General features: G+C 46.5%; 2 protein-coding genes across 6 annotated transcripts in view; both read right to left on the reverse strand.

Moving 5' to 3' along the window:
* The window catches only part of PIGV (phosphatidylinositol glycan anchor biosynthesis class V), a 9,959-nt gene extending 5,362 nt beyond the window's left edge, over positions 1-4,597 (reverse strand). Inside the window, exons 1-3 of one of the 5 annotated variants that reach the window (XM_029948704.1) lie at positions 4,490-4,597; positions 3,409-3,503; positions 1,531-1,665 (exon numbers count right to left, since the gene is read on the reverse strand). In XM_029948704.1, coding sequence (XP_029804564.1) covers positions 1,531-1,608 — 78 coding nt within the window. In that variant the 5' untranslated portion in view covers positions 1,609-1,665; positions 3,409-3,503; positions 4,490-4,597. The other 4 variants (XM_029948705.1, XM_029948703.1, XM_029948702.1 and 1 more) reach the window with 4 other exon arrangements.
* Positions 4,598-12,612: 8,015 nt separating this feature from the next.
* Positions 12,613-54,807, reverse strand: ARID1A (AT-rich interaction domain 1A). Its single transcript, XM_029950021.1, has 19 exons — positions 54,607-54,807; positions 52,779-53,231; positions 51,500-51,616; positions 28,514-28,754; positions 28,142-28,231; positions 27,431-27,598; positions 26,435-26,747; positions 24,810-24,955; positions 24,602-24,711; positions 23,231-23,440; positions 20,495-20,702; positions 19,205-19,337; positions 18,857-19,029; positions 18,340-18,490; positions 18,115-18,258; positions 17,934-18,030; positions 16,638-17,529; positions 16,159-16,289; positions 12,613-14,343 (listed from the first exon to the last, which is right to left on the reverse strand). Exons 1-19 carry the CDS (start codon positions 54,805-54,807, stop codon positions 12,613-12,615), a joined length of 5,709 nt encoding a protein of 1,902 aa, XP_029805881.1.
* Between the last annotated feature and the right edge of the window lie 16,650 nt (positions 54,808-71,457).

Below are 71,457 nucleotides of genomic sequence, written 5' to 3' on the forward strand. Positions count from 1 at the left end.
TAGTTGTATCGGCTTTATTCATATTGAAACCACTAAGAAGTCAACAGTTCTGGAAAGAGCAAAGGTGAATCAGGAGCTAAAACCTTCAGGGAATGAAGAGGAATAAGTTGTCATTAACAGAGATGCCAACAACAATGAAGGGTAACTGGGGATATCATTTGAGGCATGAGATTTAAAGCTGGGGTAAGAGAAGGACAATGAAATAGAATTATTGTCAAATGTCTCTTTGCATCATTAGATTGTCAACTACTTAAAGGAAAAGAGACCAAGACTTTTCATACTCACCACCTAGCACAGTTCTCGGAACAGAGTAGGCCCTTAACATTTGTGGTGGTTGAGTGAGAGAAGAGGAGACACACTCATTGCCAGATCACCATCTGAATTAGTCCTGGTTCCCTATCCCAGACACCAGTTCACGGTCCTGCCAGTCACTCCTCTGATGCTGTTCAAAGCCACCACTGAGTCAGTTTCCCTGTACAACCCCATTTTTAAGGTTCTCTCTCACTTTGGTCGGTTTATCAGGCCACTTTCAATAGTGAAAACAAATGGGACAGGAGAAACAGTCACAGATAACAGCCCTCGTCTCCAAGTTGAAGCTACTTTTAACTAAATCTGGGGCCCAGCGGAGGCTGCTATGTCTCAGTCCGGTAAGGGAGAAAGGAGGCTTCCAGAAAGGAACCAGCTATGAGCCTGAGAAAGTGGCATTTGTTTTTGGGTGGGGGAAGCACACATAATCCTGCTAATATAACACTCCTATGTTGCTGACACACATTCAACAACACATGAGAACATACTAAGCACTGAGCACTGTGCTAGGCACCAGACGGAATTCATATTTGTGTGAAATTGGATTGAAATATGTATCAAGAGCAGCCTCAGAGAGGAAAGGGAGTTGTAAAAGTACAAATACATTCTGAGGGTTGTGGTGGGTGAGGCAGCAAGGGGAGATACTCAGGGGAAGAGTCGGGATATTGCTAACTAACCGAATATATACAGGTTGTCTCCGGATCGGGCACTCAGCTGCCGGACACAGTGCTGTCTCCTGGCAAGGGGACTTATGGCGATGCCTTGCACTGTCATGCCCTGAAGGCATCTCTCTTTATAGAACCTCATGGTCTATTAAAGAGACTACTAGCTCTGGAGTTAGGAACCCTGGGGTCTGATTCTGGCTCTTCTCTAACTTGCTATGTGTCTTTAGGGAAGCCATTTAACCTTTCTGGGCCTCTGCTGCTTCATATGTAAAACAAGGGATTAAAAGACCATTTCTGGGGGCCCTGGCTGCCTCAGTTGGTAGAGCATGCAACTCTTGTTCTTGAGGCTGGGAGTTTGAGACTGAAGTTTACTTTAAAAAATAAGTATTTTTTAAAAGACCATTTCTAAGAGTCTTGACCACTTCTCAGTTATCAGGTGTAGATTTAGGTGTCTGTGGTCCCAACCACATGGAAGGGTACATCTGAGAGGCAGAAGGAAAATGGGGACGATTCTTACTGCCTAGCCCAGCATGTTCAGGACAAAAGATCAGAGACTGACCTGCAGCACCAGAGTCAGGACACGGCAGCGGACCGCAAACCTCAGCACCTCTTTCCTGGCCGAATCCAGGGGCCACATCCTCTCACCACCGGGAATTCAGGGGTGTTGCTGCCAGGACTGAGCTCCCACAGGCTTCTGAACTCCAAAACCCAAGAAGAAAACGTCACATGTGGGCTCAAAGTAAATTCTTGAAAGCATTCTTCACAGGAGACTCCCCGTTTGACACTCTATGGCAAACCTCGCCACTTAACTGCCCAGATGAGAGACAAGCATCTTGAAGGCAGATGGGACCACTTGGTGTCACTCTGAAGGATTGTATTGTCAGGAAAGTTCTAAACAGATGGGCATGAAGTTGGCAGCTAAGCTCTCAGAAAATCTTTAAAAAGCCTTTTGAGTGCCTTCATGCAGGAACTAAAGACCTGGGTTCAAGTCCTGTCTGTCACTCACAAGGTCTCATTTAGTGCTTCTGAGCCTCAGTTCTTTATATATAAAATGGGATCAGACTATTTTCTCTCACAAAATTGTCATGATAGTGAAATGGACGAAAGTGTGAAAAAGTACGAGCAACCCCATGTTGTGGCTGCTATTATTTGGTGTGTGCCCTTTTCCTCCTGCCCAGAATAATAAACTAGATCCCAAACCAGAGTCCCAAAAGTGGGGCACAGAACTGAACTGGAAGACCATAATGACTACACACTCTAGCCTAGCTCTCTGATGTGTGTTCAGCTGGTCTGTTAAATTAAGTGGAGAAGGAAAAGAAAACCACCACTCAGCAGGACGTCAGCCAGCTCACATTGCTAAAACAAACTTAGGGGGAAGACAGAGTCGACTACTAGGGATGGAGAAAACTCTTATTTCCCCATCTCTTTGTTGGAATGGCAGCAATGCATAAACAATCGCAAAGCCATTCTGAGGCAAGGAATGAACTTTAAGGCTTTTTTTTTCCCCCTAACAGTTCCTTGGGCTAAAAGAAGTAGCAAAGGCTCCTACGGAACATTCAAACACCAGTCTGGAAAATCAGAAGTGGGGGGCAAGAGCACCAGAGGCAGCTCACGGATTTGGGGTGAACTACTTCTAAAAGAAAAAATATTGACACTGAGAAATTAATGGAGAGGGCTGGAAGACTCTTCTTTCTTATCTGGCCAAAACCTATCACATCTTTAGGTATCATCTGTTTCTGGAATTCTTCTCTGGTGCTCACTAGACTCTTCGAGATGATCTCACTGTACTCTGCCTAGTCCGTCTTTACTGCTGTTGCCTATTTAAGTTGCTTGTGAGGGCAGGGGCTTTGTCTGTTTTGCTCCCAACTCCACCCCCAGGGCCTGGCATTGGAAACAAGCATTTCAAGCCTGTGTTCTCATTGAGTGGAAGTGGCAAGAACAAGATACGGCATCACCAGTTCATTGGCTCAGGATATAAAATCACTGCCTTAAGTATTCCTCCCACCATATCTCACAGTAAGATCAAGATCTAAGTCACAGAAGCCACAGGAAAATACAATTAATTCCTCCAGAAAGGGAGCAAGGCTGGCCAATACCAACAGTACATTTTCCTCAGCAGAAGGGGGCGCCTGCTGCTCACTCCATCGCCAGGAGGCCAGAAGGAAGGGAGGGGCCGTTAACGCCACACCGGTTTGCTCATCAAGATTCAGTTCAAAGGCAAGCTTTTGAAAAACCCAAAGAGCCGCGGTAGTTTATGAATCTACCCAACATTTCCAGCATCTGACTCGCTAGATCGAGAGGAACTGTAGAAACAGGTACAGCCAACCTCACACGGCAGCTGATTCTGTATCCTCGGGTGAATTCATTTTTTTCCCTTCTTTCACTTCCCACGCACATGCAGAAGAAAAAGTTGGGGACAGAAAAGCAGTTAACCCACCTCTGCCTCTTCATCAGGCTTCCATTCTTCCTCTCCTTTCTCCAGAGTCAAGCTCTAGCCCCAGCGACCACAGGAGACATGTAACCTACTCTTAGCTTACAGGTAAACCAAGTAAAAAACAAAATAAAGCCAGTGAGTTGTCCCTCTTGGCTAGCTGCAGCCCTCACTTCCCAACAGCCCCTTTGCGAAATCACAGATTCTTGAATTGGCAGGACATTTATAGGGCAACTAGTTTTACTCTATTTTCCCGGGAGTTAAATATGCCCCAAGTGCTGAGTTCTACATCAGAGATTTCATTAGACCCTGTGAGGCCAGGATAATTACCATCGCCATTTTATGGATGTGGAAACTGAGGCTCACTGAGGTCAAATGACACACCCTAGGCTATATTTAAAGAGAATGTCATTTCCCCCCCCTCTGGAACTTCATGGTCTTCCGACCAGCCCTCACCGGTATAAAGAGGATGAGCTCTTTCAGAACCAGGGCAACAACCCAGGTCTCCCAAGTCCTAGCCCAATACTTGTCCAAAGACAGCGCGTGCTCTTACTGGGTATGCTTAGGGCAGGGAGGACCCTATCTGAGACTCTGGGGGCGCCTAAAGCGGAACCCCGGACCCTTGGATGCTACCTTGGAGCATCCTCTGTGGACTCAGTAAGTTTCCGTGACTCAGGGTCCTCGGGGCCAGAGGCCTCGCTGGCTTTCGCGAGCCAGGGGCCGCATTCCGCTAGCCCAGCCGGGTCCGAAACCCATTCTAACCCTCTTCTTTCGGACATCGTCCCAAATGGACAGTGGGCACCTCTTCTCCCAAAAGGGGCCATGGCTCAGGGGCTACTCCCGAGGGGACCGGCGGGGCCCCGGCCTCAGGCCGGAAGGCAGGGCAAGGCGGGAGGCTGTAAAGGAAGAGGCGGCACCGGGAAGCTGCTATGGCGGAGGGGCGGGGCTCCCCGCTTCTCAGCGGCCTCCGCCTCATTTCCCTCGGCCTTCGTTTGACGACTTCCCTCCCCCGAGAACTCCAAGGCTCCCGAGCCGGCGCCTGGCCCACAACACCGGCCCGTCTCGACCTCCCAGGCGGGGCCCGAACCTCAGCTCCTCCATCCGGGGCCCCGAGCGTCCCGCGCTTGCGCACCGGCTCCGCAGAGGCGGCCCCGCCCCTCTCCTGCCCGGACTCGGAGCCGCCCCGCCCCCTTCCGCAGCAGCCATGTTGATTCCGGGCGGGCGGGGCGGGGATGGCGAGGACCCAGGAGTCCGCGCTCCTCTGCCTTGGCATCTTCCTGCCTTGGTGGCACCTGAAGAGTTCCCCCTAGCGCTTTACGCGCCTCAGCTCCCGTCCCCCTCCTCCTGTTAATCCCCCGGTATCAGAGTCAGCGCTCTCACGCGGTTGCATCCCGCAAACATCCACTGACTTCCCGATGTGTGTTTGTGCTGAGGCTCTCGGAGTTTCGTGCCGCCTCGCGAAGCCAGAGAGAGCCACAACTTTCCCTGCTGTCGGACCACAACAGCTCAGCACAGGGCCTGGCACACAGTAGATGTTCTCTGAATAGAAAGAAAAGCCTTGGGGTTTCTGTGGCCAGCAGTGGCTGTCTGCGTCCTGCGTGTGAGGAAAGTGGGGGATCCCCCTGCCTTTCCCCTTCAGCTACCGGGGACCTCGTGTCCTGCTTGGATCCCCAGCCCCACCTCAGGTGGCTAATGAGGATTATGAAGGAAATTTAAGAGAATGCGCCCCAGCCTCCTCCTGCCCCAGGACTCTTCTTCCTCATTCAGGCAGTTGCTCTCGTAGGAAGTGGGGCCAAAAAGAAGAAGAAAAAGAAGCTAACTCAACAAAACCGTCTGTTAGGGAGGAGCAGCCGGTGGGCACCCCTGTAACGGAAACTGTTAGAACAATTTTGCACCCCTCCTTAAAGGAAATAGATAATAAATCCTTCTCCGTTGGTGGATTTCTTGTTTCTCAGGATTCCAAAGCCATTCTGTGGTTTCAGTTAGTCGGCCCTCTAAACAGAGCTAGGGTCTGGGTTCGCCTCTGGCCACAGCCCCAGCTGAGGGAGGGCTTTATCTTCTGCCACAGCCATTAACGTGGGTGGGAACAAAGGGATGGTTGCTATCTCTCCGGGCAAAGAAAACTGGCCTGCATCAGTTCCGTGGGGGCCAGGGACTGTAGTTTTTGGTTCTCACTCATTTCAGGCTCTGAGACCCAGGGTGTCCTAAGTACTGCCGGGTGTCAGGTGGATGGGGTAGAAATCACATTGCAGTCCTGTGTTGGAGAAGGGGGAAAATGGAGAGGACCCTTCCCCAGGGTTTTCAGTGCCACTTGTTCTCAGCCTCAGAGGCCTGTGAGTGCATCAGCAAAGTTGTGGTGCACACTCGTGACTGGCGCCTGAGGTTGTGGCTCGAATCTCTAGAAGTCCAGGAGGCTCCCAGCAGCACTCCATTTACAAAGACAAAACTGAGCAATGTACTGTACTTGCTGTGTGAATTCGCAAGGGAGGAAAGACATGCATCCCTAAGGTTCCCTCTATCCATACCAAATTCTCTCAAAAATCTATTTGTACAAAGGACGGGGGGGGGGGGGCTCTTGCGACAAGTCACAATGTTTTCTGACAGCTCAACGGTCACCCGTTTGAGGTAGAACTTTGTCCAGAGCCTCAGCTCTACTTTCCAGCAATTTCTCCTTCCTTCCTTTCTCTGCTGCCCACCCCCCTCCTCTTCCGCTCTGTTTCCTGTTTCATTTTCTGGCTCCTGCTCTGACAGGAAAACAAGAAAGCTGAACCTTGTGCTCTCAAAGCCCTGGCTTGTCAGAATGGAAGAAGACTAGGTGGGATGGGAGGGGGCTCTGGGCCTCCAAGGCCGTGGATAAGTAGTTGAAGAGGCAGCTCTCTCCAGTCTGCTTTTAGAGTCTGCAGCTAAAATGGAGTCTGCATCTACACAGGAAGCAAACTGAGCAGCCCGCACTGTGGGAGAGCCAGGGAGACAGGGATGTATCCAAGGGCTCCACAAAGAGTCTATACCACCCATCCACCTCCATTAAGCAGAAAATGTCTTACACCAACCAACAAATGATTTCATAATACAAATCCCTGATCTAAACAATACAAGCAACACCTCACTATTTCTAGAATCCTAGAAGGTAAGAGAGTTACAGCATTTCTGTTTCGTGAACTTGCTTGGCTCTGCTCTTGCTGCTTCCCGTGCTTGAAATGCCTCACTGTGAGACCACCCTTTGGTCAGCCCACTACCTTCAGGTTTCAGCTGAAAGGTGCTCCGTCAGAGAGGTTTTCTCCCACCACCCTGGCCACACCCAGCACCCTATACTATCCCATCACCCTGTTCTGTTATTTTCATAGCACCTATCATCACCTGATTGTCCTATGAACTTTACTCCTTTCACTGTCTGTTTCCTCTTATGAAATATAAGCTCTATAATAGCACAGACCCGTTCACCAAAGTATTACCAGGACTCAGCACAGTGCTTTACACATTGTGTGTACTCAATAAAGAGCTGGGTTATGTATCAGCTTAACCCGATGCCAATATTTTATGGATATGGGAACTGAGGCTCAGAAACGAGGAGTTACTTGCCTGAAGTTACAGAGCTGGTGGCAAAGATGAGACTTGAATTCAAAAATTTTTTTTATGTTTTTATTTTTGGGAGACAGAGACAGTGCAAGCAGGGGAGGGTCAGAGAGAGAGGAGACACAGAATCCAAAGACAGGCTCCAGGCTCTGAGCTGTCAGCACAGAGCCCCACAAGGGGCTCGAACCCATGAACCATGAGTTCATGCCCTGAGCTGAAGTCGGTCACTTAACCGACTGAGCCACCCAGGCACCCCGGGACTTGAGTTCAGATCTCCAGCCTCCGAGGCTGGTTTTCCGACAAGCCGCACTATTGTAGTCTTCCTCCAGTTTGCCTCTTTCCCTCTGTTCCCTTGGTTCCCCACAACTAAAAATCTCTCCAGACCATGCCAAGAATCCTGCATAGGGCACGCCATGGCCTAACAGCTCCTATCTACTCTTTCCTCTACAAATTCCTTTCTTACCTCTTTGATTTAGTCAACAAAATGGGACTGCCTGCTCTGTGACAGGGGATGAGGATGTAACACAGAGCAAGACAGACACAGTCCTTGTCCTCATGGAGATGGTGGTAATATCTACCTCATGGATTCTATAGTGCTTGGCACAAAGGCCTCAATAAAGATGGACTGTTGTAATTCCCTGAACAAAAAGGGGCAAAGAGTGATGTTCCTACTGGAGGTGTGAAGAAGGGAGTTTGGTACTTCTCATGGAGCACCCACCATGCTGGAGCAACCTGTCGACTCATTTCTTTCTGTGACTGCCTTGCTACTGCACCATATCCAAGCCCCAAACCGAGCAGTGTATCTATTCTCAGTGATTCAGACACTAAACTTTCCTATTTTTTTTTTTTAGCTTATTTTGAGAGAGAGAGAAAGAGATGAGCGGGGGAAGGGCAGAGAGGGAGGGAGAGGGAGAATCCCAAGCAGGCTCCCCATTGTAAACATAGAGCCCTATGGAGGGCTGGAACTCATGAACCATGAGATCATGACCTGAGCTGAAAAATCAAGAGTAAGATGCTTAACTGACTGAGCCACCCGGGGAACCTGGACACTAAACTTTCCACGGCCCCAGTCCTTTAGCAATGATTGAGTAGCTGATGCTGATCTTGGCTTTGAGACCACGCCATTATGGGACAAAAGTGACCACACTGGCTTCTCATTCAGTCACTGCCAACTGTTAGCAGGCAGGTCTAATGCCTGTGATGACAGGCAGGCATCTGGGCCTTACCAGAACTTTAGGCCACTTCTTTCCCCTGTGGGCATTCGCTGGCAGTTTCCAAGGGTGCCTGGGGACATTTACATCCTGAGATCTGGGGTGGCACCAGTCAGGTTTTGGACATTTACCAAAAGCATCCTTTTGGCCTCTGTTGTATCATTTGAGGACATCCATCCACCGCAGGACAAAGTCCCCACCCTGTCTCTCAATTGCAGAAGCCACATACTGATCCTTTAAAGGTCATGACACTAAATATTTTTCACCCTTCCTTTGGTGTTTGCCTTTCAGTAGTTAGAAAACCTTGACCCCACTGAGAGGCCTAGTGGGAAGGGCCTTAGCCACTTGGGGGTGGCAGTGGCTGCAAGGCAAAAGAGCCAATGAGGTTGAGAGTATTGTTTAGGCCAGACTTGGCTGCTCTCCAGCTCTGAAAGAAGGTTAAGGTCATTTGGGGGGTGGGGAGGGAGGAGCCTGGGAAAAGAACTACTGGCCACACCCCTGGGTTCTCTACTGGCAAGGTTCTATTTACTTCTCAAAAGCAAATTACTCACAGCTCAGTGGCTAGCAGTTCTCTCAGCCTGTGGTAACTCCAGTCAGAAACTGGAGACCAGGCTAGGCTCCCCCAGCATTGCAGGAGAGCAGATGAAAGGAACCCAGGAAACCAAACTCCTAGGTAATGCTCCACACACAGCCCAGAAATGCACTTTCTAGACTAGAAAATTGGAGTTGAAGAGGCTCGGTGCAAAAACAGCCATTAGCAACACTGCTCACCAAAATATAGATATGAATAGTTTCCCATGTAGTTTTTTTCCAGGAGAGTCCTAGGAAGGCATCCTGGTTGACAGAGGTTAACTATTGTCCCTGCCTCCCCCTGCATCAATAGAGAAACACTGATTATTTATTCCTGTCCCTGACTCAAATATTAACAACCACACTTAGCTGAGCACTTGATTGAAATTCTTGGGACAATTTTTACCTCATGCTGGATACAACAAAAATCTTTCCTGCTGAGCTCCACAGCTAGTCAGTTACCCCTTGTTGTCCTCTGACCCAGGAAGGAGGCCAGGGCCTTGCTTGGTGTGTGAGCTCAAACCAGCCACTTTCAACTGCGAAATGGGAACCAGAACACTGACTCTCGGGCACAGTCATCAGTCCTGCCTTGTAGGGTTATTTGACCCACTGCATCTGGTACTCAAGTAGGTACGCAGTAGAAAACTATTGTTTCAAGTTTCACTTCTAAGTGTCCATAGCAATTTTCTCTGTGGCTGCTTCTGGTCTCTCCATGTTTCTCTAGAGGAGATGCACAGAGAAGCTCTATATTGCAACATTTAGCCTTATAAAAGTAACTGCGCCTGGCCGACATCTACAGTTTCATTCAATGACTACTTATTAAGTGGCCAGGCTGTGTTGTAGGGCAGGAATGTAGCAGAGACCGAGATCACCCCCCACTGCCCTCAGAGAGCTTACATTCTAGTGGAAGACAGCAGGGGAGTACAATATACAGTTGACCCTTGAACAGTGGGCTTGAACTGCACAGATGCACTTAATTTTTCCATATGTTGCAGTACTGTAAATGTAATTTCTCTTATGATCTTCCTAACATTTCTCCCCTCTACCTAACTTGGTTGTAGGAGTACTGTATATAATACATGTAAAATATAAATTATAAATAAAATACAAAATATGTGCTAATCGACTATGTATCAGTAAGCCTTTTCATGTCAAAAGTAGGCCAATAGTGTTAAGTTTTTGGGGCACCAAAAGCTATCCGTGTATTTTGGGGGCACCTGGCCAGCTCAGTTGGTGGAGCATGTGACTCTTGATCTTGGGGTGCTCAGTTCAAGCCCCACATTGTGGGTAAAGATTACTTAGAAGGTAATAAATAAAAGCAACATGTGTAAAATGAAAATTATATGTGTATTTTTGCCTGGGCAGGGGGTTGGCGCCCGTAAGCTCTGCACCGTTCAAGGGTCAACCATACAATAGGCCAGATGATAAGTGCTACCAAGTAAGGTAAGGCAGAGAGGGAAGTAAGGCAGGGGAGAAGAGATTGCTATGTTAAATAAGGTAGCCAGGGAAGGATTCACTGATCCAGTACTTCAGCAAAGACCTGAAGGAGAGAAGGACTTCAGCCAAGTAGTTATCTGGTCAAAGAGTATTCTGGACAGAGGGTTCCTATGTGGTGGAGTGAGCAATGGGGAAGAGAAAAGGGGCCCAGGGAGCTAACAGCCAGCCATATAACCGAGGGCCTCACTCAGAGTGAGAAGCACTGAAGGATTTTGATCTTAGGTTTTCAAGGGAGCGTGCTGGTTGCTATGCTGAGAACAGGTTCAACCAGGCAGAGCAGAAGCAAGGAGGTCAGTTTGGAGGGTAGTTCACGAATTCAAGAAAGATACGATAGTGTCTTGAACTACAGTGGTAGTTGGCTAGACTGAGGATCCTGTTTTGGAGAGGGCGAACATACTAAATGTGGAAATGAAAGTAGTTTTTTTTTGTTTTTTTTTTTGCCAAGCAATGGAGTTGCTGTTTACTGGGAAAACTATGGTAGAAGCAGGTTTCTAGGGGAAAGACAGAGCATTTCAGCATGGGGGGTGTTCAAATTAAACTTCCAAGCAGAGAGGTCAAGCTGAAGGTTCAAATATGGAAACTGAGGAGAGTGCTGGTCTGGAGAAATAAATTTAAGTTGGAGGCCGCCTCGAGATAAACGATTGTCTTACAAAGATTTCCTAGAAAAGCAGATATCCTCCCTTCGCCGACTATTTCCAAAAGTTTTTTTTTCTTCCTAGAGTATCATCGATTTCTTTGGCTACTTATACTCATTTTATGTCAAGAGGCTAACGTGTTTTTTATGTCTAGAACTTCCTCTTGTAGGTGTAATCATCTCAGACGCTTTCCTACGCTGTAGACGGTAAAGTAGAATGTGATGCAAAAACGACAGCGTCCAGGATGCCCCCACTCGGCGGGGGGGGGGGAGCACACCACAGATCTCGAAAAATAGGACGGACAACCCCCACCTCCCCCCAAAAGGTCAAGCTTTTAAATAGTTTGAAAACAGCAAAAAGCCTCACAAATGTCTTACCAAGATTTAATGTACATTTATTCTTAACACGTGGAACATATAGTATAAAGATTTCATACTGAATAAATGATATTCATTAAGCCAAAAAAGGAAAAAAGGAGGAATTTACATCAAGTTTTAGCTACATTGTTTGAAATACAAATATGCAGATTTTATCACTGAAAAAATCTCAATTGTGTTTCTTCATCAGGAACTTCAACTGAACCTAGAACTTTTTCACACCTCGATTAGAAAGAAAACAAAACAAAACAAAAACCCAGAAAAAAATAAACTATAAGTTGATTGGCTGCTGAGACAGCAAGGACTTTTTACAGAGACCTGTACAGCATCGCTCCAAGAGGGGCGATGTCTGGCAAGAGATTAAATAGCTGTGTCTCGCTTTGTGCAGGTCACCAACTTGTTAACTCGTCATACTATAAAGGGGTAGCTGGGAGGGGGACCAAACTGTGGGGATCCAAGGGTATGTGCAATGTACAACGTCATATATATACACACGTGGCAGCGCAGCCGCTGCAGCTAAAGGTTAAAACCAGTTCTAAGAGGTGATCTCGGGGTTATTCATACAATCAAGGAGGAGAGAAAGAGGTCAGGGTGTTGTAGGTTCACACATGATACTTTGGGGGAAAAGCCTTTTTTTTTTCTCCTCAACGTTTAACTAAAAACATGTTTAAAAACTACAGCTTGCTGCTGACCCAGCGTTTTCTCTTGTTTCCATGTGAGACATTATTATTACAGTATGTTTACAGTATCAGGTGTACAGTACAGTACATGAAAGGGTCTACACTCTACTGCACAGGCCTCGCCAGTGAACAGGGTCTGTCCACAATTGCGAACTTCTCGGCTCCTGCAAGATTGTGAATGTACAACAATAAACCACACACAGTTCAGCAGTCACCTTTTATGTCCTTCAGAGGTTTTTTTTTGTTATTTTTTTCCTTTTTTTTCTTTTTTACCATTAAAAACAGTTATGAAATGTGGCATCCCGTTGATGCAAGGGCCGGGAAAGCCATTTTTATTTTATTTTATTTTTTTCCCCAAACTCACTGTAAACGACAGTAACTTTGGTTAAAATAAAAAAGTCTTCTATGTAGGCAGAGCTTTGTCTTTTCAAATAGGGTGGGTCCTGAGGGGAGTAAGGTGAGGACAAGGAACAGAGAGGTGAGGGGGGGGGGGCAGGGGAGAGGAGGAGGAAAGAGAACTAGGAGAGACTTTTTACCCAAGGGAGAAGCTGGACAGCACAGGGTAAACTGGATTCTGAGGTGGTTTTGCATAAATAAAGGGCAACAGTCAGTTTCTAAGTTCTCCACACACGCACACACACACAGGGAGGGAGGTGTCCCACGGCTGTCATGACTGGCCAATCAAGAACAGTACATCACAAATGACTTGTGAAACCAATGAGTTCATCAACGGTGACACTGAGATGTCCAACAGCCGTGACTCGTACAGCGTGAACTCCGAGTGGTTCTCGTCCACCTTGGCCAGGGCCAGCAGCGCGCGGGCAGCCCGCCGCATCATGTCCACACTGGTTGGCTCGAAGGGCGGGTTCTGCATGTGGAGCAGGCTGGCCTGGCTCTGCTGGAACTGCGTGGCAGCAAGGCTGTCCTCCAGGAAGCCCAGGAGGTTGCCGATGCTGCCCTTCTGCACTGCGATGGCGCGGGCCGCCAGGCTGTCACCCTGCGCCAGATTGGCCAGCAGTACCACGGCCATCTCCCGGCACACTGGGTTCTTTCGGTCACTGAGGAAGCGCACCATGGTGCTATACAACTTCTCCAGGCGGCTGAAGGGGGGAGTGGCCAGGATCAGGTCCACATTGTTGTCCTGGATGCTGAGTTTGCTGAGGGTTTCCAAGACCAGTCTCTGTGGGGAGAGGACGGCGTTGGGGCCCAGGGTGGAGAAGGGGTCCTGGGCTTCGGCGGAAGGGCAGACTGCCCAGTGTAGGAGTCCGTCCAGGACAGGCAGGCAAATGCTCTCGGGGTATGGGGAGAGGTCCAACTGCCCCGAGATGTTGGCGAGCGTGACCAAGGTGTTTTCCCGGAGCATCTCCAAGCAGTCCCACCACCACTCCACTTTGTTGCAGCTCACCCCTTGGTCCTGCTCCTCCTCCTTCTCGTAAGTCAGTGGTGCCTGCTTCCGTTCGGGGTGCTTGTGGTGCAGAAGAATTAGCTTGCCCAGGATCAGCAGCAGCCCTGGGTGTTTGGACATCTCAAAGTCGTTGCCTGGCACAAACGACAGGCTTCGGATGGTGTTGGAGACACAGACACAGCGCTTGGCGAGGGAATCCTGCCAGTCCAGAAGGGTACACAGTGGGGTCTCATCTTTACTGTGGGGCTCGTCCTCTAGGATCTTGATGTTCCGGTGGCTCTGTGCCGGGCTGATGCCGAATGGAAACTTGCTGCTCTCCTTGGTGGCCTCTGCACTCTTAGCTCCCTCCTCGCTCAGTGTGCTAGACCGGGTGGACAACATGTCATCCATCGTGGCTGTGATCCGTTTCTCTGGCGGGCCATCGGGTGGGGGGCCCTCCTGTTCTGTTGTCCCTGGTGTGCCCTCTGCCGCTGTGACATGTTTCCGGGTGACTGGTGGGCAGGGCACATGAGGCCAGGTAGGCAGCAGCTCTGTCTTGCTCTCAAAGTGGGTCTGGATGTGCTCAGTGGTGTCCCCCCCACCAATCCGCCAGTGCAGCAGGCCACTGTCAAACTCCTGCACGCGCCCAAGTTTATCTGAGCAGTCCACCACGAACGGGTCATTCTTCTGCACGATCTTTACCGGGAGCTTGTCAAACTTACTAACCAGTTTCTCCTCACTACTCTCCGAGGCTACCTTGTCTTTGCTCGAAAAGGCCATCTCCTCGTCATTTTCCACTACTTCCTCCTCTTCTTCCTCCTCTAGCTTAGGACCTAGAAGGTCTTCCTCCTCCTCCCCCTCCATGGGGGCTGGACTAGACGCCTTGCTGAATCTCCCAGGGTCCAGTAGTGTTCTCTGTCCTGGGTCACCCACCTCGTACTCCTTTAAAATGCCAAAGATCTCGATGAGGCAACGCCGGAAATATTCCACAAGGAGCTCTAGCAACCCTGGGAGCTAAAGGAAAAAAAACAGAGAAGATAAATTAAGGGAGAAAAGTGGGCTAAACGAGAGAATCCTTGACTTGAGAGTCCCCCCCCGCCCCCACAAGGTCTTTTAGCTGATCCCTCCCCTTCCCTTGTAGGTCAGACATCTGTATCCCTGGGAGAGACAGAGTTGCTCCTTTCCCAAAGGCTCTTTGTAGAGCAAGCCATTCTGTCTCTCCCATGCCCAGCACACGGCTCTCCCTTCTGCTCAGCCTACCTCCACGTAAGCCTGCCTTCAGCAGGATGGACACGCTGACCAACAGACCCACACCTCACCAGCTGGCAGCCTCCTCTTTCCCAACCAAGTCCTGCTTTTCTTTATCAGGCCCAGTGTTCTACCCACTCTGGTCAATGCCCCTACGTCCCTCTTAGGACACTCTACACCCCACTACCAAGTGTAGCCCAAGGCTAGGCATGGTGGGATGACCCCTTCTAACACGAGCTGAGAGAAGGGATGCAGTGTGGACAGGCGTTCACCTGCTCTCTTCTCCAAGCTCCCCAACATGCCAGGAGGCTAGACCTCTATGAATCAATCATGCAACATAATGAATGGGATGAAGCTTTAGCCCTCCAAACACTGGTGCTAGTAGGTGCTAGACCCCAATTCCAGCTTGGATCCTAAATAGGCTAGTTATCTCTAGAAGAAAACACTAATCACCAGTCAGATTAATCTCTGACAAGAGTACAGCAAAATGGAAAAAAATAAGCACTTTAGAATTAGAAGGATCTAGGTTTGAATTCTGGCTTTTCTAGGAACTAGCCAAATGATTTAAACCCCCTAAGCTGTACTTCTTCTATCTTTCCACTGAACATGATGGAAATTCCTAAACTTTACAGGGTTGTTCTGTGGTCTAAATGGAATATATCAAATGCCTGCCATATGGAAATTGCTCAATCGGTATCTGTTCCATTTCTTTCTCCTCGGAGGCAATTTTATAAAATGAGCATAATGTCAGCCTTTGGAATCAGAAAGACCCTGCTGACAGCTGTGTGAACTTGGGCAAAGATAAGACTCTGAGCCCATTTACCCATCTCTAAAAGGCCAAATGTGCCTCAGAAGACTTGTGAGGACGACATGAAAGAAAATAGGAAGAGCCTGGAACAAAGTGATGGCACAACAAATGGTTAACTATTAATGACAATGCTCCCTAGTCAGCGCCTTGATAGACGGATTGGTGGGTACTAAGGATGATCAAAAAGAGTGGGACGGTGCCACAGACCCTTCCCAGCCAGTGGGACAACTCAAGGTGCACATCCTGTGGAGAGAGGATCTGGAGAATCATCTCAGCAAGAACATAATTAAAATACCACCATCACCACCCCCCACCCCACGAGCCTACTGCTTTACACGTTGCTTTCTACACCTTAGGAAAATGGGATCGATGAAGACCTCCTGTATTCACAGTAGATGAGGTAAGAAGGGGAAAAAGTCGTGCTCACTAATAAAGACCACAGGTTTTTTCTTGTAGTCTGAAAAGTTGGAGTCCTTACTCACACTAACAGAATCTGCATTTCTCACCAATTCCAAAAAGTTTCTCCCCAATTCCCTTTGAAGTCAATCCCGATACCTTACACAAATTATTATTGTTCTACTGTTCTGGGCCCATGGCCAATGGCAAAGCCCTGGCATGGAATCAAAGCACTGGCATGGAAGCTACTAGAGAGCGAGTGAGAGAGGGAAGACCACGCTGGCGGGTGATGGCTTAATTCCCCGTGTCACTCAGCACTGTCTACTTCAAGGAGACCTCCAAATCTCTTCCCATCTTTCCGAGGCACCTGTACTCACCTGACTGAGGTTGAAGGTCATGATGCTGTTGTCGTCATAGAGCAGGATGTTAATGGTGTCTAATGCCCATGTGCTCTCTGCCAGCAGCCCAGACTTGAGGGACATCATTACCCGCCATGCCTCCGGGGTTCCTGAAATAAACCTCCATGTCGTCCATCTACCAAGCCCAGGTTGGCCGGATGCTCCCCCGGGGCTGGCCCAACAGTCAGGCTACTCTGGAGATAACACATGGCGGGAGGCAGTTCCTATCTAGGAGAGGACACACATCTGCTTCTAGGCTCCCTCAGGACATCACTGCGTGGCGCTTGCTTCTAGTAAAGCCTGATACCAGCTGTTTTCCTTATCCAAAGTTCTTTTTGGCTCTATCTCAGACAACACTGGACTTGATTTGATCTCACCCAGAATGTTGGGATGGAGACAAAAAAATGGATAGGATCTTAAGAAGAGATAAAGCAACCTGATCAGGGAGGTCTCCTTACCAATGTCTTTCATTGTGAGCCGCCTCCTCTGCTTCAACACAGGCTGCGTTGCTTCGACAGAGCCAGGTGGGAAGGTGATGTCCCGCCGAATCATGGGTGGCTGCACAGGGGCAGGTGCTATGTGCGAGGCAGGCACTGGGGGACCTGCCTTTTGCATCTTCATCCCAGAGTGCAGGAATGGAGACTTGCTAGGGGAGGTGCGGTTCTCCATTGGCCGGGGCAGGGGAGCGGGGCTGGATACCTGAGGAATGTGATTCTGCATGCTTGGTGGGGGCTGGTAGTTGGATGGAGGGGGCCTCGTCATGGGGGGCACGGGGGCAGAGGGACCATATGGGGGCTGACGTGCGCCATGGGAAGGCCACGGGCCTTCATGGTTGGCCCTCTGATCCGTGTGCAGCATTTCATCTGTTCGGTTCACACCATGATAGGTGGGGCCCTGGGGGGCAGAGCCAGTGCTCTGCCTGTTGGCGTAATTGTAGGTCATGTCATTACGCCCTTGCCACATGGTGCCTTGCTGAGTCACCTCAGCCGATGCCTGTATGGGGCCGGCCATCATTTGCGGTGGCATGTTCTGCTGGGCATTGGAGCCGGGGGGTGCAGAGACACGGTCTCGGCCAAACTGGAATGGAAACTGGTTCTGGGGGCCGCCCGCTGGTCGGCGCTCAGTAGCAGCAGCGGCAGTGGCAGGGTAAGTGTTGCCATACTGGTTGTACACATCTTGCTGAGGGGAAGGCTGGGCAGCTTGCTGCTGGCTGGCAGGCTGGGGCTGGGCTGGAGGCAGCTGCTGCTGTTGGGGCTGCCCCTGCCCAGTGCTGTACGGCACACTGTACATCTCCCCTTCGTGCCGCTTGGCAGGAGGGCCGTACGTGCCATCCATCGGCCGCTTGTAATTCTAAGGTGGGGACAAGCAGAGGGGAAGTTAACTTCTGCACTCAGGGACACAAGAGCCACACACAGCTGCTGAGATGGCTACCCCAGACACTTGCCAGGCCTGCTTCAGGAGAGGACATGGTCTCCAAGGGAGCAAAGGAATCACCCTTTACAAATCATCTTTGGAAGTGGTTTCTGAAATCAATAATCATTCTCTATTTCCCTCTGGTTCTCCCTTGCTCTATTTAGAAAAATGTAGGTAGGTCTAAAAAAAATCAAGAACTCAAGAGACTGGACTAAATCCAAACAGGGACAATAACGAGGGCTTGGCTCTTCAGCAGAGCTGGTCATGTAGGTGGGAGAACTCCAAAGCACCCAAAGCAAGCCTAAATTTGTATGTGTGTCAGTTCACCCGGCTGCCCTCACCTGCTGCTGCTGCTGATACATTGTGGTCTGCTGGCTGGGGAAGGGGCTGCTGGAAGGGGTGCCTTGAGTGGAGAACTGATTGCCATAGGAATCATGTCTGTAGGAAGGAGAGAATCAGAGGATCAGGGTGGGAAATGGCAAAGCCTGAGCTGCAATGACACCAAGACCAGGCTTTGCTCACCGTTGCTGCTGCTGCTGCTGCTGCTGCTGCTGCGGGGGGTAGCGGCTAGGAGAATACATCCCCGAGTCTGGGTTGGAAGGCATGAGATTCGGCTGTGGGGCTCCAGTGCCCATGTTTCCCTCGGGTCCTATTCCAGGCTCCGTCCTAGACACAATTGGAGAAGTGGATCGAGTCCGCCAGAGCTGTGGGGTGCTGGGGTGGGACAGGAGCGGGGGCCATGCTTACCTCACTCTGTCATAAGGACCTCCGTAGGGATAGTGCTGTCGAGGTCCCATCGCCACATTTCCCAGCCCAGGGCCAGCAGCTCGGGTGTAGGGGTCTCCCATTCCGCCATTGGGGCCCTGCCCTGAGGACATGAAGGGATCGCTCCCTGGAGCTGAGTGCAGAAAGGAAGGCAGTTGAGCAAACGGGTAAGCCAGCAGGCCTACCAACCTACACCTTGCCTGCCCCAAAGATGAGGCCCTCATCGGAGCTAGGGTTTGTTCCTACTGTTTCCCTGCTAAGTTCAAAAAAGATCTAAAGAGGCTCCAACCAGCACAGAGCACATACTTGTTAAGGTATAACAAGGTAAGGCCAGGGAGAGGGAGACCAGAAAGGAGGTAGGGATGAAGAGTGGCAGTTAGATCTGGAAGTGCGTTATCTCAGGAAATGGCTCACCAAGAACCCTGCACCACTCTCAAGATATCCCCCCCATTTCGCTGGCTCTGTCCTCAAGGGCACGAAGCCAACAGTAATTGGTCACCTTTCCTCATGCTGCCATAAGGATCCTTATTTGGCTCGTAGGACATGCGCCCCATCATGTCAGAGGTATTCATACTGGGCTGGTACCCAGGGTTTGGAGTCATGGAATTCCGCTTCTGGAATGTGGGGTCACTTCCATCAGGAAAGGCATCCTGGATCCCAACCGAATTGCTCCTGCTCCAGAGTGAGGAAAGCCAATTAAACCCCAAATAAAGCAGTTCCTCCAGTAAGCAGGGCACATGCAAATCTCTGGCCGGGCAGCAGGGCAGGGACCACTCCGGGCTGCACAGGAGCTCATGCACCTCTGCTCAGGTCCTTCCAAACCACCTGGCCCTGCTCCTGGCCTTACCTCATGCCTGGCAAGGGGGGGATCTGGCTGTGTGGTGTAGATGCTGGAGTTGGTGGCTTCAGGTCTCCTCCTTCTGCCATGGAGCTGCTGGTTGACTGAGGTGTCTGTGGCCCCTGCATAGACCCAGATCCCGCTGTGGACAGAGATGTGGGGTGAGCCGGCAAGTGTATAACTCTCAAAGAAATACACAAATGCCCTGGAATCTTTTTGGAAAGGATTGTGATAAGGCTAAGGCTGGGGTTCTCTAAAGCCTAAGCCACCCTTCTTAGCAGGGGATCGTTAAGGCAAGGAAAGAAGGAAGGGAATTTGAGGGGGTCTATTGCTCCTTGCTACAGTTTCACCTTTGGAGAACAGAAGTAGTGTGGCAATGCCATCACCATGCTGGTGATTCCCTGGAATCTCAGTCAGCTTCCCCAAGGACACTGTCTAACTTACTAGACCCTGTAATGTTGGAGCCCAAGTTCCCAGGCCGAACCCCTAGAATCCTAGGTCAGAAGGCTCCATCTTGCCCCAAATCTGCAGTGTGCTTTAGGAACCTAGGAGCTCCTACCCACTAGAATCTAGCACAGCGTCACCACTTAGGTTCCAATGTTCCTCCTCTAAGCTGAGGCGAGCAGAACCACCAGTAATTAATGTTTCCATTAGTTACCATTCCCAGCAGCAGACATCCCAGTGCTTAGGCCTCCCCGGCTGATGAGTCATCTCAGGCACTCATTACACCCTCAGAGGTCAATACCAGGGCACATGTGTTTACACCCACCTTCTAGGAGCCCTGGCCCTCTTCCCTCTCCTTCCCAGGCTTGCCCAGGACCCAGCCTCCTCTCAGAAAGGAGGGTGGGCAGAGGCCCTCCCATCAGACGTTCCATTCATCACCCCTCCCTACCCCGTTCTTCCCATTCATTAGCATCTCAGCTCCCTGGGGAATTCAGGGTTCTCCTCTGAGCTGCATTCTAAGGCACTGACATCAGTGGGCCAAAGCTCCCAGATGGCCCTGCCTCACTGCTATTTGTCAGATTTCCCCACTCTGGTGTCCCTCCCACTCACTAGTTTACAAACATTTGGCAAGATGCCAGGTGCACAATGAAAATTAAAACTTCAGGGCTGCTACAGACTACCTCTCAAGGGAGTCGCCACTGCCCGCTCTATAGTCTGCCAACGTGTTAAGCCCTGTGGCAGGACAGGGCAGAGCACACATCCCTGGTGCCAGGCACTGCTGGATAATGGGCCTGGACCCTTGAATGCTCCTTGTGAAGGGCGGGCTTTGGTGGGGCCGCTAACCCGAAAACTTACCAGGAGAGGGAGGCTGGATCTTGGGCTGGGACTTCTTGGAATCAGCAGCTGCAAAGATGTCTGGGGGAGGATCTTCCCCCCGTTCAATCTTGCACTCAAAGGCATACAGACACTGGATGTACTGCTTTTTCAAGGAGCTGGCAGCACTGCTTGAGGTGCCCACATTGAGGTTGGTCGCAAGTTCCCGCCATTTTTTGTTCTTGTTGACCTGTACAACCAACCAGAAGAGTTGGGCCAAGTCTTCCACCTGATCTTTCTGCCCATAAGCCTCAACCCCCACCAGGCTTCCAGGTTCTCATCTCTTAGGGTATCGTGGTTCTCAGTGAACCACCAAAGTTAACCCCACTTGGTGTGTTAAGTCCACAACAAAGGTTAAATCCATGGCTAGCGTCCCTCTACCTGCAGCAGGCTCTATCCACAGATCACTGCAGCTAGCAGATAGTACTTATTCACATGAGAGCAAATTTCATATCACCGTTCATGGAGAGAACAGAATTTAGAAGGCATGATGCATTACACAAGTATATTACTGAAACATGGTGTGCAAATCACCAGCAGATCCAAACCCCTTGAAAGGCAATAATAAAAATCAATTTTCCAAAACGGAGATGTGGTAACAGCAGTTGCCACTGTGCCTGACTTACTTTTGTCAAACTGGAGGTTTCCATGTGCCCCCCCCAACCACCCCCAGTGTGGGGCTCTTGGCAAATTTTACATTCTTGTGCCACTGCTGCCCTCCTTCTGGGTGACATGGAACTAACTACAAGCCCTTCCCTCACTAGTCACTATCCTGATCGTTCAGGAGATGCTTCGGGCCCTGTAACTTCTTTGTGCCTTCCCAGCAGCCAGCCTATAGTCCTCCCTCCTTTCCTAAGCTTCAGGACACACTGATCAAGACCATGCCCCAATCCCTGCAATTAGACAGTCTTTCTGCTCTAGCCAGGCAGGTCCCCTTCTTCATGTATCCTTACGCTTCTTCATCCACCTCAAAGGCTGGCAACACCAGCTTTCCAGTCCCAACATATAAAGGAAGTTCAATATGTTGTCATATCTACCGATCTGGTACCTGTGATACCAGACAGAAGAGTGATAAGGAAGCAAAGAGAGGGACAACCTAGATGGCGGGGAGGTGACCTGGAACACTCCCCAAGAGCAGGAAACATCTGAGATGAATCCTGAAGGTTGGAGATGGTGTTGGTCGTGTGTATTCCAGAGTCTCTCCGATCTCCACGCCACGTAGGCCAGTCAACTGGAACCGCCCCTTCCACTACCCGACACCCTCCTAATCCTTCACAGCAGCTCAGGACTTATTTTCTGCCTTCTTGGAAGCATTACAGACTAATTATGACAGTACTGTTCCTCCTCCGAGCTCCCTCTTTAGCGTTCAATTACACCATAGCACCCAAAAGGCTGGTACCCTCTTGCAAACTGGAAGGCAGGCGCAGGCTTCAGGACTCCCTCTGTACCTCAACCTAAATTTAGTGAATCCAGAAGCCCATCCAATCAGAAGTGTACCACATCGAAATCAACGACCCCACTGCCCACCCCCATCACCACAGGCAGGAAAAGCCTGGCTAGGAGGACTCATCGCCAGAGAGAATGGCGGGAACGAGCCCAGGGTCACCTCAGGAGCCTGCTATGGTGTCGCTTCCCATGCCAGTTATGTGGCAGTGTGCACGTGTCTTGTTTTGTTTTGTTTTCCTTTGTGGGGGAGGGGAATAAAGCCTGAAGGGAGAAGGAATTCATAACTGACTGTTGGTTGGCTTCATTCCAATCACTTTCTTTTCTGCTGGTGACAGCTGTTTTCCTCTTCTGATTTAGAAGGCTTGGAATACATCTCTCCCTGCCACGCCTCTCCGGAGCTAAGCCACAAACTCAGATCCACCAGTAGGCTCCTGATCTAATGACTACGTAACACACATTGGAGGAAAGTTTGTAAGGCTCAGCGTTGCCTCAACTCTGTGCCTCCTGGGCTGAGTGTAAAGCAAAACTATAAGGTATCAGAGCAGAGGCAGGGCTCAGGACGGAGTTCAGTCCATGGGTTTTCAGCAGATTAATCCATTCACTTAAATATACCATATGGAGTAACTAAACAATTTCCCTACCTACTTTGTCCTTCATAAACTGTATCTATTAAATAGCTCCTGAAATCCCATCTTCACTGGGAAGTTTCCAGGAATGAAAGGGTCAACCACTACTATGGCTACCTCTGTACCATCTCACAAACCAATTTCTGTGGCAGATATCTTGCTGTAAGCTTTGTATTATACTTTCAGCTTTCGACAATCTAGCAGGATACACACTATCCCACTTCATAAATAAGAAAAGTTAGGACTCAGAGTGGCCATACACCTTGATTAAGGTGACATATGTTGTTAAGTGGCTAAGGAAGATTTCAAAAGCAGACCCATCTTTCCAAGCCATGGCTTTGCTTGCGATGCCAGACAGCCTCCCATGGATTCGGAATGTCCACATTCTCCCTATCTTTGCACCCCAGTGACACCCTAGACTCACATGGTAAACTCAATGCTAATACTTCATACTACCCAGGGAGGTCTCAGCCTCCTGCCTTTGTCTTATTTTCCAGAAGCTCCGTGCTTCCAGTCTGTCAGTATGTGCCTCAGAGAGCAGGAGACGGTGAGGTCCCTGTGGGATGCTTTGTGCCAGGTGAAGCCACTGAGTACCGAGAGAGAGGCTTGTTGAAACCACAGGGGAAGCCAAGTGCTAGGCACTCACCTGAGTCAATCCACCAATCTCCTTCACAGACACATAGAGGCGATAGAGGTCCAGAGGTTTCCTACCCACAGCAGGCAGATTTGTCATGCCCATGGCCTTCTCCTCCGTGAAGGCCAGATAACGGTCCACCCACATCTTCCTCTCAGGCTCACCACCCAGCTCATACAACTTGGTGATCTTCTCATTGGTTGTAGTAGAAGAACTGGATTTCTGGAAGGGGCAGGTCAAGATTCATAGGAATCGGTCAGATTCAAAGCCTATGCTAAGGGTCTCAGAAGTCCCTTGATTAGGGTCGTGGTAAAGCTTCTTATTCTGGGGTACCTTGCTTTTTGTACGGTCAAAAGACCAAATGGGAGCTAGAAATTCTTCCTGTAAAGGAAGGAAGCTGACACTGACTATATATGATGCATTGGGTGCTGTGCTAGATGCCTTTACACATTAGGTATTATAAATCATTCTCCTCTTAGAAGATAAGGGAGCACGCACATGGAGCCCATTCCTAAAATCTCAGTTTTTAAGCAGCAGAGCTAAGTGTCAAACCCTTATCCACCTCTCCTCAATGTCACTACCACTCCCCTGCTATCACCCAGGAGCCTAGGCATGCTTTTTATAGACTGTCAGAGAACTCAAGAAACTCAAAACGTGATCTTGAGGCAATGGGATGGACTAACACGAAAAGCAACTTCCTCCTCTCAAGAAAAGAAGGGTCTCCTACCTGCCTGAAAGGCTTTGGATGTTAATTATCCTGCCCAAGACAGGAAGATGGCTAAAAGGGTCTGAGAGCCAGAGGTGAAGGTCCACCAGAGGTGGCAGTCATGTTTTTACTTTCCCCTACTTTGAAAGATGGGGAAAATGAGGTACAACAAAGGGCAGAAATGTTTCAAATGACTAACACTCAGCAGGTCCCCAGATTGCCACACAACCCAATAGACGGCACACTCAGGACCATCCTACAGGGAGGCCGAGCAAGGGCCCAAACCCCACCTGCCTCATCTCCTTCCTTACAGAACACAGGGCACCAACCATTCCTGCTGCTCTGAGTAAGGTCCAGGAAAAGAAGAGGAACTAGTTGCCCATGGCACACACCACCTATCAATGCACAAGGACAGGGTACACAGTTTCACAGACGGCAGTGCAGAGAACTCTACACTGCCGGCCCGGCATTTCCTCTATAACAGACAGCTGTGAGAACACTGTGTTATTTACATCAGGACCCCTTAGGCTAAAACTGAAATCTAATTCAATGAGCTATTAGCCTGGGAACCTTCATGATTAGAAGAGGCAAGTCTAGTCACCCTCTTTTCTTTTTCCTTCCTATCACTGGAGAGGATGGGACAGAAAGTTGAGAGGAGTCAAGATATAAATCATTACCTTGGATTTGGATTCTGTCTTGGGTGTCCCATCTGCCTTGTTGTTCATTTTGGTGGCTGGAGTTAACTTGACGTCCCCAAGGCCCATCATCTCTGGGCTGGCTGCCATCCCTTTATAAGAAACAAAAAAACCTCTCAAGTCCAACAAGTTTGTGACAGGAAGATCATTCTAGAAGAAATTCCGGGAGTGAGCAATAACTTGGACTTACCTGCTGAATTGTTGGCCATGGTTCCACCCATGGGATACGGGGGTCCCTGAGGGTTGATCATACCAGCCATACTATTAATCCCTTGTCCGTAGGGAGGTCCAGTTCCCATCATGCCTCCCTGATTCATATTGGGGTAGCCTGGTGGCCTGAGGAAGAAGACAGAAAGTGTGAGAGAGACAGACACTGAGCTTTCACACTTGGACCTGAGCTAAACAGTTTGTGAGCCAAGATAATCTTATGAGGCTTCTACAAGGAAAAAGTTTATGGGCTTCCCAAACCAAACCATGTACCATCACCTGACCTAGATAGTCCCCTCTTCTACCTCCCACAAAAGGTTCTTAGAGGGTTTAGGCACCAAACAGGACATCATAAAGCTCAATTTTAAAGGATACAGCCCTTGAAGAAGGAAGCCCTATAGTGTGTCTAAGTACTGCCTCCCTCTGAGGCACTTCCAGTGTCAAAATGTGTTTCTATACAAGGACCCTCTATATGGCAAAAGGCCTAAATTAAATGTTCAAATTTACCATTCTTTATTATGTCAAATCCCAACCAAACTGGACCCTTCACAGCATGGCTAGCACCTGGAGGTGCTTCCTTGATGGACCTACTGCAAACCCTATGGTTCCATCGTTCTTTGAAGTACTACCAAACTCACCTCTTTACCGTCAATCACCCTAGTCTACCTTAGTTCATCAAGATTCCCATAAAACAAGTCACTTTAAGAACTGGAGCTACCAACAATGGGGTGCATGGATAGAGCCTTCAAAAACTAGTAGAATCATATTCACTGAAGTGAACAGACACCAAATTGAGTGGCCAAGGAAGAATAGATGATGAATCTTCAAGTCATTAAACCAAATCACATGAGCTCTCTGCACTTCAGTACCAGACTCAAACACAAAGAACCATAGAGAACAGCAGAGAAATGGCAAACCACAACCTTCCCATCCTCTATTTCTCACACTACAGATCCAAGTCATGTGTATCATTAAAAATCCTTTTGGAAACCAAAAACTAGATTGATACAAGAAAGGAAGAAACTGAGAAGACTTAATTTACTAATCAAAATAATCTGTTTACATATAATATCTGGTCATGTGAAACTTGATACCAATTGAAGATGCTTAAGAATTAGCACTTTTGGGGGTGCCTGGGTGGCTCAGTCGGTTAAGTGTCCGGCTTCGGCTCAGGTCATGATCTCACGGTTCGTGGGTTCAGGCCCCACATCGGGCCCTGTGCTGACAGCTAGCTTGGAGCCTGGAGCCTGCTTCAGAGTCTGTGTCTCCCCCTCTCTCTGACCCTCCCTACTCATGTTGTCTCTGTCTCTCAAAAATAAAAAACATTTAAAAAAAAAAAGAATTAACACCTTTGCATCCTCTCCCCCCCAACCCCCCCACTGCTGGTTTTCTCTCTTTCTCAAAATAAACTTACAAAAAAAAAAAAAAAAAAAAAAAAAGAACCAGCACGTTTGATATGTATTTCACTGTAAGGAAACTCAGTTTTCGAAAGAGCTCTCAATAAATCTATGTTTACCAAGATGGGATGGTTTAGAACCCGAAGTGTCTCAAGAACCTGAATCACTTTACAGTTTGTTTCCTTGTGCTGACACTCTTCATTTGCCTTACCTGTTTTGGATAGAGTTGGCAGCAACATGCATGGCGACAGCAGTTTCTTGAGTTTTCCGGTTCATGCCCCCTGGTGGGGGACACATCCCTGACCCAACCTGAGGTGGCATATTGGCCATGTTAGGGCCATAAGGCCGGTTGCCCATGGAGGCATGACTCATTCTCCCTGGAGGGAGTGTGCCATAAGGTGGGATGCCAGGCTGCCCATGCATCTGACCTCCAGCACCCATAGGGTTCATGCTTCCAGCCATGCCCGCACTGGGGTAGTTAGCATTGGGCAAGGCATTATAGTTTGGCTGCCTGGGGTAGCCTCCTGTGAGGGAAAGAAGAGAAGACACAAAGACTTGGTTAGTGACTCACTAGCAACTCCTTAATCTTGATCAGCTCTACAATGCCAAAGATAATAAATGATGGGAATCACTCAATATTTGTTTGGTCTGGTAAGAGACCAACTTCATGAAGCAGCCTTCACCCCATTAAAAACAACACCAACAAAGGTGGGGGGAGGCAGGAGCATATAAAGGCAGGCCTCGGTTGTCCTCTCATCTTAAAGACAGCACAGCACAAAGCAAGGCTGGCTGGCTGGCTGGCAGGCACTGGCTTCGTTGCTACCCAAGCCCTTCAGCTCTCAGAACTCTTTCCTTTCTATACGCGCAACCTACCTTCTCTACGCTCTGTGTAAGACACTCAGTTTTACATCTGTCCAGGATCCAGGACTCATTTTGAGCAAAGATATATTCTATAAGAACTAGTTTATTTTAATTACTACTAAGTGTCTGTGCCCAGTCTTGGGTTAAACACCTTATCCCCATTTTATAGATGAAAGAGGCTCAGAGACCTTCCCAGGGCGACCATCCTTCCCTATGTTAGGGCCTGGCTTTGGTGGATTTAAAGCAAAGGACAATCCTACTCTTGCAACCCAGACAGCAGCATATCAGACAAGGAACTGTCTTCTCCTCCCACCTCTGTGTACTCCTAACTGGGCAGTATACTCACCCTGTGGGCCGTACTGACTCCCCTGGGGACCATAGCTCCCCATGGAGTTCTGCTGGTAGGAGCCCATGCCTGTGTGCATCTGTCCACCCGAAGGCTGACGCGGAGATAAGGCCGAGCCGGGCTGGGGGGAACTGTACTGGGGCATCTGGGGGTTCCTCTGCATGTAACCTATTTGTGGGTAGTGTCCACAGAAGTTATTACCTCAGTACAGTAAGATAAATGTGCTTCCTTATCACAGGACTTCACCATCTACGTTTTCTTCAGAAAATACTTGCATGAAGTCTCTTAAGTTATTTGCTCTATAATTATGTGCCCTTTTAGGGACCCTCCAAAGTGACACAGCCATTAACCAGGGCATGCCAACTGTTTCTACTAAATGGGGGCTTGAAAAGACAAACAGCAATGACAACAAAGTGGTACATGATTTGAAGGGTAAAGATTTGATGCCAAGTCTTAGTATTTGCTGACCAAATGAGGTACAATGTAGGGAGGAATCCATCAGAACCCAAACACTGAGGAACAAAGAGTGGTGCGTGTGTGATGGAACAGAATTCTGGCACCACCACCACAGTCACGCCCATTCTAACTTCACAATTTGCTGCTGGGATTGTCCTATGCTTCCTGGTCACACAGCTCTCCAAAAGCTATTGCAGAGGACAACCAAATGGCTCCCTTAGACCTCCACACCTCCCTGAAAGCCCAGGGTCTCACCTCGATCTTGAGCAATGCTCGATTGGTTCATGGAAGGATGCATGATGCTGTCCGACTGGCCACTGGGTGGCCGAGGTGGCATCTGGTTGCCTGCTCCAAACAGAGAAAGAAGCCAATCGTGGCTAAGCCTGGAAATTCTAGCTCAAAGGTCATTGCAGAGAGAGACGGCTCCTGGGCAGGCCAATACCAATACCACCTCCTGACACCACATACACAGAGGGACCCAACCCAGGGGCTCCCATCTCTCTTCTTCAAATACTGAAGGGAAGCTTTGCAAGCATGCTCTTTGTGGCAATGGAAGGCTGGGGCTCCCTGATATCTTTGGGGGCCAGTCCCCTTTCCCTCTCCCCAAAGTCCAGCACTTGAGGGTACCTGGCACTGCAGCAGGCGAGAGTGGTCCTGAGCGAGACTGGGCAACACTGGCGGGAGAGCCAACAGGGGACGGGGAGGGGCCTCGGATGCCAGGCAGGTGAGGGGAGGTATGAGGAGAGAAAGGAGACTGAGCTGGATTACTCTGCTCTCCTTGGCTGCTGGAAATCCCTGATGTGCTCACTCCAGGGCTCAGAGCTCCTTCTGTCCCCATGGGAAGATCGTCTATTGAACCAGACAGATCCTGAAACATACACACAAGGACATGGATTAGCAATATTAGGCAGAAAGGCTCTTCTTTCAACAGTCGTCCTATATTGTTAACATTTTCCTTAACCAACCAAGAGCAAATATACTGTACATGTTACGTAGTCCTGCTACTAAAGCTTACAGACAGCAAAGTCTATTCAGAGCCAGATAGAAAATATTCTAGACTCTGTGGGCCGTTAGTGCTTGTACCAACTACTCAACTCTGCCATCATAGTGCAAAAGCATAATCAGATAATACATAAACACAAGTGGTTTTTTTTTTACCCCTTCCCTGTGTTCTAATAAAACGTGTATATGTGTGTGTACAAAACGTGCATATTTTACACACACACACACACACACACACACACATAAATAAAAGAAACTAACCCATAAGCTGGGGTTTGCTGACCTATGGTCTATCTACCAGAAGCAGATCATCTAGTACTTTCATCTTCTTTCCTGTCCTCAACACCTACAGTAATAAGAAAGCTGCTCTTTCAGTGAGCCTTTAGTTTTTTTCTAATGGAGAAACTTTACAAAACACTGCCAGGATGGCACCAGGAGTGAGCTCTTATAAAGTACATTCACCAAGGACACACTTGCTCCAAGTTACCATACAATAAACTTAAAGGGTAGGAGGTGGGAAAGAGATGTATTGTATAGGAAAGATAATTCCCTAGCTGCCAAGAAGGTCTGGGACCATATTCCTGACGAGTGGCCCACAACAGGGACAAACAAATGTTTACCAACTAAACAAATCCAGTTTTGTCTTAGCTTTTTTTTTTTTTAGTGAGAACTTGACGTTTATTGGGGGGCCTTGCTTGCCTTGAAATAATCAGTAAAGAGTTCACTCTAGGTCAGTAAATTCCAAAATTAGCAACCAAGAGCTCAATATGAAAAATATTCGCCACAGAAAATGCACCCCCCCCCCCCCGGCTTCATTCTCTAGCAATGCCACTGGTTCAACACTACACATTAACTTCAAGCTGGGAAGTAATTATATTCTGAAGAAAAGATGAGACTTTGGGTATGATTTTCCTCAGGTCTGGGTAAACTCTTAATAGTCAAGTGGTTAAGAAAGAAGTTCTCTTAGAGAGACACATCTGAAGAGAAAGAAGATCCTGATGGCCTGATCCTGATTGCCATTCCCACAACAGGCTCATCCTGGAAAGATTATTCGAGGACTTTGACCCTGGAGTTTGAGAGTTAACACTGAAGGACAGAGGGTACCTCTTGGGCTCTCCCCCAAGTATCCAGGTTGGCTGGACCTTCTGCAAACCACTGGGTTACTTCACTAAGCTGGGAACACTTCCGCTGAGCACCCTGTGAACAAAGCTTGCCCTGAAGGCAAGGCAGGCACGTAGGTATACATTTGTGTATGTGTCCAGCTCTCCAGTGTTAGCCCAGAAAGTCAGAAAATTCTAACTTTCCTCTAAACAGCAGACCTAGAACACCATAACAGGCTTTAAATATGCAATTAGAATTAGTCCCATCATGGATGAGAACTCAAGAAGGTCCTCCTCTAGGTAACACCAGTGTATCTTCCCTTCCAAAGGACTAAAGTACCTGTAGCTATAAAAAGCCCTGGGTTCCATCCCCATGTTGAGGGCTGAGCTATACCAGGGACCCCTGGCCTCTGAGCCCAGGAGAATAAACTCAAAAGAGGCAGCAAGAAGACAAGAGAAGCCAACTGTGTAGGCCTTGAAAGCCACTTGGTAGGCTCTGGTCTGTATCAGAAATCACAGCTCAATGCTCCCTTTTACAGGGGCCCGTACATTCCCTCAGCATTCCTTCCTTCAGTCTCCATTCCTTATCAATCTGCCAGCTCCTGGTAATAAGGACTATTTGCTTCCAAAAAAAAAAAAGAAATCAGTGTATTTTGAAACAGAACAGGAATCAAAGGTCCATCCATAAGAACTTGGCTCTTTTCAAATGGCTTTGAAAAATTAACTGTTTTGCGGTGCCTGGGTGGCTCAGGCAGTTAAGTGTCTGACTTCTAATCAGGTCATGATCTCATGGTTGGGGAGTTCGAGCCCTGCGTCGGGCTCTGCGGGGACAGCTCAAAGCCTGAAGCCTGCTTCGGAACCTGGGTCTCCCTCTCTCTCTCTGCCATCCCCAGCTTGTTCTCTCTCTCAATAATAAATAAACTTAAAAATAAATAAAAAAAAACAAAACAAATTAAGCGATTTGAATAGTTCCAGGGCACCTGGGTGGCTCAGTTGGTTAAGCCTCCGTCTTCAGGTCAGGTCATGATCTCTCAGTCCATGGGTTTGAGCCCTACATCGGGCTCTGTGCTGACAGTTTGGAGCCAGGAGCCTGCTTCTGATTCTGTATCTCCCTCTCTCTGCCCTTCCCCTGCCTACGCTCTGTCTCTCTCAAAAATAAACAAACATTAATAAACTTTTTAAAAAATTTTCTGCTGCCCTCCACTGAGGAACCCCTGCTCAACTTGATGTATATCCTTGGAAATCTTCTGAGGAACTTAGGAGGGGGACAAAAAAGGAAGGAAAAAACCAACAACAAGCCACCAGCCACTGCTATAGGTCGGGCAGGGCCTACGGATGCTCCTTCAGCCACAACTTCTGTAAAAACCAGGCTCTCCACAGATCCACAAATGAATGTGCTAGTCCAGCAGAGAAATCCCAGGAGCTTGAAGAAAACAGCAGCTCCTGTGACATGGCTCTAAGGACCCTGGAGGGACCCATGGTGGCAGTGCGGTGGCCTCCTTCACAAAGGCACTCTGAAGAGGGCTGTCAGTCTTGATAAAGTACCCTAAGCTCTTGGAGGAAAAGTGCTAAATAAACCACCATCCACAGCAGCCCCACGCGGGCTGGGATGCTGGGGCACAGAATAATAGTAGGGAAGGAAGCAGCACGAATCCTATCATCTCTGATTTGGTTGGTTGGAGGCCAATCTCTCAAACTGTCATTTCCAGCGAATGGCAACTGGTCAGCATGGGGGTAGTTGATTTTTTTTTTTTTTAAGAACCCCAATGCTAGCACAGAAGAGACAGGTCATTTCCCACTTTAGCATGTATGACGTGCCAGGCACTTTATGGAATTCCTTCATTTCCTACCACTCTTGGAAGTAGTACCGTTAACGTGAGGATGAGCACGCTGATGCCAGAGTGACTGGGTTACGTGTCCAGGTCATCCAGCAAGTAAGTGGCAGACATGAGGTTGTGAACCCAGGTCTGTGGAACTCCAAAGCCCATGTGCGCTCTCGCGGTCTCTCGTTCTCTCTCTCCATTATGCTGTCCTACTATATAGACTGAGGGAAAAGTGCCACACCTTTCAGTTAGGAGACCAAGGCCTAGTCCTTGGCACTTATCAGTTGTGGCCTTGGACAAAAGCTGGCAACAAGCTGGGCTTGGTTTTCGCAGTTATACGAAGGAAGACTAGGCACATCTGAGTTTGTGGTACCCCTGGGGCCTATGCATGAAAGTCCATTGGCACCATATGGTTGGGGCCATATGGAAGGAATATGCAGTTACCAGCAGTAACACCCTGGAATGAGAGATCTGACAACGCACAAGGCGTGTAAGATGTAAGACATATCAATCAGTCCCAATGGCTAATCACAGCAAATGTCTTTATTGGGAATTAAGAGGGACTGGTTAGTGAGGAAGACTCCAAGTGATGTCTCTCCCCTCTATCTACATGAACAGATACTGCTCTGAACTCCACGTCCTTTTACTGCATGGGACACACCTCTGCTTTCTACCCTACAAAAAGCCAGTTTTTCAGGTCTTTTGTTCCACAAAAAGCTGGATGTCTGGTTGTTGAGTCAGACCTCAATGTGCCAAACAAGTCTGGCTTTCTACAACACACCTCACACAGGCAAAGTTCAACCAATCCAACCCCCTATTCTCCCTGGTGGGGGCCACTTTTAGCATCTCAAAACTCAGGGTCTCAGTTCTTCCAAAAGGGCCCACCTAACAGGTACCTTCCAGGAGGTCTACTGGAAGAACTGTGGCAATGCCCCTTAAGTGGAAAGCTCTCTTTCCCCGGGGTTAGCTCTCTTCCAAGCATAATCCTGCCGAGAGATGGGAGGTGAGGATCAGCCCACTCAGTGCCCTGCCAGTTCCAAGGAAGCAGCAGGGCCAGGGAGAATTTCCTCACGTGTTTCCAACGTGTTTCATGCATTTTATTGCTCATCTACCATGCAGATCAAAAGCGCTGGAGCAGGTCCAAGTATTTCACACAGAATCTCACACTCCAGGCTGGCTACAGCCCCGAAAGCCTTCGTTTCTTCACTTGAAATACTGCCCAATGTTATTTTGGGATGTGACCTGATAGAGGAAGCCCACAGGGACTCCATGACGATAACCGTTCCAGCTGTGATTGGCTGCCCAGCCCCAGCAAGTGCCAGCATGGGTTTGTCAGGCTGTGCTGACAAACAGAACTCAGCAGCTAACACCTTCTCTTCACACCACAACAAAACCATGCCTGAAATCACACAGTCCATACCTCACTGAGGGAGGGGGGGGGGGGAAGGCCAGCCAGTGTTCTCGCAGGAAGAGCTGCAAGTTCTAACATGAATTGGCTCGCCTGATGAAGTACATTTTCAAAGCAGGAAGATACCAGATCAGGGTTAGAGGAGGGGGGTTCAAACAGTCTCCTGACAGCCTCGGGATGACATCAGTTCATTTTGCTGCGCAGATTAAATAACATCAACAGGCAAGTGTCAAGAACAGGCTTGTGGAAATGCGCAGATTCAGGGTTTTCTCATACATTTGGCGGAATCCTTGAGAAATGGAGCTTTTGTTAACCCGCAGATGGAGTTCTCGTCTTCTTTCAGTTGAGAGGAGCTTTTGCCAAGTTGTGCAGACTACTGGCGAGCAAACCACCCACCCAAGAGTCAGGTAAATCCTACATACATACTTACAGGGTGTGCGTGTGTTGTGGGTGGGGGAATGGGGTGGCGAGGGACCTTGCAATGCAGCCACACTCACTTAAATGAGAATAGCCCAAATGCAGAGCCTGAAACGAACAAATGTGCATGGGCTCTTGTCAAGTGTTTTCCCGGCAGCATACCTAACAGATCCAGGGCCACGGCGGGCGGCTGCTCCCATGCTGGAGAATGGGAGGAAATCCTGAAGAACACAGAAAGGGCTGGGGGACCTGACTCTTGAAGAAAGGCAGACAGCAAGGAAGGAGGCAACAGCTTGGACAAACTTCAAGGAAAATGGGAGTATGGCAAACTTAATTACATAGGAACTACGTAAGGCAAGTGAGTTTTGGGGAGACCTGGTTTTCCAGAAAGACTTCCTTAAGCAACTTGATTGTCAAGCGTCAGGGGACAAGAGGCTACCTCAAACACTTCTAAAAAATATCCAGTACAATAAAGCTTTAGTTGTAGATGCTCCTTTCCTCAGTCTTTGCTAAATGGAAGAAAGGATGATCTGACCCACCCCAAACTGGTAGGGATTCCAGAGTTACAGAACTCTGCACTTGTCCTAATGAGCAGTCACAGTGCAACAGACGAGCCGCCATCCCCACCCTGAGAGCAGGCTAGCTGGTGCTGGCTGAAATGCCAAGTACGAATCAACACACAGAACAAGCTGCCTCTTAATACTGGTGGTACTTTCTTTTCTTTTTTTTTAATTTTTTAATGTTTATTTTTGAGTGAGTAAGCAAGACAGACAGAGCGACAGAGACAGAGCTTGAGCACAGGAAGGGCAGAGAGAGAGAGAGGGAGACATAGAACCTGAACAGGCTCCAGACTCTGAGCTATCAGCACAGAGCTTGACTGGGGCTCGGACTCACGAACCACTGTATCATGACCTGAGCTGAGGTCGGATAGTTAACCGACTGAGCCATCCAGTGCCCCCATACTGGTGGTACTTTCAAGTCAGGGGCTAAGCAAGGTGATTAAGAAGGGGAAAAGAAAGGCAGAGGGGCCGGCACCATCATTTTAGTTTAGGACAAAACACCATCTTCTGCTTGAATGACACCCACTGTTTGGAATGGCAGAGATTGCTCTGGGAAAGGCTAGGAGAACTTGATTTCCTAACCCCTACCCCAAGCTCCCCCCCCTCCCCAAACTCTCTCTTCTCTTTTTTGACAATAGGCTATTGTTCTGGGGATAAGGGGACATTTCTTCCTGGTACCTTCTGGCTGCCTGGTGGGGAAGGCACAGTAAAGGAGGGTCAGAACTCTTCTGGTCTCCAGAATCTTTCTCAGGGGCCCACCTCCCGGAGGAAACCCCCTCTATATACACATCAGAAGTCATAAATCAAGCTCAGGGAGACCAAATCTCCAAATTCAAAGGATGCTGTTAAGAGGAATAAAGCAAGTCTCTTTGAAGGGAAGCAGAACTGACACAAATAGGTGACTCTCGTGTGTCTAACTCTCAGGTACGTGGCGGACTCACAACTGTCTTCTGATGCAGGCATTCTCCCTGTTTCACCAAAGCAGAAGCTCAGAAGTTAAATGACTTGCCCAAGGACAGAGAGCTACTAAACAGAAGAACTGGAATTCAACCCCACGGTCCTCTGATTGTGGAGCTTGCACTCTTTCTACTATAAGGGGGAAGCTTGCCACCGTGAGAGGCGAGGCTCCACGCTCCACACAAAGCCTGGCGACAACCTGTCTCTGGACATGCTGAGCGACCACTTCCATGGCTCTAACAAGTTAACCTCACTAGGCCTTGCCTGGCTCCTCTGTGGAAGGGCAGACTGAAACTAGATAAGCTAGCTCTCCTAGTCTGCAATACCACATACTCCCCTCATTCCTAGCTGCTCTTCCTAGAAACCATTCTTCCTTTCTAGATATTCTTTCATGGTTTATTTCAAATCAGCCCTTTCACCTAGAACTCTCTTAATTTAAACTTACTTTTGCTAAAGAGTACAGTACTTTTTCTCACCTCTCACCTTAGAAGGGTACTTAATGTACAGGGGGGAAGAGGAAGGAGAGAGTGACTGAGAATCTAGGGAGACCAGCAGGAAGTCCCACGAAGGAGGTATCTGGTCTCTGCTGGTATTCGTACCAAATGTGCTCTGGCACAATATTCCAGTACAGGGGTGGGGCCCAGAGAGAGAAGTCAAAACCTGCCTGGCCTCCAATAGCCTCATCTCAGGCAATTTCAACCCCTCACCCAGCCCTACAGGCCAGCGAGCTTCAACCCCCTGGCCACAGCTGCTCTCCAACAGGGGGGCACCAGAGCTCTCCTCTCACACTGCCGGGTGGTCATGTCCCAGCCACCAGCGAGAGCTGGGTGAGCAAACCAAACCAATTACTTGAAGCTACAGGTGCAGCAACTATGGAGTAAAACCATTTACTTTTTGGGTTGGAGACTTCAAAGGTAAGAATAGCTTTGTGGGAACAAAGCCTCCACAGTCCCAGCATGACTCCTCTGGCCCTCCACCCTCACCCCGCGGGTGACGCTCAGAGTCCCTCCAAGGGCACCTCTTGACCCAGTGCGACAAGACAGATGGCACTGTGTTGACTCTGCCTCTGGGACCAGAGAAGGACCAGGCTATCTCCTCCTATGTTACCAGTGACCAGAAAAATGCCAGGCACACAAAAGACAACATGCTTCATAAATGTTACTTAATGAATAATCTACTCAAAAGCATCCTCTAGACCCAGTCTTAGTCTTCTCTCTTTTGTTTAACCTTCACCCCCACAGTAATCCCACACCTGAGCTCTAGACCTCCACATGGAGGGAGAGACTCTTGGGTGCATCACGGGAATGTTCTCTCCTGTCTAAAACTGCCAAGTACAACCCTGAACAGGCCCTGGCCACTTGGGTAAGAGCTCCTGATAGAACTGCAGTGCAGAGAAGGAACGCCTGGAAAGGAGGCTGTTGGGAGGCGGGGCTCTGTGTCACTGGAGAAATTTCAATCTAATTACAAAAATACAAGAACCTGCTGTTCTAATCCACCTCAGCAAAATCTCTTGAGGTAGATCTGACCCTCTGAGGGGGAAGGGGCAAGGGCGTTTCTGAGGTGAAAAAGGGGGGGGTGGAGAAAGACTATGGGGCTGCCTGCACTCCTGCGGCGGGAGCCCCTGCAAACGGCAGCTCGGGCCACTGCAGCAGCCATTGATTTTCCAGGGGTCGATATTTTGCTCCCACAGATCTGCTCAGCTAGAGGTTTAATCATGTTGAGTGCTTCTGCTCAACATCTCCCCTGCACTTCCCCCTCCCCAAACCAATAAAACAAACACCAAACACAAGGAGAGCCAGCAGTGGGTAGACGGTGCTCCCCACGGCTGGTCCCCACCCCCAGAAAAATTCTAAATACCAGCTCCAAGGGAGCCAAAGCTACACAGGCAGTCCGCAGGAAGCTGCGGGGGCAGACCCACAGGTGCCAGAGCCTTTTAACCCACAGCCAGACATTCCCATACAGACTCTTCTAATAATCCCAAGATTTTACACTAAAAACCCCTGGGGCACCAGGGTGGTTCAGTCCATTAAGTATCCTGACTCTTGATTTTGGCTCAGGTCATGATCACACGGTCCTGAGATCAAGCCCCATGTCAGGCTCTGCGCTGACAGTGAGGAGTCTGCTTGGGATTCTCTCTCCCCCACTCTCTCTGCCCCTCCCACGCACACACTCTCTGTCAAAATAAACAAACTTAAAAACCCTACAAAACTCCAGTTTCCCAACTTGTAAAAAAAAACAGATCCTAGAACCCCCACAGGGGAATGAGCTAACTTGTTTTCCGGTGTGCACAGTCCACCCCAGGCCCATATGATACCACATTACCTACCTGACCAGTCTTTGGACACATAGCCCTACCCTGAAAAGGCTTCTTTCTCACTTAGGCCAGGAGACAATGTCTTATCTAGTCAGAAATCACCTCTTGGCCAAAAATGTACAGTGTTTTAAGGGTCACTAGCTAACGGACTCAAATCTAAAAAAAAAAAAAAAAAAAAAAAAAAAAAATGAAACTGGGTCAGAGCTGGGCCTGAGTTAGAGCAGTCAAGAACAGTGCATATTTCTGGAATATGGCTGTTCTAATCCCAGCAGGAAACAAGCGCTGTAAAGCTTGAGAAAGCAAAGAAGTTAGGAACTCCCTACTTTCCCCAAGTTAAGCATTTCCTGTTAGGAAGCCAACCACATAGACCTTGTTCCACCATGATCATCAGCTGAAATCCTAGAACTTAAGCAAGGAGGAGGTGGGGGAGGGAAGGGGAAAGAAGCACAGAAAAGAAGGCAGAGTTCTAGATAGGAGAAGTGTAAGGGAGGGGCGCCTGCAAGGCTCAGTCCGTTGAGTGTTGTCTCTTGATTTCAGCTCTGGTCATGATCCCAAGGTTGGGGTCTGTGTAGAACCTTTGATCTCTCTCCCTCCTTTTCTCTCCCAAATTAGAGGGGGGAAAAAAGGGTAAGGGAGACAGGGTGTGGCCTCAGGCTTCCACCTCGAGCAGAAAGCAAGGATACAACGTGCCCAACTAGGGAAGGCAAGGCTGGCACGGTGCCGCACACAGCTTAGACCAAGGTCTAGGGAGCTCCAAGGCCTCCTCGGTTTGGTATTTAACCCCCCTCCCCCCTCCTCCCCCCCAATTTATATTTGCCAGTGGTTTTCTCTTCCATGGCCTACTGGTCTAGATAAAATCCAACGATTTGGGAGAAGGTGCAAAACAAACAAATCTGAGAGTAGGAATGGATAGCATCTTAACCCAGAAAAGACAGCCAGCCATCTATCCTGAAGGCCTAAAAACCAAAACTCTGAATACAGGGAGAGACACAGTCAAGTTCTAAAAGCAGAAGATGGGGGTGGGCAACCAAATACATTATTTTTTAATTTAAATATATATTTTTATTTTTGAGAGAGTGCGTGAGCGCACATGCGAACGGGAGGGGCAGAGGATCCAAAGCACGCTCGGTGAAAGCCCGAGTTGGGGCTCAAACTCACAAACCAGGAGACTGTGACCTGAGCTGAAGTCTGACACTTAACCGACTGAGCCACCCAGGCACCCCACAACCAAATACTCTAATAACAGTTCCTCTGAACACCAATCCCATTTATTTGGAACTTGATTTTTCTCCTACCTTACCCAGAATGTCAGGAAATCGCCTTCGCTTATCTCAGTAAACAATACTCAATATTCCTCCCACATCAAAGTTGGTTTTTTTTTTAATTAATTTTTTTAATGTTTTATTTATTTTTGATACAGAAAGAGACAGAGCATGAGGGGGGAGGGGCAGAGAGAGAAGGAGACACAGAACCGGAAGCAAGCTCCAGGCTCTGAGCTAGCTGTCAGCACAGAGCCTGACGCGGGGCTCGAACCCACGAACCTGAGATCTGACCTGAGCCGAAGTCAGAGGCTTAACCGACTGAGCCACCCAGGCGCCCCCAAAGCTGGTCTTAAGAGGGGCGCCTGGGTGGCTCAGTCAGTTAAGCGCTGGCTTCGGCTCAGGTCATGATCTCACATTTCGTGGGTTCGAGCCCCGCGTCGGGCTCTGTGCTGACAGTCAGCTCTGAACCTGGAGCCTGCTTCCGATTCTGTGTCTCTCTCTCTTGCTGACCCTCCCCTGCTCACACTGCCTCTTTCAAAAATAAATAAAAATAAAATAAAAAAAAAAATAAAACAAAGTTGGTCTTAAGAGACAGGTTCACGGACTCTCAGCTTGAGCCTTCCACTCTTAGTTTCCACTTTCAACAAGACATGGCTTCTGAGCTTCCTTGGGAAAGGTCAAATGGGAAGCAAGCTAGCAGCTTGGAGGTGAGCTCCACCTCATGGCAATCAGAGACTATGTCACAATACCAGCCAACTCCATGCTAACAGCAGGTGGGGAAGATGGAAGAGGTTCAGGCTACGGAAGTGGATGCACCAAGAGAGTAAGCACCGGTCCCCAAAGGCTGAATGCCAAATATCTTAGAAATATGGCGGGGGGGGGGGGCGGGGAGACAAAAGAACTAATTCTATGCTTGATATATCAGGTATGGACCAAGTTTGGGAGAACAGATTCTCACTCTGGTGTAGGGGGGCCCTTGTTGTTCAGAAGGCCCAACACCACTCCTGCCCCAAGGACAGATGAGAAATAGCTTGGCAATCACACATCTGGGGGCTGGATTTCTGATTTTGTTGGTCTTTTTGGGCAAGGACGATGGCAGAAGCCAGGGCATGTACGACACTGAGGTAATGGTCCAAACAGCTTGCAGCAGGTTATAAAGCACCAATAGGAGAGAAAGGGAAGTAGGGTGGGGTGGAAGAGAGCCATGGTCACCAAGGCAACTGAGTTCATCCATATGTTGACTCAGGAATTGCAGGAAACTCTATAGTTTTTGAGGTTTCTTCCAACCAGAATATTTCCTACATCTTCCTGGAAAGTAGACCTAGATCCAGAAGCTATAGTATCACTACCTTTGCCGAGAAATCTCTACATGCTTCTTCCTTCCTTTTCTCCAAAGAAGAGAATATGGCATTCTTCCTTCTCTTAAAGAAGGATAGATACCATGTTTGCATTCATAGGTCTAACAGGAGAGACCTGGAAAGGGACCATGGGGAGAGGAAGGGGGAAAGAGAGCGGGGAAGAGTGAGGGACATAGATCAAGGGAAACTACTGAATACTGGAGAGGAACCATGGACTGAAAAGGGAGGGGGAGGAGGGGAGGGGTGATGGTCATGGTGGGGGGCACTTGTGGGGAGAAGCACTGGGTGTTGTATGGAAACTAATTTGACAATAAACTATTATAAAAAAATAAAAAATAAATTAAAAAAAAGAAGTTGGGTTTCTTTGTTTGTTTGTTTTTGGTTTTTGGGTTTTTTTACTGATCCTTTAGAGGAGTTGGTCCTAATAGTAAAAACACTGGAATGGAAGTCAGGAACCCAATTGTCTCATTTACTGAATGACCCTGGGCAAGTTCTTTACCTTTCTGGGCTTTAGGTTCCTCATATGTAAAGTGGGGGTCAGGGGGAGGGCAGTGTTTGTGTTAGTGTGGTGAATATTCTGTGGCCTAGCTTATGCTGTCTCCATTCTACTCTTTTCCTAACTGTAGAGGTTAAAAAGCTAAAAACCATATTTCTCAGAAACCCTTGTGGATGGGCTTAGACACAATCCAGGTTCTTCTAATTAGGAGCAAACTCGAGATTAGATCAAAGTACGGCAGAGGCCATAGTTCTGTCTCCTTCACTTGTTTCTGCAGCAGCATTTTGGCTTCCTCTTCCAGTAAACTGGATGCTGGTTCTGGCAGCAGCAGCTGCTCCTTCTCAACTCCAGCACACAGATCCTGGATAGCAGGCTTAGAGCAATTAATTTGATAGTGGCTCACAGGTAGAAATTTCCTTCTGGAGGACAAACCTAGAGCATGCTTCCTCAATCTTTCTAGCAAGTTTGCAAGCCCAATTCCCTATATGAAATTCCTCTCTATTAAACATACCTAGGCCTAGGGTTCAGGGTAGAAAGCACTTGATCTAACACAGGATTATCAGATGATCCCAAAAGAGTCATTATGAAGGAGCGAGGAGAGCAGAATTATTCACAAGGCCTACTCTCTGCTAAGCCAGCATCTTCTGGGGGAAATGGGCAGGATGGAAGAGCATTAGAACATTAAAATACATTTGTCCAGAACAATCTCCTTCACTTCTTCCTTTTTTTTTTTTTCCCTCCCTACAACCTCCCGGCACTTTCTCCCTCCCACTCTAACCCCGGGGTGGGGGTGGGGGTGCTGATCTGCTCACAGGCTAGAAGGTTGAGTCAGCACATGCTTTCTTTCCATCTCTATACTCTCCGTGAGCTATTAGTCTGCTGAGGATAGCATTACCTGCCCAACCCCATATAAGCATCTTTTGGACTTTAGAGAGGAGGTTTGGGCTAGAAAGGGCACCAAGTGTCTTTGGCAGCAGCAGGAAATGCTTACTAGCTCTAGGTGAAAGAGAACCAGTCCTGACAACCCCGTGCAGCTGAGGAACGAAGACAAGTTTGGCAGCAAAAGATCCTAGCTCATCTTCTTATAGCAATTTCTGCTCTAAGCAATGAGCCACCAGTTTCCTGTAGCAGGACTGGGGACAAACTGAAGAACAAGGTCAAATCCAAGAGGTAGAGTATGCCTGGTGGGAAGGAGGACTTCCCGCCAGTCCTCGGGAGGGTTAACTGACCCCAGGAGCCATCACACTAGAAGTGAGGCTCAGTTAGTTTTCAGACTGAAGTTGTTCCGAAGAAAACAAAAGGTTCTAGCAAGAGGAATCTGTGTGAGACACACAGGCAGGAAGCAGAGCTGAGCCACGAGCGACTAGAATAGAAACAGGAAATGGGCCCAGGAACAAGCATACAGTAATGTGCTGCTTGCAGCACAGGCTCCGGCAGGCACCAGGCAGTATCAGGGCCAGAGCAGCGTGACTGAGAGGGAGAAGCGGGTTGGCCAGCCCTGCCAGAGTACAGGCGTTCTAGAGAAGGGGCGGCTACTTGCACATGGTACGCGCTGCTCTGAGCAGTCTGGTCAGATATGACGGAGGGGGTGGGGATTTCCTTTCTGAGACTTCGAGAGCACCTGGGCTACAATTCAAGGGGAGCAAGCACAGACACACAGTCAGATATAAAGAAAACAGGTCACCAACCTCAGAAAGGCCCAGCTTCTCTGAATACCAAAATTGCTAGTGGCATTTTTGTTAGCCCCTTGAAAATAAGCCATCAAAAGCCTAGGCAAAAACTGTTGGCCTGTTTCCTTTCACCATGAAATGTGACAAAAGACAACACAGTGTAAAATTTAAATCTTTCAAGCATTCCAATTCTTTGAGCCTTCAGAGGATTTCTGTCACTCCCCCCCACCCCCAATAAACATAGATGACAAAAAGCTGGCCCCCAAGCTCACGTGGGCAGCAGGAGCCAAGGGCTGCTCAGCACAGGTGCTAGATGCAGACCTGGTCCCCAAGCAGTGGCACCTGCACAATGCCAGGCCCACAGGAAGAAACGGAGGAAGAAGTCCCAGGGAAAGTATTGCAGCTAGGTTTTGAAGCCAACGTAGGAGACTGCCAGGTATTAAAAAAAGAGAGAGAGAAGTTGAGTGGGCAGTCATCTTAAGTAAGAAGACAATGGCAGGAAGGACTGGGAGATTTGAGGAGTCTGAGTAGTTGGAGACAAGGCTACACAGGGAGGCTGGGAGCTGCGGACAGCCCCACGATGGGGTCTGGCCTGGAGGCATGCAGAGCCGGGGCCCCCAAAGCACCACATAACAGCTGGTGGTGGTCTTCCACTCCCACCCCCACCTCCACTCAGAGATCATTTAAATTTTACTAGACACAGTCATTAAAATTCATTGTATTCCAAAGTCCCCAAGCTTGATATTTCATTTGAAAATTTTACTCTCAGTTCTCAGGGTCTAACTCCTTGCTTCTTCTTTTATGTTTATTTATTTTGAGAGAGAGAGAGAAAGAGGCAGAGAGAGGCAGGAGAGCAGGATTATCCCAAGAAGGCTTTGCACTGTCAGCACAGAGTCAGACTTGGGGCACGATCTGAGGAATCGTGAGATCATAACCTGAGCCAAAATCCAGAGTCAACCAGACACTCAACCAACTGAGTGAGTTACTCAGGCGTCCCCTAAGTCCTTGCTTCTAAACCATTAGATAAATGAATCACCTGGGGATCTTGGTAACAGTGTTGGATTCAACTGAGCTGGTGGACCCAAGAACCTGCATTCCTAAGCAATCTCTCAGGTGATGTCTGTGCTGCTAGATACAGGACCACGTTTTTTCAGTAGCAAGGCTCCGATTAACATTAGCATTAATCAGTCCCCAGACGGGACACTGAGCTCTCAGAAGAAAGGCACAGAACAGGGCTTGCTCCCATCTAACCCAAGGGGAAGAAAAGAACCAAACTCGAGTCAACTTTCCACTGTTGGAGGTGATTCCCTAGTTGGTTAGTTCCTCCAGCAGCCCTGCCCTATTAATCAGTTTGGGCATGTTCCCTTCTCCCACCCCTCTCTGGCCCCCAGCTACGCTTTTCACAAATCATCTGTGCTCCATGGCAAGGAGGTCTGGAAAAACAAAAGTGAAATGGAATTCCTTCTTTCAGGACAAGCCTGGTAAATGTTAAACGGCAAAGGGGTTGAGGCTTTTGGTTAAACTTGAAGAGAAGTTCAGATTCTCCAAGCCTTCCTTCTGCTGTGCGGGATGCTAGAGGAAATATTTCATCTGAAATATCAGTGCGAGGTGGATTCCAATCCTAGCTCTGACCTTTGGTTTCCTCTAACATAAAATAGGAGTGGTTACTCAGTACATTTCAATGCCTGCTCTTCTAGGAGGACTGGTATTGCCTATAGGTCCCTTCCTGGCCTCACTCCTACCCTCTTCAGATCTGGATGCTACAGGAACAACATAGTTCCCTCCCATTTCCTCTTTCCAGATGACTGTAACCCAAGCTCCTAGGGGTCTGACAGTAGTAAAACATGAGTGCTAATAGCCACAGAGTTATTAAGTAAAATTTTAAAAAGGGCTTGGAAACCCAGGTGATTAAAAGAAAAAAGAAATATGTACCTAATTTTAACAGACATTAAAAATCCTAATCCTATTCTCCACCTCATTCCCAGCATCAATAACCTCCATTCCTACCTAACCCAAGGAAACAAGTATGATCCAGCTCTTCAACAGCAGCCTCTTACGACTTCTCCAGTCAAGGGTACAGTGTCCTTTGTGAGCTAACCCAGTGAGCGCCCTTGATGCCTTTTTTTTTTTTCCACAACCCCTGAGAGATAAGTCTGTTTACACCCTCCTAATATTCTGCCAGCATCTTCACCCTTCTTCCTATCTACAGTATCCACATGCGGGTCTTCCAATGAAGTGGAGGAATTTGGGCTGATTCAGCTACTCTCCCCCGCCACCCCCAATGCCTTTCAAGAGTGTTCTTTACCTTACACCTTTCCTTCATTTCCTTTCCTCCAGCCCTCAGAAACCAGGTCCTCTCCACACCTAAAAAGGATCCCAATAACCTGCTTCATGACAAATCCAACTTTATATTCCTTGAAATATTAATTTGATGTGAACCATTCTCCCTCGCCCTTGGCCTCCATAAATATGGCACAATCCTGGTCCTCCTCGGAGCTCACCAGCTATCTGTTGGGTGCTTCTACCAGATGACTGCAGGCATTGTCCAGGGTTCCATCTGGCTCCTCTCTCCATAAGCCGTGGGCTGGGAGGCCTCCTTCATGCCACAGTTTAACTGTTAATCACTACACACACACACACAGCTCTCCAACCCTATCCAGACTCAGCTCTTTCCCAAGTTGCAGTCTCCTCTCTCCAACTAGCAACTAAACATTTGTTTTTGTTTTGTTTTTTAAGTAGGCTCCACACCCAATGTGGGGCTTCAATTCATGACCCGAGATCAAGAGTGGGATGAGCCCAGAGCAACTGGGTGGCTCAGTTGGTTAAGTGTCCCAACTCCCGATTTCAGCTCAGATCATGATCTCACAGTTTCATGGGTTCAAGCCCCATGCCAGGGTGTGTGCTGACAGTGCGGATGGAGCCTGCTCAGGATTCTCTCTCTGCCCCTCTCCCAACTCACACTGTCTCTCCTCTCAAAATAAATAACTTAAAAAAGTAAAAAGAGTAGGATACTCTACCAAGTCTTTCTGGCAGGCGCCCCTAAGCATTTTTTTAAATGTTTTCACTATATGGAACTTAACTTCTCCCCCAAAATGAGTTTTCCTATTAACCTGCCAATGAGATCTCTTTCTCCTCGCGCCCCCCACCCTTCAAGATCATTAAATTTTCTACCCAGTAGAATCCACTTTCTCTCAGTTCTATACATTTTTTCCTGCACATCTCATAAATGGGGCTAGTTGGCTATGCAAATGAGACAGAGGGGTACAACTTCACCCCTCTCACCGGAATTTTTTCAACAGTTTGACTTCTGCCCTTGCTTCGAGACTCTCCCCTTTTCAAACCATATGATACATGAATGGGTTATTTTTTTTTAACGTTAGTTTTATCATGTTACTGCTCTAATTCCGTATCTAGTCTGCAGGCCTGTAAGATCAAATCCAAATGGTTTACTTGGCCAACCAGAGTCCGAACCCCTTTAATCTAGCTTTCCTATTACTGCCCACGTCCTGGAAGCCTGATCCTGACCAGCCCCCCAATATCATCTATACTGTGTCCCACCCTCACCTGGCCTCTGTTCATGCTATACTTTTCCTTTCCAACCATCCAAGAATCTCCATATCTAGGTCATTCTAAACTTTGGCCATGATGTCTTCCCTTAACTATTTAGACATAAATGATCACTGACTTGACCAAACTCAGGCAGCATCCATTATGACATTCAGGTATACATTCTTCTACCTGTTTTACTAATGAAACAGAGAAGGATCTTTGAGGGTAGCAACCATGTCATATTCAGAATCACAGCCTACCTCAGAAGTCATCCAAGCCTTGTCTAATGACTGCCTGCATTCTACAGAATGCCCACAGCAAACAGTGCACTAGTTTTTACTCCAGGGATAGGAAACTTACCCATTTAAAAAAAAAAACATTCTCATCCTCCAGATCACAAAAGAACTTGAATGTCACACTTAGCCTTAAACCTATAGGCAACAGGTAGCCAGAGGCTTTTAAGCCAGTAATGTTAACTTGCCAGATATGACTTTTTAAGATGATCACTCTGGTGATTATGATGAGGACACACTTGGAAGGGAAAGAAGCAGAAGAGCCAGGAGCCTAGAGGCAAGACACTAGGTGAGAATTAACAGGGGACCTGAGGTAGACTGGGATTTGGTGACCAACTTTTTCAAGCTACAGCCTTCTTTCCAGATCACCAAGAGTCAAACTACAGTGAGTGTAAGTCACCACTGTTATTTCTTTTTTTTTTAATTTTTTTTTAATGTTTTATTTATTTTTGATACAGAGAGAGACAGAGCATGAGAGGGGGAGGGGCAGAGAGAGAAGGAGGCATAGAACTGGAAGCAGGCTCCAGGCTCTGAGCTGGCTATCAGCACAGAGCCTGACGCGGGGCTCGAACCCACGAGTGTGAGATCTGACCTGAGCCGAAGTCGAAGGCCCAACCGACTGAGCCACCCAGGCGCCCCTCACCACTGTTATTTCAAGTTACCCCTGTGGCTTCCTAGTCTTGTGATTATTTTTCTTCCCCTTTCGAAGGGCTACCAAAGCTCACTATTATTCAAGGATGGTGTTTAGAACCTCAGCACCACCTGAGAGCTTGCTAGAAATGCAAACGGTTAGGTCCCACTCCACACTCACTGAATCAGAATCTCTCTGGGTAGGGGTCAGTGATCTGTGTTTTAATTAATCTCCAGATGATTCTTAGTGCATGCTAAAGTATGAGAAGCGTTGATCTAAATAACCTTTCTAGATATGGACTTTCAATCCTATATCCATTTTCCACCACCAAATGGAAATTCTATCCCAAGTAAAATTTCAAGACTAAAATGTAAATTTACAAATGTGCCTCAGTAAGAAAAAAAAATTGGGAAGCATTCTCTAGGGAAACCACATACACTTAGAATGAATCACTTGTTAAACAAAAGTTTTTAAAGATGCAACTCCAAGTCATTCCCAGAAATGATTATAATCAAAAGTCAGATACCAATCTTAAGATGAGATCCTTACAGATCTTGTCCCAAACTAAAGAAAATTGAAGACTTAATGAAACACCTAGAGGTTTGTTCACTCTTCCCATCCCTTACAAGAACTTTCTCTTTAAAAAAATGTTTGTTTATTTTTCAGTGTGTGTGTGAGATTGAGAGAGAAAGAGAGAGAGAGAAAATAAACAGCAGGGGAGGGGCAAAGAGAGAGAGGAAGACACAGAGTCTGAATCAGGCTCCAGGCTCTGAGCTATCAGCACAGTGCCTGACGCAGAGCTCGAACCCATGAACTGTTGAGACTATGACCTGAGCTGAAGTCGGAAGCTTAACCAACCCAGGCGCCCCAAGAACCTTCTTACCATAAGGTGAAGTTGTAACTATTTTACAAGACAAATGACAAACCCTCACCCCACTTCTTCGTAAGGCCACTGTCAGGAAGCACAAATAAGTTAATCCATCCTCTAACATGGAGTTTGGGCTTTCCCATAACAGGCTGTGATACTTGCCTTGCCCTAGTAGTGAAAACAACAATCTTATAATATGGTCGAGCTGTCCCCTGTCAGACATACACTTTCTGAATGAATAGCTGCTGCTCAGGCAGACCCTACTTGATGCCAGGCCCTAGGATGCCAAGGAGCAAGACAGAGACAGTCAGCCCTCATGAGTTTGTGTTAAATAAGTAACACTTATTTAAATCTGAAATTACACTTGCGAACGATACTGACAAAAAACATGGGTGCTAAGACAATCTATTTTAGCAATGGAACCTGACACAGTTTGGATTGGAGGATTTCTACCAGGGCTGCAAATCACAACTCCCTGGGACAGCTTCTAACCAAAGCAAAGCCCTAGCTCCACCCCACCCCAAACAATTCAGAACTCTGAACCCTGGCCACTGGATTTTAAAGATCGTTTGCTCCCCAGTTAATTCTTATGTGCAGCCAAGGTAGAGAACCACTGGTCTGGGGTATGATGTGATAGATGTTAGGGGCAGACAGGTCAATAACACAGTGCCTGCCCTCCAGAAGCTTACTATCAAGTGGAAGAGACCCAAGTAAATGGAGGTATTAGCAAATTGCTCTGGTGACTTGAAGCAAAGAAACCTCAGATATTGGATAGTGTTTCCCTTGGTACAAGGATGGGGAAGTGATCTCAGAGAACTATACAAGGTGTCAGCAACGTTTGCTTTCTAACGATGGGTCCTCAGACTGAATCATTCTTTGAATCTTTTAATTTTTTTAATGTTTGTTTATTTTTGAGAGAGAGAGAGAGAGAGAGAGTGAATGAGTGAAAGAGACAGAGAGAGAGAGAGAAACTGTGAGCAGGGAAGGGGCAGAGAAACAGAGACACAGAACGTGAAGCAGGCTCCAGGCTCTGAGCTTTCAGCACAGAGCCCTGATGTGGGGCCAGAACTCACGAACCACGAGATCATGACCTGAGCTGAAGGTGAACGCTTAACCGACTGAGTCACCCAGGTGCCTGTTTTTTCTTTTTTAAATAAAAACTGACTTTAGTCCATGAGGGCATCACAGAAGTTCTTTAAGCTGAGTTTCGACACTGGATTAGGAAGGAGCTTTCTGAGGAAATAATCTTAAAGATGTACTCTGAAATATTAAGAAGAGTTAGGAAGAAATGTGTATTAGGCAAGGCAAGGGTCTGTGCAAAGGTCCAGAAGCAGAAAAAAGCACCGGGCCTTACAAAAACTGAGGGGAAGTCGACAGCAAGGCAAAGGGTAAAAATGGATGAAATAGAGGTTCTCAAAGTGCCATCCCCCGTCCAGCAGCATCACAGAGTTGTTAGAAATGCAAGGTCTCAGGCCTCATTCCAGACCTACTAAATCAGAAGCAGGGAGTGGTCTATGTAATATTAAGGATTTTGGATTTTATTCTAAGATTAATGAAAAATAATTGAGAGGTTTTAAATAGAGGGATAACATAATCAGGATAATGGCAGCTAAATGGTCTGGCATTAATAGCTGAGCAAAAACTCCTCAAAATCTAATTTTTGTAATAATCAGGATCAGAAAACATAATGAGTCTTTAAATCAAGGGTTGCCATCAGAATGCCTTTAAGGCTAAGTGAGTAAGGTGAGCGAGTGAAGAGGGTGATGGGGTAAACTGGAAAGGCAGCTTCCGTTTTGGAGCCAAGCACAAAGAGGTACCCCAAAACATCTGCTGAGTGAAAGGATAAATACACTGGCAAACCTAGGGACCCCTGACACGGCTGCTTAAGAAAAGAGAGGGCCCCTTCTAGGAAATTCCGACTTCTCCTTTCTTCAGATGTGACCGTTTCCCAGCCTGGCTAGGCAAATCTGGCATCAAACCAAAATTTCAAAGAATAAACCACCTTTTGTTTCTTAGTCCAAGTAGCAGAGGGATAAAAAGCAATTCAACAAACAAGATGCCAATAACCCAGCCAGCTCACCTCCCACATAGAACTTCTACCACAGAGCAAATGACCCATTTGGATGAATCTATAGTAGAAGCCCAAGCTTGGGGATGTGCCTGGCGAAAGGCTGCCCAGGAACAATCCTCCCCTGGGCCCACAAAGCTGCCAGCACTTCACCTCAGCAGGTCAAATCAGAAGCTCTGGATTCAACAGTACAAGACTCTCAACCCTTAGAAGACATGCAATGTGTTTGTATGCTAGGCTTCCCAGGACTAAAAAACAACAGTGCTGTTGAAAGTTTACTAGGGGCAAACAGAAACTTTTTGATGGGGAGCAACATAAAGCACAGCCAAAATCCACTGATTTGGTTTCTTGCCACAGTAGCACCTCACCAAGGTTAAGTTACAGACCACAGATGATGAGGGAGCGATTACACATTTCTGACTGACTCGGGTTAAAAACCACATTCCAGTGAGTTTCAGGATGCAGAAAAGGATTGCGACAGACATTCACGAAAAGGGAACAAAGAGGGACTGCCTTATGCAGACACAGCCTCGCCCAATTCCTCAACTGAGAAAGTCAAGGGCTACTCGTCCTGGCCTAGGATGCCTGCGCGACAGGTACTGAGGGACTCCGCAGACCTTGCCCTACTCGGGTCATGGCTCAGAGATCTTGAGGGAAGCCATGAGAGGCTTCATGATGAAGAAAGTTCTTGCTCCTACCTCTTCCTTAAAGATCCAGAAACCATTTTCTCCCAAGTCAGAATAACTGAAGAGACAGGCTTTGAACTGGAGTAGAATCAAAATCTCCTCCAAAAACTTTTATTTAGATGTGTGTGGCTAAATTTCTGTTTACTAACAGGTGAAGCAGGATTTGTCATAGATTTCAGAGCAGACCATTTTATTCCTAAGCCCAGATTAATGTTCAGAGTCTGACTGACATGTTCACACATAGCACCAGAGCTAAGATGTGGGGTACACATTCCCAGAACCAGTCCACTATTAACTAGTTGGTGCTGTCTCTCAGGTATCACGTCGAATCTCTATGCCCTCAGAGAGGATGACGGTGATACAAGACGTTTATGGAGGGTCAGATAGTCATAAGCACTCTATTTGAATCTAGATCATGTTAATAACCACCCCATGAAGTGGGTACTTTTAGATTCATTTTACAGATGCAAAAGTTCAGGCACGGGAAGGTTAAGGGACTTGCCCAAGGCCACAGGTAGTGGCAGAGTCAAAAGGCAGACGGAGGAACTCTGGCTCCACGGCCAAGCTCTTTACCAGCAGACTGTACTGCTGTTCTCAGGAGACAGTCCGTCCACAAACACCAATCAAGCCTCTGGGCACAAGCACTCAACTAGACAAAAGCACCCATTCACACAAAATAATCAGAAAAACTTTTACTCAGTCTGTGTTCAAAGCGACAATCCACGCTGAATGCACCCCAGGTCAGACTTCCTAGCTAACCAGTAAGACGAAAACCTAAAAATTAAGCCCTCATAAGTAAGGTAAAAAACAACCCTGAGACTTCTCTCAGCTTTGATGGAGAGCACACAGAGCTTCCAACATCTTCATCTCCCCATCCCTCACCTAGCTCATGCCCCAGAGTCCAAGATTTAAAAAAACAAAACCCCAAACCAAAAACTCTAGAGATCATAAACTTATTCTCCAGGCAGGGAGCCAAAACAGACATTCCACAAGGTCAGGCCATAAATTCCTATTTAGAATTTTCAACCTGAATTCAAGGAATAAGCTCTTTGTTTATTTAGGTCATACCACCAAAACATCCAACCAGAAACCAGTTTTCTTCACTTTCCTCTCTGCCCCACTGTCTTTTAGAGGTTGGCAAGGATACTCACAGGCAAGCTTGAGGGTCTTGACTGAAGACTCAGGTTCATATCTTCTTGCCCTCCCTTACTGGAGGTCATTGAGGGGGCTGAGGATGCCTGAGACCCAAATGAATCTTGAGATAACTCCTAAAATAAGAAAACAAAAGCTGTGAAGGCCTGGTACTGAAGAACCAGGCAAGCTCGCTTCCTCGCCAAAGGGCCGCGGGGCCGTCTCACAGAGGGCAGGTGAGAGCAAGAAACCGCCCGGCTGCCTGCAACATATCTGAAGGCAGAAAAATATAAGATGTGGCTCTTAAGACACATGTTGATGAGCACCAGGTGACGTATGGAATTGCCGAATCGCTGTATTATACGTGTGAAACTAACATATGATGAACTAATTGGAATAAAAAAAAAAAGTTGTTGCTTTGGTTTAAAAAAAAAAAAAAAAAAAAAAAAAAGAATGCCAACAGTGGATGTAGGACTCTTCCTGAATGGCACTGCTGACCATTTACCAGAAAGAGAGTTGTTCTTTGGGGTTAAGTGCTAAAGTATAACTAACTACAATTTTTACCTATCAAGAAATGAGACTAATTAATTAGAAAAAAACAAACCCTCATGCTAGTACCTCTGCATTAAAATGAGTACTGCTGTTTCCTTCAAAGACACTGCGTGAGGAGGAGATATTTATTCCAAAAATGCCACTAAGGCACAGAATCTTTAGTGGATCTGTCATCACCTGGTCAGTTCTCCTCTTTTTTGCTCTTCAAAGAATAAAGCCCAAATTGTTATTTTTAAGCTTTATCACCTACCTTTATCACCTCACAGACATGAATACAAATGAATTTTAGCTACCTCCTAAAATCAAATCCACCTTCAACAAATGAAAGGACTCGCCACATTCTACAGGATGTGATGTCAGCTCTGATGGCAGTTGGAATGAATGCACAGTACAGTCTCCCAAACTAGCTGTTTTTAAAAAGACCAAACTCACTTAGATGCTCAGAAGTTCTGAACGCTAGTATAAAAACAAACAAAAATCAGTCCCTTTGTCTTTAATTTCTTATCCATCTCTGCAACTTTCCACTGCCCTATTTCTTCATCAGAAGGAGAGCTACAGGTTTTTATGCAGTTAAGAAGGTTATGCCTTTATTAGTCCAATCAATCCAGTTAGCATGTTTACCCAGAGTTTAATTGGTTTTTAAGTGCACATCAGAGAACCGATCTGTGCGGCCAAATTCTCAGGACACCGACCCCTGAGCTGTCTGCGGTCACATGTAGGGAAGGGGGAACGGCGGGGGCGCCTTACCTGTGGCGGAGGGAAGCGCTGCTGGGAATAGGCAGTTTGCTGGGACTGCTGAGACTGGGGCTGGGGGTACGCAGCCTGCTGGGAGAGCGTCGAGGAGGCTGGCTGCTGAGGTTGCTGCTGCTGGTAGGGAGACTGTGCCTGTGGCTGTGAGTAGGGGGGCTGGCTCTGGGGGTGCTGCTGGGTCGTGGACTGCTGGGAGGGGTATGGAGTCGGGGACTGCTGATGTGGAGGTTGGGATGGCTGCTGGGAATAGGGAGGCTGAGAAGACGGGAGCTGTGGCGGCTGCGACTGCGGCTGCTGCTGATAGGAAGGCTGGGCGTGAGGGTTCTGGGGTGGGGGCTGCTGGGAGTAGGGTGGCTGCTGCTGCTGGGGGTGAGGACTTTGCTGGTTGTAATATGGAGTCTGGCCCTGTTGACCATACCCACTGGGGCCTTGTTGTCCGTAAGGAGGAATCTGTAGGAAAGGAAAGGATACTTTTAGCACAGACTCTTCTGGATGAAGAAAGGTACTCTGTCAAAAGCTTCATAAGGATGGGCTTGGAAAGCAGGCAAGCCAAGCCTCTCATGGTTTCTCCTACCATCCCTCTCTAAACTGAGCCAGAAAGGACAGCCAAGCTGGGTTACTAGTTGGTTTGTTTACCAGTGGATTGCATTCATCCACAGAAAATTTACACTATTTAATATATGAGCAACTTACAAAAGTTCAAGAGCAGCTGTTTTCACCAATGAACCTACTTCTTTTTATCATGGCCTAGACTGTTTTTCTAAATGCTAGGAATCTGTACCCTAGCCACAACGAACAGTCAACAGCAGCCTGGCTCAGCCAATGGAAAACCTAGGGTTTAGTAACCCAGACAGTATGCAAATCTCTAAGCTACTCTGGTTCTCTTTTTCATTTAGTCTTCATTCAAAAAATATCTGAGAGCCTACCTGCTAACTTGTACTAGGTACAATGCCAGGCACTCGGGATATATTTGGTAAGCAGGCAAAAACAAAAAACCAGCCAACCTAATAAGATCTACCCACGTCTCCTCCATCTTCTCATTGGAAAAAAAAATATCCAAAACACACACAAACACACACACACACACACACACACACACAAAACAAACCAAAAAATCAAAACAACAACAACAAAAACCCCCAAAGTGACAGTATCCTATTTTCTATGTTTAAGAGCATACTTTGCTTTAAAGTCTTAGAAGTTGGGTTTTATATTCTGTCCATCACCATTTTCAGTATGAGTATTACTCAAATATAAATGATAGAAAATGTTGTCAAAACAAAAAATGAAAATAAAAAGATAACGGTGCAGATGGCCAGACAAAAGGAGATGAGGGAAATCTTAACATTTATAATAGCACTGTTAGCATCGTTACGGTTCCATCTTCCCCTTTCCTTCTATTTCTAATCCTTCCTAATCATTTTGAATCAGACAGCTATATGCTGAAGGCCTTGGGAAATATCCAGGGTCTTTGCCATCCCCAGGGCTCATGACATGAGAGGCTTTTCTTGGTAGCAGTGGATAGGTGTCTAGCTGCTGCCTTTCTTCCCAATTCCTTCAGAGATCACTACTCAGTAGGTACAAGCAGGCCAGCCAGGTCAAAAAACACAGCTATCTACAGCCTGGGGCCAGGGAGTTTTCCTTCAAGGACACATGGGATGGTGCCCACAACTTTGGCTTGTAAGGAACATACTGCAGCCAACTGAACCAGCTGGTCTATACTCCTTTCAAGAGATTTAGGTGCAGGAGACACATTCTGATTCTAGAACTCAAGGCCAGATCATGGACAGCAACAAGGGTTAAGGTAACTGGAGTCACCATCTACCTGCTGTGCATAAGAGAGGCCGCCCATGGTACTCTGTGCCCGGCCCTGCATGGCCATCGGGTACCGCTGCGGGGTCTGGGACCCATATGGCTGCCCTGGGTACCCATGTCCTTGCTGCGGTCCTGATGAAGGTCCCTGTTGTTGCGAGTATGGGTTAGTCCCGCCATATGGCTGAGGTCTCATCTTGCCCATCTGATCCATTGGACTGGATGGCTACAAAATAAAAAGGATTTCATTAACCTGAAGCTTTGATAGCCCCTGGCCAATATGAACATAAACCCAAGCGTACAGGTCTGTATGCCACATAGGAAAACAGTTACTATGAAAAAGTAATCGTACAGACCCAGTAAACTGTGGGCAAGTCACTTAACCTTCCTCAGAACCTTGATTTTATCATTTGCAAAATGAAAACACCACCACAAAAGCATCTTGGAAGCTATGTACTACTTTGTAAGTGTGGTACTACTTGAGATCCAAAGGAAAGACCAGGTATAGAACAATGAATATATGTGCTCTATGATGCAGAAAATCAGAACAAAGGCCCTTCGGTTGAAAGAGGACGTTGCTGCTGTATCTTGTTCAATACCACCAAAACTAATGCTTCAATACTATGTCTGGGAATTCAAATACATAAGCATCTAGATGTTTCCATTTTTTACAGTAGAATCTCTTTTTCTGCACATCTGTAGACTGTTCACACTATGGCAAAAGCACTTAAATTTATCCTTTCTCCCAAATGGGCAACGTGGCTGAGTTGTGGACTTTGAATTTAGAGCCTTGGGCAGGCATCTCAACTGAAAAGTTCATCTCCTTTAGTTTTTAAGAGTTTGAATATATAAGGATAGAACTTTTGTCTTTCTAAAGGACAAGATACAGAGGTATACCAATAATGAAAACTCAAAGTACAATTCACAGCTATTTGGCTACATATATAGCTTCCTTTCAGCTCTCTGAGTGACAAGTTCAATCAGTTCATTCACTTTCTGACATAACTCTATCCTATTGGAGCTACATAGGACAAAGCCCAGTGTATTTTCCAGCCAGAGATGCGTATCCATATGGGGGTGGAGGTTGGGGGGAAGAGGGAGTGTCTCTAAACACCTTAAATAGATATACCCAAGTTGAACAGGAGGCCTAGACCAGACACAAAATTTGGAAACTAAATTTTAATTTGGAAATAAGATATTAATACCCTGGGCCTGAAGATCATTAGCTCTCAAATTAAGGAGTTCAGTAGTTCTCAAACTTTAGCCTGCATCAAAATCACCTAGCGGGCTTGTTAAAACATGAATTGATGAGACCCACCCCACCCGCAGGGGATCTGATTCTGTAGGTTCAGGGTTGGGTCTTGCATATGTATTTGTAACAGTTTCCCAGGGCTGTTGATGCTGCTGGTCCAGGAGCCACACTTTAAGCATCATTGGTCTAGATCATATCTAGGGTCCCTCTTCCTATTTTGTTATTCTGTAGTTAGTAAATTATCCTATAATTTAAGGTGTGTAAGACCTTAAAAAAAAAACAACAAACCCCCTGTAAGATAATTATCTGAATGTGCCTACATTCAGATAATTGGTTCTCTGTACATGTCTTTCTTGGGGGGCAAAGTACCACCTAATTATTTTATAAATAACAAAGTTGACCTATCATGAGGAAAATGGAAAGACAAAAAGCTACAGAAACTACTCTTCTAAATAGCAAAAGGAAAAAAGCAGGGGCAAAATTCTCTTGGGCTACAGCAAAAATCTCAGCTAAAACGGTAATGATGATGGGAGCACTCTTCAAGTTTCTAAACTACAGTATCTAGTTTCTAAACTGTATCTCAAATTACTACTAGATGTCAATATTATTAAAGTGCTGTTTTAATCATCCTACGTAACCATTTTTGCTTAAGTCCTGCCTCTGTATCAGAAGCTCCAGGAAAGCTCGCAGTCATTAATTTTGGAGCCAAATGGATTCTTTTGGGCCATTTAGGAAATTCAGATTTAACAACTGAACTAGTGAGTAATAGATGGCATGTGGTCTTCCCCCAGATATACCTGGCAATGAAGCCAAAATATCACCAGTCTTCCCATACAGAGCTCAGGGGCTTACGCAGCTATGTTATACCTCATATAACGACCAGATCCTCATCTCATTCCCAACTATAGCTGCTGCTGTCCATGTATCTTCCAGGTAAAGAGACTACGTGTGCTGAGCAGGGAGACAAGCCCACTCTGGGTATCTCTGTCAGTTCACGTTTGCCCACAACACAAGAGGGGCAGTCATTACCATGGTTACTACGGAGCTTCTAGAGCAGGGCTACGGATCAGAATTTTCTGTGAAGCTTCACAAATGCCTGGGTCTCTTCCTAGAGATTCCAATTTAGAACGCCTGCAAGAGCTTGGGCCCACCCCTTAAGATTCCTGGATGATTCTAATGTATACTACTAACTGAGACTTAGAGACACTGTTCAGTAAAATTTTCTGTGACATGTGACTACTAAGTACTTGAAATATAGCTAGTGTGACTGAAGAACTGAATAATTTTTATTTACTTTTAAATTCATATAACCACATGTGGCCAGTGACTATCATATTGGACTGCATAGTTCTAGAACAATGCTCACAAATCATTTTCATCTTTCCCTGTTCAACAATAGCTGCAAACTCCTTGCCTATATCCTGTACAGTATTGCATAGAAAGAGCAAAGAATGTAATAAATCTGCAGACTTGGGTTCAAATCCTAACTCTATCACTCTCTGACCTTGAACACAAGCCCATCTAAACAGTGAAGTTTTTCATCTAAAATGCACACAACACACTACACACAGTGTCTGGTATTTAAATGCTCAATAAATAGTAGCCATTATCCATAATGATAAATAGTGCTTCTGCCTGGCTCCAAAGCTCTCCACAGTGCGCTCCAGTTCTACTCATTTTTCAGACTCACCCCAAAGTTCCCTACATGCCCAGCTCTATGCAATGGTGCCCTGCCCTGTACTCCTGTTCACAATGGCTTCCACTAGCAGAAACCCAACCCTTCAACATGAAGCCACTTCCCATTCTTCAGCACATTCTGGTCTCTCACATTCCTAAACATCCTATGGGTAAATTCAGCCAGAATCATAAGATATGGCACCTGGTTTTCTAGTTAACTGACTGCATCTCTCAAGATTATGTTGGAGGAAACCAGAAATCAGGCGTTTTACCTTCAAAGTCATCCCCCTCTCCCATCCCAAGTGCAGAGCTAGGGCAGTAGAACTTCGAGGTGCTAGGCAGTCCTACTCTAAGAAGTAGGCAGGGATAAACTATGGGGAGAAAGCCCAGATCAAACCATCTAGCCAGAGGGTCAGGGGCATACCCTAAACCAGGTTATGACTTTGAGGGAAGAAAAAAATGTGGATTGAAGTGAAAGAAAAAAGAGGGCAGGGTAGAACAAACAGCTAAGGGAAAACAAGTATACTTCTGAGAAGAATCTTAGGCACCATCCTACAGCAGAGAGGTCTTCCAACTGTAAAGGCATCCCCAAACATGCTCCTTAAACACAAAAGGCTTTATAAAGGCCAGTTACCTTCTCCTCCCTCACATCCCTCACATCTAGGGTCTTGTACTCCCAATGGAGGACAGATACCTAGCAGAGGCTAGTTAATAAACATTTCAAGGATCCCTCCCTCAACTTTAGGAAAATCTTTGCAGTCCAAAAATAAATGCAAGCCAAAGAAATTCTTATTCCAAAAATAAAACTAAGACATTTTCCCTTCCTGTCCCCTTCCTGGACATAAGATTTCTGACCTCTTCTCTTCACTATTTAGAGTTCTAATCAACAGAATATGCAGCTTAGCAAACTAGAGAATATATTTTGAACTGAATATAGTTTGAACTGAATAGTTCAAACAACCTGATTACTCTGATCTCATGTCAAAGTTAAACATTTGCTCATATCAAAAGGGAAGGTAAGTAGGGACCTAACTCACACTTCTGACATTTAAAACCATTGTGAAAGATTTGTGACTTGCAGTTATAGATGAAATGCCATCTTCCAATCTCTCATAACAGAGAAGAGGCCTTAAATCATCACTAATCAGTTTTATTGGAAAAGAGCAATTTCAGGCCAGAAAAATCCCTACTACATGCAAGATAGGAAGAAAAGCCAGTATCAGCAGTCTGCAGGCCCCAAGAAAGAGGCATGGGATGGGAAACACCAAACTCTGGCTGCAAAGAGCCAGAGATTCCACTGTGGGAAGGATGGAGAGGAAATCCTTTCAATGGGAAACCACAGGAGTAGATTTTACTGTGATTACACTTCAAAAGCAAAGGCTCTGCCACAAAGATACATAATTGAGAGGAAAACGCTGCCCCCTTGATCAGGGAAGTCAGGCTTCTTGCTATATACTCTCCTGCATTTATAAAAAATAAAAATAAAAAAAGGGGAAAAGAGGCATAAGAAAAAAAAATCTACCTCCCTACACCACTTAACTCTTTCCAGATCACTGGCTGTGTTACAAACTGCCTGTCAAATAAAATGCATCAAAAGACGCAGTTCAGGGGCATCAAAGGCAAAGATGCCCAATAGGCTAGACCCTCTGGATATATTCAGAGCAGCCTGTAGACGGCCTATTTGCATAGAATCCCCCTATTCTAAGCAAAAAAAAAAAAAAAAAAAAAAATTACATGCCCCTCCAGTTCCCTTACAACTTCTTATTGCACCAAGAAAAGCCACCACAACTGTCAGGGTTGCTGAGATACAACAAACTGGACTTCAAATTCTCAAACTTCTGACCACGACTGATTGAGAAGAGAGCAGAGAACCGCCCCCCCCCCCCGCCCCAACAACTCCTGTCAAACATCCAAGCAGAAAGATACTATTCACCAAAATGTATCACACCATGTTGCAGTGCCACAAAGAAAGATAAACTTCTCAATTTTCCTGAAATAAAAGTCCAACTGAGAAAAAAGCTCCAGGCTTCCATCTCAATCCAAAGATACAGAAAGGAAGTGCCCAGGCAGCAACTGCAAGGAGCCAGATCTGGTATCCAAAGACTGGTAAGAATGGGAGGGGAGATGGATGGGCCAGGGCTGCGGGGAAGGTGTCCATCGGAGAGCAGAAGTCTTGTCTACCATTTGTTCTGTCATCCTAACTGCCAACTGGATGGGGCCAGCAGAAACTTGGTGCCATAATCTGGAATTTGGACCTTTAAATATTATTTCTCACTCCTTGTGCTTTCGATTCATTCCTGGCCAGATTTGTTGTATGACTTTTAATAATAACAATAAAAAAAAGCATCCCTGGCTCTTTAACCGAAAGAACCCCCTAATTGATTCCCACAGTAATTAACCTGCATTTTACCTCAGAGAGCGGTAGTTAAGGAAGTCGGCACTGCTATTTATAACTCATCTCAAATTGAGGGCAGACTGCCTAAAATCTAACACATCCCAGCTGTACTCCTGTTTGAACTGGGGCCAAGGGAATTTTTTAAAGCAATCTTGGCACCGAATGAATGACACCAACAGTATGCGAGCGCGAGCGGTTGTGTTGTGGTGACGTAGCACTGGAGGTGGAATGGGAGGGGGCCAGTGTACTGTGATCCCTCTCGTGCACGCCTGCTGCTCGCCGAGTCCCAGTACAGTAAGCTGGGAACCGCCCACTGAGAGCCAAACACAGGAAAAGGCTTTTCCTGTGGAACGCCTTGAAGTGAGAAACACATGGCTAATCTGCATAAACGCGAAGCCACACCGCCCCTGCCAGGAAGGTTAGTGCTCGTAATCTCTGGCCATGAAGCTGGCTGCCTGGGAGGACTTGGACTGGCGCCTGATAACCCAGAAAGAGCCGGGAGAGAACAGATGGGTAAGGACCCCGGCAGAAAACAGCCCCGGGTCACGTGACTCGCCACATGGCCCCGCCAGCACAAACTATTGTCTGGCCGTGGAGCTCCCATACAAAGGCACCCGGCCTCAGCTTCCTGTGATTACAGGGCCAGGCGGCAGCTGTTGATCCAGTTCCCCTTCGGGACCCTCCCCTGGTGAGGAGCATTCCGGGCGGGGACAAATCTAAAAGGTAAGGAGTCTCCCAGCTAACGCTTTCGGCTTCCCGAGAGCTCCACGTGGCTCTCTCCACTGGGATCCTAGGGCAGCCAGAATTGACTCCCCTAAAAAGAACCACACTTTTTACCCTGGTCCCAGTTAGTTCACCAGAATAAGTCATTCTCGTGGTGTCCTTCTCCCTGGCCACACAGACATCTGATTCCAAAGCCTGCTCATCCTTTTCTTACTTGCTCTTCACTTTCGTGACTTTGAAAATTGTTCCAAAAACCCTATCCCAACTGAGGAGAAACTGCCCAGAAACCTGCCTGTTTAAGTTCTATCCCCAGACTCTCCCTCCTAAAATAAAGAGACTTCCTTCATCTGGTTTTGCGTTTAAACAGGTTTGCTTACTGTTTATGTGACCTAGGACAATAAAACATTCCTTAACCTCCTATTGGCCTCTCCAGAGACATTATTTAAGATTTTCTGAAGCTAAATTGAAGCTAAGTTGATGATGGAATAAGAAAAATATCTCATCGGACATACCAACACCTGACTCAGAACATCAAACCCGCTCACCCTAAGATTCTTATTATCCTTCTTAACCACAGAATCATACCCCAAAATTTCTACTTTACAAGAGATAGGAAACAATTCTTTCTAGTTCTAGTTCATTCACATTCTAAACCGGTCATCTGCCTATGGTGAGAGAGAAATTACCAACATCTACCACTCTGAAGAGACAGGTTTAAAAATCAAATCTTTCCAAATTCCACAAGTGTCCAAGTTGAATATGAATTAAAAAATCCAAACTCAAGGAAAGTCAACCCCAGTCTGTTTACAGAAACAATTCTATTTTTTTTAACATTTATTATTTTTGAGAGAGAGAGAGGGAGAGAGAGAGAGAGAGAGAGACAGAGCACGTGCAGGGGAGGGGCATAGAGAGATGGGGACACAGAGTCTCAAGCAGGCTCCAGGCCCTGAGCTGTCAGCACAGAGTCTGATGAGGGGCTAGAACCCACAAACCATGAGATCATGACCTGAGCTGAAGTTGGCCACTCAGCCAACTGAACCACCCAAGTTCCCCTGTTTACAGAAACAATTCTAGATGACTAGGGCATTTTCTCTGCAGACTAAGAACTCATTTCAAAGACATCACTTGAAGCACCAGCTGGACCAAACCCCTAAGAGGGGCTGCAACCAGATATCAGACTTAACCTTCCAAACCATACCTGTCTCTAAAGTGATAGAGAACAAGGTACCTCTCTCCCTGGCTCAGAGAAATTTAGGCTACTGTGCTTCACCCTTCCAGATCAGATGAACAGAGAATGCTAACTAAGGGCAGAAAAAAAAAAAAAAGAGACCAAAGGGGTAAGAGTCACTGAATCATCTAGCAAAACTCAAACAGACTATGAGAGCCAACTGTAATAACCACCTCACAGCTGTCCACCCAAAAGAGGCATGCCAGAAAAACCACAACCAGGTGGCTGGCATTTTCTTTATTTCTTCTTGGGTTCCAGAAAGTCCTTCAAATAATGCAGCTACAGCACCAAACTGATGAACTTTATTAACAAATGATCAAGTCCTTCTCATCCAGAACACCTTTCACAATTAGCCACTCTTTCAGAAGAGAAAATGCTCTTCTGAAAATGACAGAGATCACGTTTTTGAAAGACCAAACTTAGCTAACGAATCTCTCCCGTTTCCAAAGAATTACAAAAGCCTCTAAGGAAACCATACAACTTCCTTTTTTTTTTTTAATGAGAGAGAGAGAGAGAGACAGAGAGAGAGAAAATATCCCAAGCAGGCTTCACGCCCCGTGTGGAGCCCGATACATGGGGCTCCATCCCACGACCGCTGGGATCATGACCTGAGCCAAAAGCAAGAGTTGGACACTTAACTGAGCCACCCAGGTGCCCAAAACACTAGGGACTATACACAACTTCTTGAGAAAGAATTCCTCTTTAGGTGCTGCTTCTATCCCAGGGTTCTAAAAACAGTAAGGCCTCAAGAAGATGATTAAACAGGAACTGAAATGCCATCTGATAAAATTAAACATCCCCTTCTTTGCAACATTTTAATCTCAAGAGTAAGGCAGCAGCACAACATGGTGAGGAGTACTAAGCTGAGAGGACACCTGGGTCCCCATCCCAGTTCTCTGATGGACTCCCTGGGGTGAGCTGGGGGTGGGTGCCAAGGGCAAGGCACTAACAGGGTGGTACCTTAACTTCCTCAGCAACACAATAGAATCCTGCCATCCAGATTCTGCATCAGCAGCTCTGGGCCAGGGCCAGGAATCTCCTCAGGACAGTCTTACGTCCAGTCTAGGAGCATTTGGGCTACATGCCCTCTGCCCCAGACTCCCCCATCTCCAGCACCAAGGGACTCTAGAACTCAGATGCACACGTTCAGTTTCCTTAGCCAAGCAAGAGTCTGAAGAGGGCAGTGCCTGGTCAATAGAGAAACAATCAGGAACACACCTCAGATCCCCAGATTCCTAAATAAGCAGCATTCTAAGTCAAAGCCACCAAGCTTTCCCAAAGTTCTATACCTGGTCCCTAGATGATCTTGTTCACTTAAACATGTACCACTGACATACTGTAGATTTATCTTGTTCACTGTCTGTATCCTAGACTAGAATATAAGCTCCAGGAAGGTAAAGATTTGTGTGTAAAACAAACTTTCCTACTTTAAAAGTAGGAAAGGAAAGGGGACTGTCCAAGAGAAAGTGAAATTCTAGAAGCCTTACAATTCCTACCCTTGTTCAAGCAGAGGAAATGCTTTGGCCCTGGGTGGCCAGTCCTACATAATGGTTAAAAGCTCTGCCTTTGCAATGCCTTCAACTTCTGCGCTCTCAGTTTCTGCAACAACAGAATAGAGACAATAGTAGTAGCACCCTCAGGGCTGAATGAATGAGTTGATACATTGAAACAAAACATTGTTCCTCAAACCAGTCCAATATATGCTTTGGTCTCACTATCTCTCCACCAGGAACATTCTTTCTTCAGGTATTAGTATTGCTCTCTTTCACATCAAATAACACTTTAATTTGGTTTTCCCTGGTAAACCCATCTAAAATTTCAATCCTGCACACCTCTGATACCTGGTCGATGACTAACTTTTCTCCTGAGCATGTACTCTACGGTTTACTATTTATCTTGCTTACTGTCTATATCCCAGACTAGAGTGCATAAGCTAGTGGGTAGGTCTGTGCCTAGAAGAACTAGAGGTGGATGTGTGTTTAATTGAATGCTATATCTTCAAGCACCCAAAATGTTAGCTATTATCATCCTACACAAGTCCCAAATTTCTAGAAACAAAGCTTAGCAACTAGAACACTTAAGGTCTAGGTCCCCATACATTCCAGACCAGAACTGACCAAAAGTGGCCATTTAGAGGTTAACTAACAAATAAATTAAGGTTCTGCTTTTTAAAACAGAGAAAAAAAGCATAGGCTTTGACACTACTTTGACAAGTCACCTCCCTTGGTACCAGAACCATCTATAAAATGGGGATGAAAAACTAACAAAAGTATGAGACAGGTGAAGTACGTGAAATGCTTGTTAAAGTACCAGTTGATAAACTACACATACAACAGACATTACCCTCTCTCTACCCTCTCTATAAGAGGAACAGCAGAATGGGTTGAAAGCAAAGTTTCAAAATATCTGCTTAAGAATCAAGAACACACAAGTCAAACATCAAAAGGGTTGAGGAGTCCAGTTTTCAAGCTCCACCTGCTTATAGTCTGTTCTCCTGAAGGAATTTGTTCAGTAGTTCCTCCCAAGAATCCTGGCGGGTAAAGCTTGACAGTTTTCAACCAGGATAGCACTAAATCCCTGAGAAGCGTTTGGAAAGAAATGTATCAAAGTGCTTTTTTGGAATTGTATCAACTTTGTGATGCTACTGGCATTTATTACCTGGGGAGCAGTCTGCCAATGCATCTCTACACAAAGACCCTTGATGAGAAACAATGGGACTCTAGCCCATTACAAGTCCAATCTTAGATGGAGAATTTCCTGTAACACGTGACCCTGGAGCAGTGAAGGGAAAGGGAATCAGAACGAACCAGTACCATCCCAAGAGCCCAACATTACCAAGCCACCCAGTAGCCAAGGTAATCATAAATAAAAATGTACTTTAAAAAATGGTTGGAAGATAATTTACTGAATGAAGGTGGTACTTCTCCTCTAGTGCATTTATTAAAATTTAATCATGGATATTTGTGATTATTTACTTACATCTTTCCCCACTAGAAAGTACTCCACAGAGGCAGACATTATGAATCCCCATGCTCACAACACAGTGACTGATACACTGTAGAAGCTGGGGGAGTATTTGCATTACTGTAAGCAATTGGCAAAGGGAAGGTAGGCACTCACAAGTTTTCCAACAAAAGTTCTGCCATTAATATTTCTTACATTGGCAAGTGCCAAATATTGTATGCTGTAAGTCAGTAACAGGACTGGGTAATTAAGTAAGCCAAGAAAAAAAAAGTTATTACCCCCAAAACTGAGAAATGGGGAATATGATCAAAGTAAGGTGTGCAAGAAAGATCGGCTGGGATATTGCACCCCAGTATATGCTCGATAATTAAAAACAATGGACAGACCTTGCTACCCACATAAGGTGGGATGGATTGACACCAGGAAAAAAGGTACTTCCTCCCACAAACCATCCTTTGGTGTTTCTATGAGAGAAAGGATGGATGGATCACAAGCCCAACTGAGTGGTGCAGTTTTTTAGACATTTTCTGGCCTGCTTATCTCGTATTTATCATTAAATCATATAGTACACGTAAGGACACGAAGAGGCAAGGGTCATGTAACCTTACAGAGCTCCGCCCAGTAGGGTACACAGCAACTTATCTTTTCTTAAGTTTATTTATTTTTTGGGGGCGAGGAGGAACACACACAAGCAGGAGAGGGGCAGAGAGGGAGAGAGAGGACTCCAAGCAGTCTCCACGCTGTCAGCACAGAGCCCGATGCGGGGCTTGATTCCACGAACTGTGACATCATGACTTGAGCCGAAATCAAGAGTCGGATGCCCAACTGTCGGAGCCACCCCAGCAACTTTTCAATAAAGTTCAATAAAGATAACACTTCTAAATCACACCTACTTCTTCTGACCTAGTTTCTAATACACTTCTTCCATATTCAACTGCTTTGCAGATAACTGCTCAAAAACAAACAAAAAAAAGGCAAAGGCAGAAACTGCTTCTAGCCATAAAACTTTTAAGGCCTCATTTGCTTTCTCTTTAAAAAGCTCTCATTTCCCCCACTCCTTTTATTTTATCTATAACTCCAAACTTGGACTGGTCTTGCATGGGTTATATAAAAAGATCCTAAATTTCTCTTAAGTGCACAGTTCTACATCCTGCCAAAATTTCTCCTTCTGTACTATAAAAGGTATCTGTGACACATCACTGAGCTGTAGGAACTTGATTTACATGCAGTTGGAGATTCCGTTTGTCATCAATCCAATCAAATCCTGTATTTCAATAAAGACACTGAGAAGCAGCAGCAATGCCACTGTGTTTATTTAATCCCTAGGGCTGCCTTGGACCACTTTCCAAAAATGCCAATCTTTCACCTGGTCCCCCTAAGTCCACGCTGAACTGAAACAGGTATGATCAGATAAGTTAAAGAATGGCCCAGGGCATGGCCAACCTTACTAAGATTATAGGTGCCTCCAAATCCTCAGGCATTTTTAAGGTCATAGCAGTTCCCTGAGTGAAAAGCCAGAGTCCCGTACATTGTCCAGTTCTTTTCAAAGCTCCAAAAGTACAATAGTACTGACCCTCTCTGTACCACTGTTCATACAAATGTGTATAGGAGACCCTGGCTTCATCATTTATACCAGAAATACACTGGACCAGACCAATGTTACCAGCTGTCTTTTCTGAAGCTTACTGGTCTCCTCTCTTTGTTATCTCTGGCCAGTATAATCAAATTGAGATGTATACTTGGCATGCTAAGTTATGCAAATCTAGCTAAAATTTCTCTCTTCCTCCCCCCTTACCCCCCAAGTGTTTGGCGCATACACTTTTATTCAAGGCACACAGAATTTCCTTTCAGTGAATGTGTCTAGGTGGATGAACCCAGCTATCTCAATCTCATTTTATTTTAAACCAAAATACCATAATGAGACCACATATTGGTCACTTGAGGCTTAATGTAGGGGTTTTAAAGAAGCCAATTCAAAGCTGCACTGGGAAAGCGGAGGATTCAAATCACAGACTAGAAAGAAAAACAAAAATGTTACAAATCTGTCATGTCCCAACACAACCCCAAAAACAGATTGAGGAGGGCTAAGAAATAGTCTCCAGACCAAAGGCAATAAGGCAGGAAAAGAGAGCAGAAGAGGTAGAGATCATTTAGGGAAATGTCTGTTGATTAGTTTATTAGATAAAGGCACTTACTGCCTCTAGTTAGCCAGGCCAACTCCAACAGAGGTACACAGATACCAGGAATCTTCACTGAAATGATGTTGGTCTGAAAGTGGTAGAAGTTGCATCTCCAGTACTTTTAAAAACACTTAAGCAGCTCTGGTGTGGTAAAGTTACGGAGTCCATGTGCTCTGCGTTCTACTAACAGTTAAGACACGAGAGGACAGAATGAAAAAGGGAAAAAAGAAGAAAGAAAATAAAGCTAGAAGGCAGAGGGATGACAAAGTGAGTTTAAAACACACAAGCACACACAGAGAACATAAGACACCCTACTGGAATTTTTGTCTGTGCATACAAATGTTAAATTACAGATTAAACTGTCAGCATACTGCCTTCTGGAAGCCTCAGCCTTCATCACGGCCGGGTCAGAGTGATCTGAGCATCAGTCCTCAGGCAGGAAGAAAAAGAGGCCTGGTACAAGGAAACTCGCTTGTATTGGGGACGATACAGAAACCACATCAGTTTTCAGAAAGCACAGGTGTACCAGAACACTGGTTTTCCACTACGTCTTTTGCGTGGTTACTGTTGATTATCTGACCATTTCTCTAACTTCCATTTCTGGGCCACGTAGAATCATAGTCACACAACTAGGGACAGGTCTTGGTTCAAATGTCAACCCCTCAGAGAGACCTATCTACTTCAAAAATGGGCGATCTGTCAGGAGTTGACTTAGTGGGTTTATTTGCTAGGACTTTACAACAAGGGACACAAGGAAAGGAATAATCACAGCAAAACTGGCTAGCCACTGGGGGCTAAGTTAAGAGTGGGAGGGAGGTCTTTAAGGATGACCTAGTGAGAGACCAGCAGATCACTAAAGGTCCTGTGATCACAAGCCATCACAAGCAGAAGGGACATCATCGTGTTTAATTAAAGCTTTCCTACCCGGCATCTCCAAGAATCACTTTCTTAAGCAATTTACTTGGCTGGTCACACCGGGAGACCACAGGGCACCATCCTGAAATTATCTTCTCCACCTTCATCAAACAACCAGTACCACAGACTCAAATTACCCTCATGCTACATATGTCACCAAACAGCTAAGAGAAAGAGAAATGAAAGGCAGGGAGTCCCCAAGCCCTATAAAGAAAACAGACATGTTCTGTCACTAGTTTATCATTACTGCATAATAGAAGACCCATCTCAAAAGTATTTCTTTTCTTCTCCCCCAACCCCAAGCACTTTTAACCTTTTCTCTACAGTAACTCTCATATCTTGGGAGGAGCACATACATCTGAAATATTAGCCTATGGTGTAATCTGGAAGAAGCCCCTCAGGTAATTCTGATGGATTCTAGCCCAGTTGAGCATAAATGCGTAAGTCCAGTAGTTCTAACTTGGGTGTGCATCCCAATGGGCTGGAAGGCTTGTTAAAACACAATGCTGAAGTTTTGGATTCAGTAGGTCTAGATGAGTATTTGCATTTCTAAACAGGGACCAGGTAACACTGACGCTAATGGTTAGGAACCCAACAGAGAACCACTGCACAAACCTGTCTCTTAAACTAGACAACAGGTACTTAATAAAATTTATTAGGTTTTTTAAAAACTATTAATATGATTTAGATACAGGTAAGAACTATGGGATAGCTTTTTTTCTTTTTAAGTTTATTGATTTTGAGAGAGAGAGAGAGAGAGAGAGAGAGCGAGCGAGCGAGAGAGAAAATCCCAAAGCAGGCTCCATGCTATCAGAACAGAGCCCTATGTGGGACTCAGTCTCACGAACCGTGAGATCACGGACCTGAGCCGAAATCAAGAGTCAGATGTTTAACCATCTAGCTTTTAATTCAGTGCAGATCAATGGTCTTTAACTCAATACTATACCCCTCTCAAGCAGGGCACTCTACCAACCAGGAGTCGTGTTCAATTTATATTTGAGAACAGTATTTTCACATATCTTTTAATATTTATTAAAGCCTGCAAGGTAGATATTTTTCCTTACCACAGTTGAGGATACAGATTCAGAGAAGTTAAGTGACTTGCCTAAAGTCACACAGCCTAATGGAACTTTAAATCTTGGTTTTAGAGCTGACTCTGCTAGGAAACTTCATGTAAAGCACTTCATCTTTGTGTTTACTTTCACCAAGTAGAAATTAAGACAATAATCTTTGCCTCTCCTGCAAGTGCTCCAAGTCATAGAAAGTAAACTCACCCTGCAAATATCTTCCTCATGCAAGTTACTCTCACTTAGATTGAAGTGAAGGAGTCTATTTTTAAGCCTCAGTTCCCCTCCTGCAACTCCTTCAGAGATCCTGCCCAAAAAGAAAGTGGCCTGAGGACCAAATGCTGCCAATTCTTACATTGGGATCACATGGCCATTCATCAAACACTTAAATAAAATTTCTAAGTGGACAGAAATCTAGGCAGAATGTAAAATTGTAACTTTTCAGTCTTTCACCCCATTTAAGAGTTCTGGGCCACTGCAAAAATAATGTCCCAATAAGCCTTAGTGCTTAAAAAATTTATTTTAGAGAAGAAAATTTAGTATTTTGTTACAATTCTAGAGAATCATACAAACTTTGATTCATATCAGAACTCTACCTTTTACTAGCTTTTTGCTCTAGGGCAAATTTCTCATTTTTACTCTCTTTCTCCATGTGTAAAGTAGGACGAGTAACAACAAAAACCCAACTCTCATGGTTTTGAAAATTAAATCAGTAAATTCACGGAGAGACCCAGCATAGAGCTCGGCACATTGTAAACGCTCAGATGCATGGTGGTTATCATTAATGCTCACCCTCAACATGCCATCATTTAAAATTCAGATGTCCGTGAGGTTCTCAGCCTGTCTGTGGCCCAGGACAAAGATATGGATAAATTACATAGACGGTTTCCCTAATCTTTTATAATAGAGTTATCTTTGGCAGCCAGATTCCTAAACAGATAAAAAGTTAGAAGTCTACCACTGGTGGACCAACCCAAGAACCCCACCACCTTAGGAACAGAGGAAAAAAAGAGAGAAAGCCATCTATACGCACCAGGCAAGACACTGAAACAAACAGCAACTAATTCCCAGCATTTCTGCTCAGGTGACTTGTTCGCTAAGGACAAGAAGAGAAAGCCATAATAAGGTCCACCCGAGAGAGGGGGAAATCACTGTGTAAGAAGAACCCAAGGACATACTTGTTTCCTCTAAAAGGAAGCGCCATGCACTTTAATCATCTACCACGTGGCTGAACTCACACTTTTCTTAAAGTACACCGGCAAAGTCAGTTGAGAGTAAACAGCTGGACCCAGATGCACTCATGCCCAGCAAGCAAGTTGTGACCTCAAAGGAAACAGGGGGCAAAATAAAAAACACCGAGCATACAGCAAATGGGTTTTTACATGACTGTATATCGCACCAACCCCTCAACTCCCCTGCTGCAGTCATGCTGGTGCTAGATCTTGAGCAGGGAGTTCCTTTTAACAGAGATGTCTGTAAATAAGCAAGCTGAAAGCTAACAAGTTTAAGAGGGAAAAAGCATACAGAAATCTTGGCTGCTGGTGATGAGCCACAGAAAATCATGAATGTGCCCGTGCCAAGGGAGGAGGAAGTCTAATATCTAACATTGCAGACTTGGGAACCCAGAAGCAACGAAGCCATAAGGAAGCCCAAATGTAGAAGAGGAAAAAAAGCACATGGCACATTTCCTCTTCATATGGGTGGCAATTTAAGCAGCACTCTGGGCCTGCAGAGCATATAGCCCCAGTGCCCCAAGCCCCTTAGTATTTCATATCAACATTAACTTCCTGGAGGGCGACAAAAATCTGTCCTGGATTACTGGGTGATTTCTAATATGTACCATAACCAACACTAAATCAACATTTTAGGGATCAAATTTCCTACTCTGCAGCATGTTGGAATGCATTCTTGGCATTAGACTGCTCATGCAGTACACTCTTAGAAAATGCAGAAGCCACTGGGAAATAAAGACTCAACTTGTCCCAAGACTATCTTCGAATATGCATAAATGACTTGCATTAGTTTGTTATTAGTTCACTCAGATGTCCTTTTAGATTCAACAAAAACTAATTCCATCCACTGGGGGAGGGGTGACAATTTCAGGGAAGAATACTCAAGGTAGTTAAGTCCATATTTGCCCTAACGTGGATTCCTCTAACACCTAGACAGACTAAGGAGCTCATCTCAAGCCCTACTCACCAGCTATCCACGGCAGAGGAACCACTGTGCCCCAATTCTGAGTGGCTGGAAACTCGCTTTGCCAAATGCAGAATATTTTCTAAACTAGAATCTGTATTCAAGACTCCACTCGGTACTTGTATTCTGGAACAGTGTAACCTATCCCAGGTGAAAGCCCTGTAGCAGCCTGGCACTGGACTCTCCACGCATCTTCAGCCATTAAGCATCCACTTACAGCCCTTGAAAAGTGCCAGAGATCATGTGTGTTCCAATCACACATGGACC

The sequence above is a fragment of the Suricata suricatta genome, chromosome 8 (genome assembly GCF_006229205.1).
Source record: "Suricata suricatta isolate VVHF042 chromosome 8, meerkat_22Aug2017_6uvM2_HiC, whole genome shotgun sequence".
In the NCBI taxonomy this organism is placed as follows: domain Eukaryota; kingdom Metazoa; phylum Chordata; class Mammalia; order Carnivora; family Herpestidae; genus Suricata; species Suricata suricatta.

Excerpts from the sequence above, each read along its gene's own strand:
- ARID1A (XM_029950021.1), bottom strand. The coding sequence starts at position 54,807 with ATGGATCAGATGGGCAAGATGAGACCTCAGCCATATGGCGGGACTAAC. Across the intron at positions 19,338-20,494 it reads GATCCAGCCTCCCTCTCCTG|CGGGATCTGGGTCTATGCAG; the intron begins GTAAGTTTTCGG and ends CTCTGTCCACAG. Across the intron at positions 14,344-16,158 it reads TGACCTTCAACCTCAGTCAG|CTCCCAGGGTTGCTAGAGCT; the intron begins GTGAGTACAGGT and ends TTTTTCCTTTAG.